General features: G+C 37.9%; 1 long non-coding RNA gene across 1 annotated transcript; it reads left to right on the top strand.

Annotated features, from left to right (window-relative positions):
* The first annotated feature begins 765 nt into the window (after window positions 1-765).
* LOC127479119 (uncharacterized) lies at window positions 766-17674 on the top strand. The gene is made up of 4 exons (XR_007907466.1): window positions 766-1394; window positions 6925-7410; window positions 11679-11743; window positions 15936-17674. It is a non-coding gene; the product is annotated as an uncharacterized LOC127479119 (long non-coding RNA).
* Window positions 17675-60948: the final 43274 nt, after the last annotated feature.

The raw sequence follows: 60948 nt of genomic DNA, 5'->3' as shown, positions 1-60948 counted from the left end.
TGACCATAAGGATGCAATTGCTTGTGTCTTTCTGAGTGGTAGAATTGCTCGTGCCTTTGATGAGTCCAGCACATGGAGGTTGTGGTGTACCAACACCCTCATGGGACCAAAATATGGGCTGCCAAAGCACTGTGTAGAGGGAACTACAAGTCAGTGGGTGGGAGTGACAGCCTGACAAGTTCAGTTGAGAAGAAGTCATGCTTTTAAGTGTGGGGTAATAAATGCTCGTGTAAAGCGCTGAGACGATGGATTTTCCATTTACAGAATAAATCTGGAAGTATTTCAGGAAGACGTGTTTTCATCAAATAGGTGTTGTGGGGATTGGTATAGAAGTAACAGAGTAAAAATCTCTTGTAGGAGATCAGACCACAGTGTCTGATGGCCCTTTTAGAGCTTAACAAATTTTAAATGTTAAACTGGAACCTCTCTATATTTGAATAGCACTTCTCAGTGGACTGGTAGACATCCCAAGTGGCATTGAGGTTTCAAATGGGATTGTAATTTTGAACATATGTTGCATGCCCGAGGACAGTTGGCCTTATAATCCTCTTTTGTGTAATGCAGATAGACGAAGAGTGGACCTGAGCAGTTAAAAAAAAGACAAGTGTGTTATGGATGAAAAGGAAAAGAGAGTCAGTGAATACTCACAGAATCACAGAATATGCTGAGTTGGAAGGGACCCACAAGGATCACTGACTCCAACTCCTGGCCCTGCACAGGACCATCCCAAAGATGGTGCCTGAGAGTATCATCCAAACACTCGAGCTCTGTCAGCCTTGGTGCTGTGACTACATCCCTGGGCAGCCCATTACAGTGCCCAACCACCCTGAGGGTGAAAAACCTTTTTCTAACATTCAACCTGAACCTCCCCTGACACAACTTCAGGCCATTCCCTTGGGTCCTGTCACTGGTCCCCACAGAGAAGAGATCAGTGCCTGCCCCTCTTCTTTCCCTCATGAGAAATTTATCACTAATTAGTGATAATCATTGCTGTGGAGCGATAGGGTGGGATAGGAGCACAGCCTTTACTGAAATTCCTCAGGGTGAAATAATGCCATTTCTGTCTGCATAGAAGTATTTGCCAAAGCTTGTCCTTTGGGTTGGTATTTTGTTAAAACAGAACACCAGAGCAGTAATGTCGAACTATGCTATGTTAGTGTCCATAGGCAGACATTTAAGTCAGTTTGAAAAGAAAAAAAGACTTATTTTGATTTTCTGTGTAGAAAAATACATCATTTCAGTTTAAGAGGTCATGTTAAAGTAAAATATTTACCCAAACTAAAATTCTTTTGCCATTTCAGTTTGTGGAAACACGGAGCCCCTTAGGCAACACAGTGTTTGAAGATGGCTTTCATATGTGGAACTCTTGGTTACTTCCCAGCTCAGGTTTACAGGTTGGTATGGGTCAAAATTATCACAAGAACTATTTGAAGACCATAGCAATTAAATATTTTTATGGTTTATTATCATATTCTAAATACTAAATGGTTCTGAGAAATAGTCTCAGAGAGATTTGATAGCTGACCCACAGACTGTGCACTGCCTTTTGCATACATACTTAAGCTACTAGTATTTCTAGGAAGCTATATTTTATTAATTCATTATTATTTTATTGATGTTCAATTGATGTCTTATTAAATATAAATTACATATTTGGGAATAATAATGTAATGGGATGAGGCAGGTGAGATTCCCTCAGGATGGTTTATAATGAAGCCTCAAATTGTTAATAATCCTAAGCTCATAAATAAATTATTATGGGTGAAACAAAGGCAAAAATACTGAAATAAGCTATGAAAATTGTTAAGTGGGGGTGAAGAGACACATAATCTGCTGGGAGATCTGTGTGATAACATACATTTGGCACTAAGTCACATAAGTCAAATTCACATCAATGTCCCCCACTCCTTCCCATCCTTTAGCATGTAGGTGTGGATCTGCCCCTCGTTCCCCATTATTATGCTGTGCCATCCTGTTCCCAGACGTTTTGCTTTGCCTGGGAACAGTGTTAATTTAACGCTCTCAGCTGACCTCGCAGGCACTGAAATGACACGGCAGCAGCAGCCCAGAGTGCTGCAGTATATCCTGCTGTTCACAGAGCTGCTGGGGAGAACAGGGACTTTTCTGGACACTTTTCTGTGAACTCTTCTGGGAAAAGTCAGGGGGAGCTGTCTCTTTGACCACACTGTGTCGGGAAGGACACATCCTCTCACTTAGCTGTATCTTTCATCTTTTCCATGGAAGACAGATTTCCCTGTTGCTCCTCTGTTTTTCTTGAAGAGTTAGCAAGGAGACCATAGATCTCCCTTAGATAAGAAAAGAAAGAAAGGAGGACCTACCTTTATGTAAGGAAAGAAGGATGGAAAGAATGAGAGGATTCTGGTAGTGTATTTTCTGGTTCGTTTGGGGTTTTTTGGATCCCAGATTCCACAAAGACCTTAAGAGATCCGAAACCTTAATTTCTTCAGCAAAAACAGCACCGTTATCACAGCCTTGAAAGACAGAGCTAAATCCCAGGGGAGTACTCAGTATCTGTGTTTTATACTCACTGTAGTGGGAATTGCAGAAACTCAGCACTTTGTGAAATGCTGCTGTAATTTGAAGAGTTAAGTCACGCAGCAGGTTAGTAAAGAAGTTTAGTGCCAAAAATTAATTTTGTGATATTTCTGCCAGTGGACATGCAAAAGTCTGAAAATGTGTCCCTGTTACATGCAAGTAGTGCTGACGGAGGCATTCACATAGGGATTTGGATGTATCCAATGTGGAATTTTGTTCCAAAGTAATTTTGGGTAGTTTGGTAGATGGTTTTCCTGTAACATTAAAGCTGAGGGCACTCTTGTTACTTGTGTGGTGTTTTGGAAAAAAAAAAATTGTTTTAGAAACTGAACAAAGAGATGATTTAGTCACTGGTTTAGGCTTTTGCCTAAAATTATATTCCAGGAACTTGATGATATTGACTGGCCAAAGGGTCACAAACTAGAAATTTGGGTTAATATAAGGTACAGAAAAAAGACAAATATGCTGCTTTTCTGATGTGAGAGACCTTGGTTGCTAGGAGGAAAGTATTCAAGTGTTTGCCTACATTTTGCTGGGGTTTTAACAGTGTAGAATAAATAGATAACACCATGCCTTTTAAATAATGTTTCCTTAAATAGTGAAGCTATTACCTAATGAAGAAATTGCAGTAATCACATCTCCATAAAAGTGGGGAGTTACGGTACCTATGTAATTAAAATGCTGTTCTTTTCCAAACATAAATCTGCTGATGAATACATTTTTCTGTATTTTTGTAACTGGAGATTTTGAAATCAACTTGTTGTTAAAACGCAGAAAATTCTATTGCCTCTCCATAACAGAATAAAGACAGAGAAATCACATGTGTGATTTACAGCATCTGTAGCAAAATTATATTCTTTCTGGTAGTTACCAATGGTTATTCCTGTGCATCTGCCAGGAGGCCAACGGGTATGGAAAACAGATCCAGCTGGAATCATTCTTCACTTTTCCCCTGGTGTGCCAGGCCAGCAGGGTCTGTTGGAACTGTTGGCCAGTTCTCGTCCATGCACTTGCTGACACTTCTCTAGGGAACCACATTAAACAATTCCTTGGGTCACCAGAGATGTCTGTGCCTCCTCCTTCATGTGCCAACACAGGCTGGGCTTGGAAGAAGGTCCTGCCCTGCTCTTGATGTTGTTTGCACTCTCCTCAGATTTCTTACGACTCGTGTCAGCAAGACAAACAGCCATTCCCATTTAGGAATAGAGAAGTCTCAAGGCTAGTTTCACACTCGGGGCTCCTTTTTGTGCCATTTTCTCATCCTGCAAGAAAGCAAGATATTAATTACACAGCACCTTCTTCTGCAGCTTTTATGCAAAGGTGAGATAATTGAGAGAATTTATCTGTCTTTGTAAGAAATGAAAGACTAAAAAGCTTTAAGTAGGCATTTAAGCTACACTGGTGTGTGTAAAGCTGGGCTCAGGGAACATAGCAAACATTCTACAGCCTCCAGAGACACCTACAAATTTTTGGTTCTGTATTTGCCTTATTGTCTCCCTTTAAAAGGCTCCTGTTACTGTTGCTGCACAGCTTTATTCAGTTACCTATGGTGAGGAGGAGTAGAGGATAACGTGGGTAGTAATTAGGAATCGAAAGAGGAAACAAAAGAAAAGGCCAATAATGCAAGACAATCATTAAGTGCCAAATATAATTCGTCAAAGGTGTTCCTTCTAAATTAGGTGGAGGCAGCATTTTTTCAGATCGATGCTGCCTCAGTGACTCCCCTACAGTTCTGGTGGCTTTTGGCTAACAAACAGGAAGAGTTGTGGTCTGCCCTATGCATAAACAACAAGGCCAAAGAATTTAGTGGATTAGTAGACCTTGCCTGTGGTCTGACATCCCTGTAAAACTGAGATGGGCAGTGTGCAAGGGCTGAAGCTGGCACAAATCACGTACATGGCCTGATCAGCTGCGAAGCCACCTCATAGATCAGTCACAGCCAGAAGTGCAAAGCTCCACAGCAAACTGAGCTCAGTAGTAAATATTACCAAGGAGTACATGCCCTGATTCTTGGTGATGTTAGTGGGAAAATGTATTGAATTCATTTGGAGTTTGAGCTGCCTGTTAGAGGAAGTGCATTAAGTATTTAACCCAGATGTTGTCCATCTTTAACCACACATCCTACCCAGCCCGATGCATTTAATTACCAATATAAGGTGTTATTGCTGTGACTTAATACTATATTATATTCTTACTCAATGCTACTATGGTGCAGCTGTAAGTCAAATACTGTGCTTTGTTTCAAATAAAAAGGTGGGAATAGAGAAGACAGGTGTCATACAACAGAGGGGCAACTTCATGATAGGAAATGGCATTTTGATTAAATTTTCAGAGGGGCATCGATATTCTTTGTGTTTCCTGTATCAAAACATCATAGCAGCCAACTGACAGAAGCCAGGAGCTCATTGTTTCTTAAGTGGTGTTTGTTAGACCTCACTGTGCAATAGGAGTCCCTGACAGCACGCCTCTTCACCTGTGCAGATGAAGCCCTTCTAGTCTAAGCAAACTATAAAAACTTGTCCTTAGTCCAAAGAAACAGTCTTTGCACTGGAACCCAGGCATCCTGATTCACAGCCAGCACAACTTAAACTCAAGGCCAGACCCAACGTGCACCTCTGGTCTCTCCTAGAAGGAAAGAGCCGTGTGTAGGTATGCACATCTGCAAACCTGTGCATCTGGCAGCCTCACACCTTCCTGAACACAGCTCTGCAGTAGGAAGGTGCAACACAGCTGCATTTTTCGTCAGGAGAATATGCTAATTTTTGCTGTAACAACTGTATATAACCTGTCAATTATTCTCTCCAGTCTTGGGTTAACTTTATCTGTGGTTGTGTTTAGAAGTCCCAGATGATTATGTAACAGGTGGAAGATACCTAATAATATAACAGGCCTTTTCTGGTTTTTTTCTATGGCTGTATTAATGTAATTTCTTAGGTATCATTGTGTCTTTTTCAACATCAATCCATTGTGAATCATGCAGACACAGCAGTGAAAGAACAGAACCTGCTGCAGCCTGTGAGCAGCAAGAAATTTCAGCTGGATGACTGCATAAGGGGTTTGCAAGACCGCCAGTAATTTTTTATATTCAGAGTTAAATAGAGCAATAAGATGGAATTTAAGCTTTAGTGCAATAGATTGCAGCTCTTCAGTCAATCAAATTATAGTTCAATCAGTTCATTTTAATCACTTCTCTGGAGAGAAGTAAACCCCTATGTTGAAGAATATGCAGCAATTTTATTGATGGAAAGTTTAATTGTTTCATTTTTCCTTACCGTCTGTAACACACTAGACTTTTAATCAGTGGGAACTGAAGTTATAATGAAGTAAAGTCCACTTTCCACAGTTCACAACTAGCTGAAAATAATTGGGTTGAGACTCCCATCCAGACAGTGTAATGCCTCTGGCATTTTCCTGAAAACTACACTTAATTGCTTTGCTGATGTTGTTAAGTGGTCCTGAGGGGGATGAAGTAGTAAAGCTGCCCACATATGCAGGGAAACAATACACAAAAAATGTCTTACAAGGTCCTTAAAGGAGGACCAACTAGTGACTAGAAGACAATATATGGCTATTTTTTCCCCCCTTTTCTATACCAGAGAGAACACACGGGAGAGGCTGATAGAATAAACTGGAAATTCTATGAACACTAACAGTATTTTTATTTAAGGGCAGTAAGCTTGGGACCAGAAGTACAGAAGACATCAGGGCAGAGCTCTTGCAATCAAACCTGCAACTTGAGGCTAGCCTGAGTTGCTTGGCAGTTTTATGCTGAACACTGGTTAGCTGCTGCCTGTCTTCAGCACCTTGGCCTGAGGAACAGATGTACTCTTGTCCCCAGGGAGGGAGGACAGCTTGCTCTCTGTGCTCTGAAGTGACAGGATGTGAGGCAGCTATGAGCTGAAAGCCTTGCCCAGGCATCAGTGGGACCAGCGTGTGCACCCCGTTAGGCTCCAAATGTAGCCAGAGAAGGAATAACACTTTGGCATTTCTCCTGATTTAGGGTATTCGTGGGAAACTCACCCTGGTTGAATTGTGATTGTTTAAAATGATGAATCAACTGCTAGGCTCAAGGATATTCTGGTGTAGAAATATGTTAGTTATTTAATAGAGAAAGATATGTATTTAGGACCCACGAATCAGGTAGTGTCCCTGAACTCAAATTCAGCGTTGGAGCTGGACTTGTTTTGGGGGAGCGAGGACTACAGGGTTAACTTAGCTTTTTTTAAGTGGGCTTTTTGGGGTTTTTTTCCTTGTTTATTTACGTATACGAGCACAGTAAAGTCTCTCTCTCAACAGCCTGACCTTCCTCAGCTGCTATTTGTGTAAACTTCAGTATGACCTTTGCTTATTTTATTCTCGCTTTCACAGGCTCTGAGCTGAACAATTACGTCCTCACGACTTTCTAGAAAGGAACACAGGCAAAACTGAGGTATTGTGCTCTAAAGCTGAAATCTTAAAAGTTTTCTTAACCCTAAATCTGATCCTGGAGGTCCTCCAGAATCTGTGAGTTGGTACCTCAAATCTTGGCCAGCATAGCTCTTCCAGCACCTGAAATGATGCTTTTTCCCCTGAGACATGCTGAAGTCTAGACATTACCTTGACGTGTAACCTCATATTAGCCTGACTATTCCCCATAATATTAATAAGCTTTAACACTTATTTCTCCTATGGTGAAATGGTCACCTCCCATGTGCTGGAACCGCCAACCATATGCCAAGGAGATCAAGCTGTCAGATTTGAGAAGAGCATTGGGAGTAGTGCATTGTGTCCAATTCACTGTGCTTGCCTGCCTCTGGGAGAGCAGCTCAGCAGCAGCAGTGGTTGTGCTCTGCTATTCCTGGGTCCCGTTGCGCGGTGAGTAATCTGGTGTGGAATGGTTTTAGCAAATGCACCAAAGGAGGAATGTGTTGTGACAACTGATGGGAGATTCTGCTTGGGTTTTGTAGTCTCAGTGGTGCTGAGGGACTGAAGGAACCAGGGCAAATCTACAGTGCAGAGGGCAAAAAAACCAACCTGATGTGGCTGGCTGAAACTTGCCACTGTGTTGTCCGGCTGTTTTAGAGGGTTCTCTGCCCTGGCCCTTCTTTTGGAGACAAGGTCGCTGTCCCAGAAGGAGGAGTGTTTCCTGGAGCTGTAATGCAGTCCTGAGCAGCACAGCTGCCAGATGGCCCTTGTTGCCAAGCAGACCTGCTTGCTGGGTCTCACATGCTTTAAAGTCTTACCCTGGGTCTCAAAGGAAACAAGAGGGAGGATGATTTGACACACATTCTCCTGATTTGACATACTGTATGGTTACAACGTGGTGTGTCATCCAGAAGAAATCCAAAATACATGTTCGTGTACAGGCACAAATCTGACTGTTCCCTGATAAACTGTTCATGTGGAAAGATACAATTTGCATGGTTGTCATCAAAGCCAGTGTATGTATTCATTTGCAGAAGCATGTCAGACACCATATGCCAGTAATATGCTTTTGATATGTTGGTGTCTGAATCATTTTTTTAACTGCTGAATGGCATATGTTTAAATGTAAACATCTGTTCTCTGTTTGTACTGTCGGTGTTTTTTATTTCTATATTTTCTTTTGACTAAGTGTTGGATTCAAACCCAGAAAAAATGTGGAATTCATCGTGTTTTTTAAAGAAAGACAGTTTTTTTAGTATTTCAGTGTTGGCCATTGTGTATGTTCTCATAGATGAGAAGGGTATTTAAAAGAGAATTTTTTCCCTTTTGGTAAACAAAACAAACTCAATTTCCAGGCAAAATAAGAATTTTGACTAGAAGTTTCTTGAATAAAAAAATTATTGTTTTAGTGTTGGGCAGGTTCTGCAATGTATGGATTTACTGAAAAGCAGCCCAATGTCGCACCATGACATTAAATTATTTTTATCCAGAAACTTTTCTGATGCAGTTAAAGAACTTGCAGTGTAATTAATTAACTTAATAAAGGAATGAAATAATACATTTTGTTTGTTAGGCTATTCATTATACATGGGTGAAACTCAGAACCAGTGTCACAACAAAGGGACTCAAAAGCAGTTATTGCTACTCATCAGTCAGATGAGCCACTGCAGCAGCATTCAGGATGCTACAGCCAGCCTGAAAGGCACAGTTTGGGCAAAAGTAGTGAACGATACCTTACTATTATAGCAACGCAGCAAGGGACTTTATGAACCAGCTGGGGATAGCTGGCGAGTCTAGAGATGAGTGTTGAATGCTAAAGTACAGGAGGGGCTTAAGAAACATTGCAAAATGAGCAGCTGTGTTGGACTCATCAGTATGATAGCAGGAAGAGACTCCAGAAAGAAGCAACCACAGCAGCACATCACAAAGTTGCAGAGTTATGAGTACTGCTTCAGTAAATGCTTCACCTGAGGAGAGGAACTTACTCTTGTTAGTGTCCCATAACTGCTGGTTTCTACCTTTTGGTAAGAACTCACCCAACTTAGCAACAAATAACAAATGTCAGCTCTTGGTGGACTTGTGCAGCCTGGGCTTCATATTCTGTTTGTATGGTTTGGCTCAGGCCTTTAACAAACAAACAACCTTTGTATATAACATAGGAAAATCAAATCCGTCTAAATCCTAAAGCTCCATGTCACTGTCACGGAATCATAGCATTTCATAGCCACAGCTTAAAACAAAACAGATCAAAACAAACCATGAAAAGCTGAGTGCTGTTGGCCACCAGCTAGTTCGTAAAAAATGCCCTGAGAAGCCCAAAGTGCACCTGTGGCCATGGCAAAGCCACTGCCCGGGCAGCAGGACAGCCGGGCAGAGGGGCCTCGGAATCAGTCAGTGCCATCTTGTGGCATTTCAGGATATTAAAAGGCCCCTGAGCTACAGTAGTTGCAAATGTCCTCGGAATCCACCACAATTCCAAAAATTGCAATGGTCCAGGACACAAACCCCGGCACGGCTGCGTGCGCTTGGCCATAACTGCTGCGGTTGTGCACGGAGCAGCTCAGCACCCGAATGATTAATGAGGCAAACGCCTACCAATTATGGCTCATTGGAGGTGCACAGCGAGCTGCATGTAATTAGAAATCCTGGGAACAGATGGAGAATTTTGCAACATCAAAAGCCTCCTCCTTATTAGCCGTGCCCTGCGCTGGGCAAGTGAAGTGCCGGGTGTGGGCTGCCCTGCTGGGGCAGGGCTGGTCCCCCTGCAGAGAGCAGGGGCAGAGCCATCCCTTGGGGCAGAGCTGGCATCCCTGGGCAGGGGCTGGCTGGCTGCTGTCACAGGTCACTCACCTGGGGTTACTGTGCTCCCACCTGCAGCACCAGGGCGAGGCCAAGCTGTGCTTAACCACCCAAACACCCCCAGCATCACCCACCCACCTGTGAGAGCAGCACGAGCTTGCTGCCCAGAGGTGGCTGCTGCTGCTGCATTGCTTGCAGTGTCAAACCTTTTGCTCCAGTTCCCTGACAGCCTTAGCCTGGGACACAGCAGCATCAGCTATTACTGACTCAATTAAAAAAAAAAAAAAGAATTCCCAACACCTGTCCTCTTCTTCCCACCCATCCAAATAGGTGGAAAGGGCCTAAGCCTTCATGTTGTCATTTTATATGTATACAAACTGAATAAAAATATAAAGAAGTAAACACATAACTTGATACATAATATAACTTGATACATATATAATATTTACCTACTATATAAAGCAAGTTATATAATATGAGAAAAAAACCATTAGATAAATAATGTAAGTAATATAAAAGACAAATGTATAAAATATATATATAAATATATAGCTTATAAAAACAAATAATACAATTGTAATAAATGTATAAACAATAATATATAATGTTATCTATCTATCAAAAAATATGTTCTTTCCTAATAACGACTGCTGCAATACCAGGAGGGGACACATCAGGTTCCTAGCAGTGTAGCATTTATTGCATAAAAAGGAAGGAAATAATAGCAACTTGAACAAGATTTAAAAGAGAGCTTTAAGGCCCATTCAGTCAGCTGGTGGGTCAGTGGGTACACCTGGAGCACATTGCTACTTTACTGCCTCAAAGGATGCTCAAGGAAGGTGGGCTGACTCTTGTGAGCTTGTAGGTAACACAATGGCTCACTAACAAACACCTTTAGTTCTTCCTTGTCTCATCACCTATTTTGGGGTGGTTCAGGCAACCCAGACATTCCCCCAAAAGGGTTTTCGCAAGTGGTTGTGGTCTAGTAACAAAGTTACAGTAATTTCTGATTTTTATATTCTCCAGTTCTTTTTTTTTTTTTTCAGTGACCCTTAAATTTGTGTAATTTATAATTCTTGGATTAAAAGCAGATTTAATTTTTTTAGGTAAAATACAATGTCATTTTTATCAAATCTTCTGAAAAGAGAAACTCTTTCACACTATGCACGTTCCATTCCAGGACTTGAGCCCTGATGTTCATCTAGTATAATTTTAGTAACAGTGGGATTTTCTCAGTTTACTGTTTTGCTGGGAAGTAGTTCGGTACAATTGCCAAATACAGTTGTGTTGGCTTGGCTTTAGATTTATTGCAGGGCACTGAATCCTGTTATAATCTCTTTTGTGAGGACAGTAGAAATGCTCTGATCTCAGACTGCCAAAAACTTTAGTATTTACAAGTAGTCAATTAATAGTAAATTGAAAATGGATTTGTCCATATCAATTTGATTACAAAGACAAAAAGAAAAGTAGAAGATAATTCCATTGCCCTGAACTATCCCTATGGGTTGTTACACATATGACTACTGGATTCACTCCAACTTAAGGCAATTCTTAAGTTTTATTTTCCAAAGTAGGCAAACTGAGCTTTTATCTTCTATTAGTGTGAGCTCTGTTATTAAATGCAGAGTAATCTTACAAATAGTTTTAAGCCAATATTATAATTACAACATAATTGATTGCAATTGGTTTTTTCCTAAGAAAGATGAAAGCAAATAATATTTCTTTCAAGTGTCTCTCATTGACTGAACTCTCACTCTGAATCTGTAATTTAGGTAACTATTTCCTCTCTGTCATGCTGGAAATGAAATATGCTTTTTAGACTAAGATTTATTTTTTCTCACTCATTTTCTCCTCCAGCAGCAAGCTTTAATTTTTTTTTTCTGATGGTCTGGAATTTTTTATATTTTTGCATATAAAAGTTCCTGATAAGCCATCTCAGAGGGGATGATACCAGCCTGAATTCCCTCTACTTTCCTCTGGTAAGGTAAGTTTAAGCATTATTTTGTTGCTCATCAGAGGGCCTGATGTAGCTTCAGTTTGACTGGGAAGGGACTTTCTTCTGATGTAGCCATAAAATACCCCCAGCCTCTTTCACCATGTAACTGGGAAATTATGCACCCTGCAATAACCTTGGAAGGAACAGAAGCAGAACATGCTGCAGCTATGATTGAGAGGTAAAATTTGAGTCCAGTTCAAGATTTGAAGATCAGAGATATACCAGTGTTTTCAGCACTGCCACTTCATTTTGAAAAGTACAATATAGATGAGAGCTCACATTTCAAGAGTTCAAGGATTTTTCATTTTGCAGTTTAGGCTCTAGCTTTTGGACAGACCTTGGTTTGTAACATCCCAAATTATAAGGTGGTTAAAAATAACATTGGCTTAAGTCTCCTAATGTAACATTTCCCCTATTTCTTCTCCTCACAAAAATTCCTAGTTTGCCTATGGGATTCATTATTGCATTATGGCACCATATATTAGACTGGGTTTCCTAGTTAGCCCTTGGAGAGATTGCATTTCTATTTTGTAATGATTTTACCATTGGAAAAGTTCATCTAGAAAGATGCCTGGAAAACAATGAAGCCACTAGGGGAATTCTTCACTTCTTGAAGTATCCATCACTCCTCAGTAGAAGAACTGAAGGGATATGTTGAGCTTGCTACATCCTCCATCAATCTTTTGTTTGATTATTACATTATCAAGTTGCTTGCACTGTGAGAGATTAAAACAGTTGGGTAAGTGCAAAGCACAGAGTTACTGAGCACTTTGATAATAAGTCAGACATCAGACTAGTATTTGAAGTGCAGAACTACTGAGCTTTCCCTTTGTCACATGAGCAGATGTTGCCGGAGGCAAGGAGGAAAGGAGCTGTGCATTCTTTTTTAACTTGGCTGCTGAACCTTGCACTACCTGAAGAACCAGGCACTGTGTGCAGCTCCTGGTTAGATGCTTTTCAAAACTGTCTTCTGCCTAAGGGCTATCAGATGTGCAGCTGAGGCAAACACAGGTTTTCCCATTGTGCATCTCCACTGAGGACATGCTGCAGTATGCAGTAAGTAAATGGTTGGGCTGCTTCACATCAGGTGAGAGCTTTATTAATTTAGGAATCTAACAACAGTATTTTCCCCTTTTACTCTGCTTTAAGGAGAGTTCTTCCCAGTATGACAGTGGGTTATTAATGAGCAGAGATGAAATATCTCAACTAGGGAGGAAGACTTCCTCCTGGATAGTTATCCAGAACCACAGTGCAGGTTATTTCAGCTTCAAAGATCCAATCAGACCTATTTGCCATACACATTTATTCCTGGTAACTGTGGCCTGCCTTATGTACATTCTTGCTACCTTTTAAGATGGATGGGGATTAGTCCATAGGGGAATCCTTAAGTCTGGTGATTTTCCTATCCCACTACCTGGATATCCATTTATTCTGAAGAATCCAAGAAACATCCAGTAAGTAACTCTCCAGGCCCAATGAACCAGCTCAGGACCCTGAGTCTCTAAGTAATTACACTCGTGCCTCTCACTGTTCAAGTAAAGAAGTGCTTCACTCTCTTATTTGTAACAGGCATTAAGTAAATCTACCAGGAAATATGAACAGATGTAATACAGGACACCAGGGGTTTCAATGACCAACAGCAGAACTGCATCCATTGCCCTCAAACATAATAAGTTGTGCAACATTCCCTACTGATTTTCTTCCCACACATGCATTGCATATACCTGTATATTTGTAAATACTTCCACTCCTATTGCACATATCTCCTTATGATAGTGTCCAAAATATCGTGCTGGAAAATTGTTTCTGTGTACCTTACAGAGTGATGAAGGTTTGAACTGATGGAATACTGGGAGCACCAATATTCACTCACATAGCTGCAACAATCCCGTATTATCTAGATCCTGTGTGCCACTGAAGGAGCAGACTGGGGCTGGCACTCTCAAAGGAACATGGGTTTTGGAGGGTGAACTAATGCAAATGCCACAATTAAAAAGTGAGAGAGTTTATTTAGGAAAATTCATTTGAGAACAGAACCCAAGACTAACAATACAACGAGGTGCAACTCAGAGAAAGAACCTTTCTGTAAGGAATGTGTACCAAAATACTGTTTTCTACTTCACAACTGTCCATAGTCTCTTTCTAAGCACACTTGTCTATGTCTACTTCCAAAATACTGTTCTATCTTAACATTTTTTGTTTACAAATAAATAAACACTAGACATTAGAATTGTACATAAAATTATTTTTCCCTAGGCATGTTCATGGTCATGCCTTTCCACATTATGTGTAATCATTAGTGACACCACGGTCAATTATTAATGAAACCTCAGAGAAAGCCCAGCTAGATGGGGAGAAACATGAAAATCTCAAGAAACAAAGTATCTGACCTCCAAGCAGAATGCCTTCCTAAGACCAAAACTCATTAGGGAAGTCCTACAGGCAAACATCCTCTCATTATTTATTGTTGTGGTTTACTGAAGATTCCTCAGTGTAGTTCACAATTGGCTTTTAAATAAATCTCTCTGTATGGTAAATGTGATATTCTTGCATCTAAGGAGTAGTGTTAGCTGAAAACTAAGTAAGACCATGATTTCACATTTCAGGGACTCATAAACGGCTTAGAGCCTGACAGTAATGCTATAAGAGGCAAAAATATGACTGACAACATATGGCTGAAAAGTAAGGTTGCAGTGGCTGTACAACAAAACAACGAGACTGCAAAGCAAAAGCAATTAGCTTTTTGTTGGTTATGAAGAATTATTTACAGTGAGGAACTTCTCTATAGGGCAAGGATGGTGCTGTGTTTATGATTAACATTTAAGTCATGAAGGCTTTGGATTTAAGGCTTTGCTTCCCATCCTTCATCTTGGCTTTTAGAGGCTCAGGTGGGCCTAGGCTCTCAAATGTTTTGAGGCACTCTGATAACCTGGAGGATTTGGTCTAAGCCTCTGAGAGTTCAGCTGCTCATCTGGAAATTAGGGGTACCAAAGCTTTTCTTTCTCATAGGGGGTACTTTGAATGGGAGGGTGCTAAAGACTGGGAATTTTTATCAAATAGTTTTGCTATGGTTCTTTTCAAAGGGATGAAAGTCTGATAGATTTTCCTTACAAATCTTATCATATGAAAGGGTTAACTGATGTTTATGCCTGAGTTGAAAAATGCATGACCACGACTTCCATTTTGGACCACACTGAAACTGCTGAGACCTCTTAAAGAATACCTCAGAAATTTCCATCTCTAATCAGAACAGGGTGAAGTTCTCTTCAAGGAGAAAATCCTCTGGTGTGATCCGTTTTTCTGCTGTAGTTAAATATTCTTGGGCTGATTCAGCATCTGGGCTGATGAGCTGGCCCCTGGAAGCACTTGCCTTGGTTGCTCTTGAGGAGGCTGGAGGGGCAGCACAACGGAAAGTTTCTCTCCTCGCCAGAGGACACGCACAGGCCAGTGCTTGCCAGGGCACTGTCTCCTGACTCCCTCACTTGGCTCAGTGCACTGCCCATAAAAGATTCATTCTCTAAAATTTCATCTTTATCACTTTGCATGACAAAGTTTCTCTACTAAGGGTAATACTATGGTCAAACAAATGTAAAGCTGATGAGGATAGAGAGTAAAATAACTGGAAGGGGCTTTGTACTGAAAGGGGATATTAATACAAACATATGGCTTTTTTTAGTGCACCTATTATAGAGTCATGCCTACTCTTTGCTGAATGCATACCTATGAGACTGTGTGTGTGCAATAAAACCCTTAGTTTATTAAGCATTTTTTTTCTATTCTGCTATGTCAGTCTAAATTCACTTTGAAGGCAGGAATGATGGAATTGTTCAATATATTGTATGCAGAAGGTTATGACCTCTGCAATCAGCCTCTGAAACACCACTGTCTTCTTACTTCTGGGGCAACTGAAATGAATTATAAGGTACCCTCATAAAACATTTTACTAAAGCTGAAGCCTCTGAATATGCAGAACTTGAGCATTTTTGTACCTTTCTAATTTCCAAAATATTTACAATCTGTATAGGATTTTTAAAAATAAAATTTAACTTACTATTTTTACTGAATATCTTGTTTCTAAACAAGATCTCAATCCTGCAACAGCTCAAATGGGTGAATGGCCTCGTGCTTGTAAAAAAATGTGCCACTGATTTCTCCATCCTTTTGTGTACATGTTTTGCAGGAGACAGATGTGTCTTCCTGCTGCATGATATGATGGCAACTCTGAGTGCTGGACCATGCTATGGAAGACAAGTCTCTGCACTGAGGCACACCCCTAATCCCAGAGGAGGAAGGCTTTTGGTTCAAAAAGGGCAGAGAAGGAATACCCTCATGAAAATCTGAGACCCCAAATACCTTGCCCTGCACATAATGATCCTCTGTTTGGTGGAAGACTGACCCAGCCAAGTTGGAACACATCAAATAAAGTTGTCATTGCTCCTCTGCATTTCCACACTTATTAAACCTGCTTTCTTCATTCTCTGTAACATAATGCAGCTAGAATTATATCAGTCACCACAGCAATCTGTTCCTCTTATCAGCTCTATGGCAGCAGCTCTGCCTCCAGTCTGTGCTGTTACTAGCAGGGTTGCTCCAAGTAATCGTTTGTTTTCCATGCACAGCAAAGGCCTATATGGCATCAGGGGAGCCCATGAAGTGTTTGAAGTTTATCATTGGTGGCCTTTATTCTGTAAAGCATTTAAACACCACAGTTTTACTGAAGGTGCTGTGAATACTCACTCAGTGCCCATGGGTGAACATGGTTCACTCCAGTGCTAACGCCACAGCTCTACCTCGCTTATGGAACTTGAAAACTTTTCCATCAGTTTCCTGTCTGAACAGATGTAACTTATATAATGCTTTTTAAAACAAACAAACAAACAACAAAATATATATTCATATCTTGAAGGCACAGGGCCCTGAGGAAAATGCGTTAACATGGTGAAAGGCCAAGCTTAACCACTGAGTGCTCCAGGAAGAGAACGCTGTTATTCTCCAGGAAGAGAATTGAGAAAAACCAGGCTGTCCCACTCGCAAAATGTTCTCTTTATTCTCTACATGAATGAGTTTGTATCTGCTGATAACCCACTTCTTTCCAAGGGCTTCAGGTTTAGGATTCCCTTTGATGCCAGACTCACTGCTGGGAATAGTAAACCACTGTAACTTTGATGGAGCTACAATTATTCCCTATAGTCAGCTATTCCATTGTTTCCTCTAAAGCTTTTATTTATGCCACCGTTTCACTTTGGGTAGGTTTCCCCCTTCATCTGTTCTGATTTAAATCATACCCGTGAAAAAAGTTACAAATCAGATAGCCCAAGAGGCATGCAATATTTTCATATAAAATATAGATAAATCTGTGCTTTTCTGTAACATATGTGACTAAAATTGTATCAAGGATCACAACCATCATCTTTTTCTCTCGTCAACCCTCTTGGAGCAGCTCTGCTTCCCGTCTGTGCTGTCACTACCAGGGTAGCTGTGGTGGCAGCCTCCAACAGAGTCCTGGGATCACAGAAACCACCTGGCCCAGGGCTAGAGGTGTCTTGGTCTGAACACATGTTGGTGCCAACACTTCTGAAGGTTTCAGCCTGTCTGGAGCACTGGAGTGTTACATCAGGCAGCTCAGCCTAGTAATGGTAACCTAAGCTACCAGCAGCAGGGAGGCATTTGTGCTGTGCTTTGCTTAGAGGAGCGTTCAGAGCCTGTGACACTGTCTGACACTGACTGATTAAGGCACAGGTACTGTGGTGCTGTCAGGAAAGAAGAAAGAGGACTCACAATGCTATTGTTGCTCATGGATCTCCAGCAGAGCAGCAGCCAGACACCAGTGCACAGCAGCATCGTGCTCTACCACCTTTGCTGAGAATTACTGCCTAGTCAACCCTAAAGCGATTAAGAACACACCATGTTTTTAACACAGCCTGTTCCTCCACACAGACTGCACAGACTGTATATCATAAGGGATCAAACCCTTAAGACTGGGGAGGGAATTGTGACAGGAGGAGAAGAGGGAGATGCAACAAGGACAAAAATATGAACTCTATAATGAGACACCAGGAAACCATTAGGAAGGCTGCTGGTACACCAAACAAGACCAGGTCCTAACAGGGAGAGAAACAGAGCTGCCTAGTTATGCTGTGGATACAAACTAATCCTCCTTTTCTCCTTGCTTTTACTTGCCATCTTTAAAAACCACACATTCAAATTTCTTCCTGAACGCAATTTTCTGGATATCCCCAAACCTCACACTACACTACTAGTGAGAATGGTGAGAAGGATTGCTTAGCCAGGCAGCTAGGATGTGGGACTAAAATTTTAGTTTTATTTAGTTTAATTTGTAGGGCTTTCCCAGTACAAAAATGCATGGGTTTCCTATGTACCTTTTCATCTCATCTTTGCAAGTGATGAAATAATAATTTCCCTTCTCTCTGAGGGTGATGCTGAAGCCCTCAGAAAGAGTAACATACGTGGTGTCCAGGCTTGGGGACAGGCTTGGGCTTGTCTTTCGCTCAGGCTTACATCTTTGGCCTTCTGGAGTCACCTCTCCTCCTCACAGCCTATGCAGGCAGGAAGGCAAGCAGGAAAATAGAAAACCTCATCTATCTTGAGAAATCTGAGATCTCTGCAGACCTGAGATGCTCTTACTCCTTTGTGTGCCAAACCAGATGTGTTTCTGTTGCCTGTGTGGTGCCAGGATTATCCTTGTCCTCCACGAAGCAGAGGCCAGGGAAAACTGGAAAGATTCTAATCTTCCTTCCACTAGGAAGGAGGCAATTGGGCTTCCAGGAGCCTTCTCTTATCACAACTGGGCAGTTTTAATCTCAGCTTTCTTAATAAATATTTAGTGGGCAATTGATATGTTCCCTTCTGCTTTATCTAAGAGAGCTAATTATTGCTAAGGTCAGGTGGTTACATGAGCTAATTAATATTCACATGTAGCAGTAGGAAATAAGTACGAACCTCATCTCCTCAGCTTTAATTACAATATCAGTGCTATCAAATTCCATGTGGATACACCTCCCACATCAGCTCCAAACAATTTCAGATGTGTGTACTAACAGGATCCACAACATCTTTAACTCATGATCTTCTGTCATTACAATATAATTACTCTAATGCATCTTTACTGTGCAACGCCAGCCAAAACTAGCAATCATTGAGCATACAGTGTAATGGCAGAATAGAGATGTTAATGTGAGCTTTCAGCTTACAGGGACTTGCAGCATTTCTTCCAGTCCCATTATTCAACATTTGTGGGCAACCTGACTCCTACCTGCTTCCCTTCCTTCTCTATAGTTATTTTATGAAACAATTATGTTATTCTAGCACTGAGAAGCCCCAGGTGGCACTGAAATCCCAGGGGGAGTCTGATGTAAGAGTCAATAAAGTGGCAATAAATTGTCTCACCTTGGATAGCTCTGTGGATATAGAAGAGGAATAGATGAAGGTCAGTCACAGAAGAACAACTGTATTTTACACCTTGCTGAGCTACAGGTGAGGATCTGGGCCTTGTGTAGATGTGGAAAAGAGGTTAGGAGCAATTTGACAGAAAATGCAGTACTGGCTAATTAAGTTAGCAAATATCCCTCGATTAAGTGCTGGTAGAGGTCAGATACAAAAGTCAGTTAGAGAGAACAGTGCAAGCTTCAAAGGGTCTTTGTGGCAAAAAGGTAAAGAATGAGCCAGTGGAATAACCTGTCAAATGACAAGCCATGAAGATAATTTTAGCCTTTCATTTCTACCACTGTAGAAAGTGAAGAACAAAGTACACATTTTGAAGAGAGAAAATGGGATGAATATTTGAAACTATGTAAGGATTTTTAAATGAGAACAAGCTGCAGACATATCTCTCATTGCACTATGCAATGTGTTCCTGTGCCTTTGCAGAGATTTACAAAACTCTCTCAGTATATCAATTTCATCAGTCTTTTTACTATTCTAAAATGGCAATCATTTTAAACTGCATAATAGCATCTGTATTTGATTCATGTGGCTTTCTATGTGATAACAGTCACTATGATTAAAACATACATTATCAAGACTTGAAAAAGACAGTTAAACTGGAATGGCATTACATTGTCACCTATCCAAATTGTAATTGGTGTTTAATTGTAGCTCTGCAAGCAAACATAGAAAGACAAACAACAAAGAAACCTCTGGTTTGATTGAAAGCAATTAAGAGAGGAAAACCCAAGAGAGATAATATATGAAGTTTCAAGGAAGAAGCATTCTTTCCCTGAAATGCAAAGGCCCTTCATGAGTCTGGGAGAGGTAAAGCATGGGAATAGTGCAGCTGTTTCTGGGAACTTGTCTTTTGAATGGAAATGCGAATTAAGAGCTGCCAAGCTGATTTTTATCTCTGTGTATCACCCATCATATTTATACTGTATATGTTTGCTGATGTTCTGTATTATCCCAGTTAACCCTTTTGTTTGCATATTAACTGTTTTGTGTCCCAGATGCTCATACAAGGATCATAAATATTTTGTGAAAGGTATAACCATCACAGTATAAACTGCTGTTTCCCCAAACAGCTTTCCCTCTGTTCTTGGAGAAGGCTCAAAGAATCCCTGAAGAACTACTTTAGAATGAGCGTTTTTCAGTGTCAGCTCACAGGGATATGGAGGAAGCAGTTCCTAAGACAAAGTACTTCCACAACAGTCACTTTGCATCTATACCCAGTGAGTTTACCCTTAGGGGTAAACTGATCCCAGCCTGATTCCAGACACAGAGAGATGGAGGGTAATGCAGTTTCAACAATGCTAGAAGGTAGCATGTAGTTCTGAGGGCTTGAATCCAGGCTTTGCCTCTCTACTAGGGGTACACCTATGAGAATAAGGGTAATACATATAGTTCACATGTGGAGTATACAGAGCTCATACCTGGAACTGGACAGAGATTTCGAGAATGGACAGGGCTTGTGGTTTCACAGGGCGTCATCTCTAAATTACCAGGAAGGTTCCCTGGTTCTGTTCCAGAATGGAAAAGGAAAATATTTTTATCTACTTTAACTTCACACTGGCACTGCCAGATGATTCATAGGCTCTGGAGAACACAGACATTACCAGCTCAGCACATTTGTATACCAATCACCATTTGTCATATGTGAGTACTTCCCACAGTCCTAAAAAGGCATTTGTTTTGTGTATTATTTGCAGAAAATGTAACAAACTCCACACTGAACAGCAAAATAAAAACAGCACTTGATTATTTTATTGAATATTTGCCTATTTACTTGCCAAAACTTCACTTTAGGATTTTTTTTATACTGTCTAATAAAAGGACCCCCAGAGCTGTCTTCTCTGTGGAGAAAAGCTGTCAACATCCAGTATAATTTTCTGCATATTGAGTGAAGTACTTGAAAGTCCCAGATCCATTTTAATACATGAGCTGCTCTCCTATTTGTATGCAGCTGGAGAGAGTAGTTTTATCCTCATTTAAAAAAGCCATATGATGGATTTCTTTCTTTAAACAAATACTGTCTCAAACTTTTCTTTTTTCGCTCTCTTTCCCCCCAGCATACACCTTTCCTCTCTTGTTAGGCACCACTGAGCTGAGATCACTGCATAGTGCTGACATCTCACTCATTATACATAAAACAATGCCAGCACCATTTCTTTTTTGATGTCTCTGTGCATGATCTGCTGGAATAATTACCAGATTAACTGTTTATTAATATAATTTTCTGCAAAGCAGTGAGGAAATTCCATTGCATTGCCTTGAATAAGGCCTTCACTGTCATTTTCTGAATTTCTGTGATTCTGGGAACTGACAGCTTCTAATCCCAGCCAAAGCTTTTTCCAGTCCTGGTCCTGCAAACACTTTGCCACAAAGGGGTGGTCCTACAACAGTCAGAAGACTAATGTTGAATACTCAGTATTCTTTCCTATGTAAGTACCAGATTCATTTGCATTCTCAGGTACTGCAAGCAAGGTGTGCCCTGGTACAAGCACCTGCAAATGCAGCTTTTGCTGCCATTGTACCTAGACTACATGAAGGGACACAAGGAGGGACCTGCAGCATTGGCCACCCTTGCTTTTCTGCATACACACAGGGACATTACCTATCTCTGTATTTCTAATAACATTTACTCACCACTGGTTGCTGATGACTTGTTACAGTGCTTGAATATCTGTTAAATGTGTGTTTTGAGAGCTGTAATTATTCTTATTTACCACACCAAGTGCAAACTCTATCCTAATTCCACGCATTTCAGAGGCTGTTTATCTGAAGTGCTGTTAGCTCTCCTCCATCTCAGCCCAGGACAGGAGAGCATTGAATGCAAATGTGGTGACATTCCATTGCACCAGTCAGCTGTGCTCAGTCCTTCCACAGCTTTTAACTCTGATGCAATGAAATGCTGTTGTTATGGGTTGCAGGGAGCATGTTTAACATCCACAGCTATTTTTAATGATTCTGTCAAGAGGAAAGATTACAGCTGTGAAGGCACAGGGAGATCCTGTGCAACAGTCACAAAGCTCTGAACTCTGCACACGCCACAACTGAACATACTGAACATACACTTCAACACATCCTGACACTAAAAAAGTCATGGTTAAGAAACAGGATATCTGAAGGTTATAGAACATTTAATGGCTCTGGTGTAAACAATACGCTACCAAGAAATAAGTACCAAACATTATCAACCTCCTAGACTGGAAATGCCACATCTCACAACCTTAGATGGCAAACCCCCAAGCACACAACTTTGGAGTGATGCTAGGAACTCAGTGGCAAGCACTTGATCCAAAAAGAGAGCACTGAATAATTCCCCAGACAGTGCTTGCAGATGCTTTCACCCAAATTCAAGATCTCTGCTCCACATTTCTGTTTTGAATAAGAATAAAAAAGAGGATTGTCACATTTTCCAATGACATTAAAATTCTGAAAATTTTACATTAGCAAAATGAGATAGTTTTGTTGTGATTATTTTGTCTGAAACAAATGGAACCAACTGCACACATCTTGGGTGAACCTGGGGAACATCCCCTTATGAAAGCAGCAGAACTGAGAGCCTTGGGGTTCCTGGTGTTGTTTCTCACCTACCAACAGAGTAGGAGCCTCAAAAGTATGAACATTCACTTAAACCAGCATTCTTGGAATTTACAGCGACCGCTGCTGGAGGAGCAAATGAAGGAGCCACTACTGGGTAAGCTTTCCTAGGTCTTCCAGGCTTCCCCATCCACTGGCTGGGGGTTGGGGCAGGAGTTAAATTATCCGAACTCTTGAAGAGAGGAGTCAAAGCTGCAGGAGCCCCAGCTCAGATTGGAGATCTCAGAAATTCAGGATTTCCAGCTCTACCAAACCCATGTGGAAGATAAGTAAGCTCTGGGTTCAGCTCCTAGCTGAGCTTCAGGAAGCCTGCTAGGTGCCCTGGAGTTGGAGGACGGCCACACAAAACCCCAACAGAAAAACCCAGAGACCCATAGAATTTCCTGTGAGGTATTTCTGTGTTCAATAACTCAGTATTTTCTAATGAAGTTCTACTTACTGGAAAGTTTCTGCCTATTTGCATCTAGTAGAACATTATTCACATGGACACGACACATTCTGGATGACATGCGAGAATTAACTCTGGCCAAATTAACTTGCCAAATTCCATCCTGGCAGATCATTTCCTGTGTATTTAAATCCACCTCACAACATTACCAGAGCACTTTTTTAGCTCACATTCTGTCTTGCAGCTCTTGTATTGTTAAATATTATCTGCATTTCATCTTCTGTGTAGCTGCTTTTCCCCGAGTTCAGTGCTACATTAGAGTGTGGTATCTGTATATATGTGAATGGGAGCTCTGGGGTCTTTAAAATCACTTGTGTTACTGAAAAAAACCTCAGTGCTACATGAGGCATTATTTTAGTACCAGACAAATTTTTGCAGAGCAAGGTGCAATCCCACATATAATGAGACTAGTCTGTATGTCAAATTATTTTATGCCATTATGGTGCATAACTACATTACAGAGTAGCTGTTGTATTTTTTTATCTCTTCAGGAACATTTATTACTACAATGAGGATCCTGCATTGACTCCAATGAAGACCCAGGCCCCTATTGTGCTAGGCACTATAGCAACAGACAGTAAAAGGCAGTCCTTGTAACTAAAGACCTTCATTGCCAGAGATTTATCTTCTATTCTTCAGTTTATAACAGTTGCAAAACAACCTGAATGAAGAACAAGAATTGCAATGAGTAGTCTGTGGGATGAATCCATATGTAGGTGGGAAACCCCGAGCCAGTAAAAAAATGGAGGGGTGTAATCCTGAACCAAGTGAAGCGACATGAGAACTCCCACTGACTCCAGTGGGAGCCAGGATTTCCCCTCTCTGCTCCCATTTCACCTGGTGCATGTCTGCATAGCATAATGCAGCGTTACACAGTGGTATCTCCAAATCCCTTGCTACTAAAAGCAGAATTGCAGTGTGGACATATTGTTCCTGTCAGCGTGAGGAGCCCAAACACAGCTGTGCTGTTGCTGTGCAATGGCCCCAGTGCTCACACAGCACCTGCTCCCTGGTGACACTGTGTGACTGTGACACTGCCCAGTGCCATCTACACACAGCCACAGCGCTGCTGCAGCTCTGGGGTTTTCTACAGAGCTGTCTAGGAACAAGTTACAGGTAGTGGGCTCTCAAACTGCCTGGATTCACTAGTCTGTCACGAAATTGTTGACCTACCGCTGATAGTCAGCTGAATGATCAATTATGGTCTACAACACTTCATGGTCTCCAGTGCAGGGGCTATTTAGATAACAGTGAACTTCTTAACATACTGCGTTTCTTGCCACAAATCCTTTCTCTAAGGGATACAGACTAAAAATATTCCTGAGGTACAGCTCATAAACAGACATATCCCCTGTTCAGATCTTGCTGATGCTCTGTATTATTATTTACTTATATTGCATTGCTCTCCAGCCCTAACAGGAGACTCGGGTAACTTAATTTTTGTGTTTTGTAACTGATGCAATGCACATTAAAGCAGAGATAATCATGACTTCAGAGATGCAGGTCTCTTTTCTGAACATTCTGACTATGAATGTAATATAATAGAGGTTTGAGTGACGCTCATTTTGCACCCCTGAGTTTATCATAAGATTAACAGTCTTTATTATTTTGCAAAACAGGCAGTAGCACCTCATCAAGGGTATAATCGCTTCAGTCAAGAAACAAACAACCTTTTACTTAATGTGCTAAAAATACAGTTGAGAAACCTTCGATCTCAAGCCGTGTGATAAAATAGACTGTGTTGACTGAGCAGATCAGCAGCTGCTGCTGTTCAGGCTCCTTCACCCTAACAATGCTTGCCTTTTTCTCTCTCCACCAAATTTAAAGATGATGTCAGCGTAGCCAACCCCAGGAGTTCAAAAATCAGAAGGCAAACCAAAATAGAATCACAGGATTGATATCAAAGCCATGGAAGTTATTGAAACTGAAGCGTATGATTTGGGGGGTCAGCCTTTAGATTTTTTAATTCATAGGAGACAGTCTTCTCCCTTCCAGTTGTCTGCTCAGTTCTCCTGGCTGTCTGATATGCCCTATTTCAGAGTGAGAGACAACACAGGACAATGGGAAGCACAAAGGATTGGGAATCTATTTAAAAGATATATAAAGCTCAATTCTCCACCATATGTAAAGCCTTAATCCTGCAAATACTTTCTCTGAATGCTCAGCTTCATTCACACAAGCAGCCCCACGGAAACCTGTGGGGGTCCTCTTGTACCCGAAGTTTGTCACTCATATAAGTTACTATTGCACGTCAGAAATGTTGGCCTGTGTCACAACATTAAGAGTTAGCCAAGAATGAAGAGATCTGTTGCTCAGTTTTCTCTATGATCTTGGGCAAGTCCTGATTCATTCTATATCCTAGCTTCCTGCTCTTTAAAAAAGGGGGTAAAATTTATCTCTACAAGGTACTTGGAAGCCTCCAGACAAAAAATAATAAAATTCAGAAAATTAATACATTTTCTTTTTCTGGTGTGAATTGATTTCTAGCTAACACAGCTGGAAAGAATGCTTAAGAATCAGTGAAAATTATTTCATAATTAAATCTCCTAATAAAACCAAACCCTTAGAACCCTTAATGTACCATGAATCAAGTCTGACTGAGCAGCCAAGAGAAGCAGAGGACTTATTCTTCTAAGTGCTGAGAAGACACACTTCTCGTTTCACAAACAAGACCTCTTCTGAAAAGAGTAGTTACTGGGAGTCAGGAAGAAACTCATACAGGAGTTTAACAAGATGTAAACATTTAGTTACATTTTTCCTACACAAAATATCAGATTCCTCTGAATTTTAAATTAAATTTAATTGATCCTATTTTTAAATTTAGTCTGAATGTAAAGTCCAAATTTTTTATGCAGCAGGAACATGTTAAGATGAAACAGTTTGTTAGAAAAGTACTCACTTAAAAGAACTGAAGGTTTTCATCTTTTATTAAACATTTAAAATTACTAAAAGATACTACCTTAGAGTGGTTTAATTTAAAAGAGGCAAACTGATGCATTTTATTAATTAGACCATTAAAAAACTCATTTATGTGTAAATAAGTCTAGGTCATTAAATCTTAATGTACATTGTCAAAGTGAAACTTCAATCTTCAAACTTTCGAGTTATGTTAATTCATGGCCCTAAAAATTAATTAAAAATAGAATTACCATCAAAGAACTTACTTCCCCCTCCTGTTTTTAAAGAGAAATTATGTATTTGTAGCAATAAAAAGTGTTATTTCTGCTCAGTCCTCCATTCACGCATTCTCTTTGTCTACAAGACTTTGTTTAAACTTGAATGTACAACATGTATATTTTGATATCAGTAATGTATTTGAATATTTTTAAAGCACAGCAAAAGATAGCCAGCAGTGATTTTGTCTCTAATTTTCATGATAGCAAGAAGAGGCTATTTCAGTGGAATCACACATTTTGAATTAATAGTATAATGAGTCAAAAGATATAATGAATAATGAGTCAAAAATATGATTGGGCACAGCTGAAAAAGTAGGGCTAAAAGGTTGTCTCCTGTGAAACTTTGTGATTATTACAGTCATAAAATCACATTCTCAATTGCCCATAGCTTTACAAAACAGGAATTATTTAGAATGAAAGTCTCTAGGAAATTTCTGAGATTCTCAGGTTGATTTTCAAAAATTTCAGGAAAAAATGTAGAAAAATTTCCAAGAAGCTCAGCCACTTCCAGGAACAGAGTAAAAGCTATCTCATTTGATTACAGAGAGATAAAAGGGTTTCTAGGGACATAAACTGGGAGAAGTTGCTGCAAAGATACTGAAGACAGAATTGAGAGAAACTGGAAATGGGCAGTAGAGTGCAGGAGAAACTGAGGGCAAGTGGTCAAGTAGATACTGCAAGAGAAACCCATGGATCCTGCACTAGTGAAAGGAATGAGACTGGATTGAGGACAGAGAAGAGCAGGGGAGGTAATGGTGGAATGGAAATGACACTGCAAAAGACCATAAAGAACAGGAGAGAGGGACTCAAGTGCAGCAGCTTGGGTAAAATGGCCTGTGCCCACTCCAGTCTTAAGAACAAATGCCAAGGATGCCAGAATCTCCATACACATGTAAAAACAAGAAGTAATTGTCATGTATTTCCATACATATAGGTCACAGATCAAAAACAGTCCACATTATAGTAACTGGTGAAGATTGCTCTTCCTTTGTATACCCTTTAATGAACAGTTAAAACTCCTTTCTTTTCCAGGTGCCTAAAATGAAGAGGACACAGAAACGACAGCTCTATGCAGTACTAACCAGACTTGCAATGCTGACACAACACCCAGGGAGAGAAAGAAAGAGAGATAGAACAGTGAAAATTGTGTGAAGGCTCTAAGGATAAGGGATGCTTTCAAGGTAGTAGCAGTGATACAAGGTGAACTATTATGAGTAATTCCCATTGGCAGGAATGCTGTCCAGCATTTGCAGGGACATTCTCTGCATCCAATACTAGACTACATTTGCTTCCTGACTTAGTGACAGGTTGATACATGGGCATATAAAAATCAGGTGCTTTAAAAATACAAAAATACTTGAATTGTTTTGAGTCTTCCTAATTCACTCGAGCATGCTACACTAACAAAGGACCCTGTCTTGGCCTTATATTCATATTGAATGCTTGTTTTGTAGATAACAACCTGCCCACGAGTAGATGACTGACAAGAACCTTTTCATTGAAGCACTGCATTAAATATGGTTGTTCCTGCACAGATACAAAGCATGTAAATTGTTCATGATTATATATGAAGCCATATTACGGTTACATAGGAGAAGGGATTGCTCCCGCTGCACACATTCTTTGGAATTGTGTGCCACATGCACAATCAAGCATGACACAAGAAAATTCATCAAAGAATGTTTAAATATACCTTAGGGAGCCACTAACTTTTCTAATAGTTTTACAGAAGCAAAACTAATTGCATTCGCACAATATAACTATTTTATAAGGGTTAAGTCCATCAATGGTTTTACTTTCTTCTTTGGTAAACACTTAGTCTAATTAAAGAAATTGATAACAAAATTCAGAAGAAATTAACAAAATTCAGAAAGAGTTTAAATGCATAAAAATTTCTTCTATTTTAGCTGCTTTTACTTTTCCTACTGATTTTTTACAGTATCAGCAATGCGTAGCTGTCCCATCAAGGTGTCTTCAGAGTGGATTATAACAGACAATTATTATCACAAAGACCTCACACCCTTTTCAAGACTTAAAATTAAAATTAAACTAATTACATAATAATAATATATTGAAATCACTAATAATTCTTCTGGGAAACATAGTCAAGTTTGTTATACTAAACATTTAGTTTTACTAAGACTATGAGGTTTTCTTCTGTAACATTATACACTCCGAGTGCATCCACTTAATTTTAGGAAATTCTGTAAACTTTCTAGGCTGTTGCCATCTTGGAAATTCTGTTGCTTAGTTTTCAAAAATGCACAGAAAGAACTAAATAAATGCTTCATTCTGTCATGATTTATCCAATTATCTGGTGGGGTTCTGTGACTGACAGGCTGCAGTCAGTCTGATATGGTCAAATTTGACACTGCTTTGATGTTTTCTTAGGTGGCTTTTTGACATATTTTACTGGATATCCAAAATTCTACGTGGAATCTGCTGGATTATATGATCTTGTTTTAAATTAATCCAAAAGAATATTTTGCTAAGGTGATTTACTTTCCCGTTAAATTGGAAACAAAGATGATGCTACTGATCTGTTTACCTACTAAGTTCATGTTCCTTATTTAGAACTGTGGAGCACTTAAATTGAAATTCTTTGGTTTCCTTGGACAGGTGAAGATTGATTCCAGTGGTCTTCCAAACAGACCATAAATCAGGATAGTCGAGATTGACAACATTTCATTGGTATGAGCAAGAGAAGAGTCAGATTATTCTTTGCCAAGCTATATGACTATGGAGCACCATTCTGATATTTCTAACTCTCTTACCACTTCCCTATTGACATTGTGACAGGATTTGTAATACCATTAGGCTGTGTTGCCAAGAGCAATTCTTTTAAAGAGTATGACACCGAATATAGGCTCTGGTAAATGATGCCTTCAGTTAGAAAGCAGGTGACAGAACACTTCCAGAACCTTTTACAGAGAATATGTCTTGACCAAAAAGTGACAAAAGAGAAAATAGTGCTTAAACCTGTGCAACAGAGCACTGAGACAGAAAAATCTCTACTGAAAATGCCTTTTTGTGCAAGAATTGATCTCACTGTCATTTTTAGTAATGTAAATCACGAGGAGTCGTTGAAATCAGGGGGAACTACAGCAGTATAAATCAGGTGTCATATGAATAACAAAGTTGTAAGATATTGTTATTGGGTCACTCAGCTCTGCACCATAGTTTTATTTTAGCTCTAACATTTGTCAGCTTTGCTTGTCCAAGCTAACTCTTAAAATCAAAATATTTTCTGCAGTTTGGCAACAATGGTTATTCTGGATTGGGTGTTCACAGAGCAAGTAACAGAGAATTTGTCATAATGGGTCCATCTCCTCTTCTACAGCTCCTCTCATGCTTTATGTCTCTACTTTATATACCCATAAAATATCTAACTGACTATGAAATGACAGTAAAAAAAAGTAAGAAGTGTTCCCTTTTCATCATATTTCTCTGACACATGAGATTTGATAATCTGTATTATCATAGCTATAAATAGCATTAGCAAGTATATTACTGAGCCCCATTACATACAGACACATTATCTGCCATGGAAAAATCCATGGGCTAATTATTCTCTGCATAAAATATTTTCTGCTATTTGTTCTAAATGCACTGGTCCTTAATGTCATGATGCATTGATTGCACTAAGCTCTGAAATGCAGAAAATAACCCCATCACTGTGTTCTGCTCCCACTACTTCCTACTCTTCTCAAACAAAACCACTCTAGGATGAGAATCTCCGTGGTATGAAGTGGTAAATGATCCAAAGGAGTGTCACTTTATACTTTCTGAATCTTTATAGTCTTTGAGGTGGTTTGTATGTAAATCTTACTGTACATCTCACTAGCTGTGTCACCTTTTTATGAGTGCTCACAGACAGTCCATATATCAGTTGTCTTGACCAAAATTTGGAATAACATTTAGAACATAGAAACACGGCTCCTGAAAATGATCACTGTCATGTCATCATGATGTCATGAAAGGAGAGCTAAAATAAATGAGAACTTCCAGACTTCTAGTTATTATACTGGTCTCACTAGAAGCTCAGTTTATTTTCTGTGTTGGTTTTGGGGGAGTTGTTTTGTTTGAGGTTTTCTGTCTGTCTCTTTGTTTGTTAAAGAATACTCCACGAAGACAGTGTTATTTTCTTGGGGTTTTGTTGCTCTGGAAATTATTTCGTCCAGTAATAATTTATAATCTCTGAAAATACATCTCCAATTGTGATCCAGTTTCTATTGTAATGCTGCAAATTGATGAAATTAACATTAATACTGATGAAATTTATAATGTTTTATGTGATTATTGCTTCACTAATCACTATGTATTCCACTGCTAGCTATATGCGAGATCATTAATACACTATATGTATAAACATTAAGCTTAATGGAGTTAAATGATGATATGGAAAGGCAGGATGGCTAATTAATGATCACACAAACAATTAGTACTCTTTCTTGATAATTCACAAGCTGTTCTATGAGGAACTGCAGCCTTGCAGAGTAAAATGCAGTGCACCTCTTAATTACAAATAAGCTAGGGAGTTGTGAAAGCACAGACCACCTTTTAACCTCCTGTTACTATAGACTGTTTTCAAGCTTCTCAGCAAGATTTTTCCTAGTGAAAAGGTAAATTAAAGGAAAACCTTTTCTACTATCTTTATTGGTCACCTTTAAGTGAATATTTGACTGATGGGACCTAGTCAAGCTTTACATTTAAGAGACACTTAATGAAACAGTACATCAGTCTTAAATGGTCCTTAATTGGTTCGTGTGATATGTCTGTGTTGGTACTTAGTGCAGGATTGAATTTCACACTAAAGGCTTCTTTCTACTAACCCTTAACTCATGCTGAGTATCCCTCTCTCCCTTGTGCATAGTCTCATTGATTTCACCCAGATTAATAGTCTTTCTCTGTTCCACAATTCTAAATGTTTTCCTCCATAGTTTTTATAAAAGAACAAAATCGGTTTTTTGTAGATCATTTAAATCCTTGAATAGAGTAAATTAATTCTAACTTAATTCTACTATATAACAAATGACTATATGATAAAAAGCATCTGTATGAATTAAAAACATTATATCAACTCTTTCCATCTCACATTTAGACTGTAAAATAACACTTTGTGTCCTCTAAATTGCAACTGCCAGTATTTCCCAGAAACATGAAATTGGCACATAACTCCACAAGTCCTTTACCTAATATCACTGTCTGTGGATCAAATGTCACTGTCTGTGGATCAAATACCAACTCATTTTATTTGCCCTGCAGTTTTCTTATGACACAAAATTAATGGTTTTGATTTTTGATTTTTTTAAGGATAGGTTCTCTTGATTTCTCCACTTACTACTGCTTTTAAGTGACTACCTACAGCTGTAGTATTGGCCATAAAAAATTTCAGTGAGAGCATTATCCTACAAAACCTAAAGTCACGGCACATTTTTCAAGGTATTTCAACAAATATTAACTTTGGGCAAAACTCAATGGCTTTTTTCTGCTTGGCCTAGTCTTTGATATCTCATAGGTTAGTAGAGCTCCTCTTTTGAATATAAGAACTGGCTTTTGTTCAATGTTTTTATTTTTTTTTTACTGATAACAGAGTTTCAGCTGATAAATTCTAATTTATTAGAGAGAGTAAGAACATTTTGTGGTGCTCCTGTACCTTCAAGACATAGACTCCATCTTTTCAGACAAGACACAGTATGCAGAAAACTCATGTTTAGAGCCATTTTAAAAATGTTTCATTGAAGTTCATGCATATAGTCAGATATGTGATATTGGACACTTGGTCCAAAGGAAAATGTTATAATGCTATAATTTCCATAATGACCTCAAAGGTCAGGCATTTCCCATGTCTTTGACAGTACCAAAAAAGCCTGGACATTTCTTCTTACAGCTCGACCTAACGTGCCACAGTGGATGTTTGACATCAGCAAACAAATGGCCACATAACAGGCAGAGCAGAGTGAAGAAAAGTCATCCTATCCTGCCCAGAATTCAGGGAGGCTGCAGCACAGAGCCTGTGTGTCAGTGAAGGACACTACAAAAGGGAGAAAGAAAACAGAATGAAACACAAGAAACACAAGAAAAAAAAATCCTCAATATTAGACAGAAAATCGAAGCCTTTATGGATCACCAAGGACAGATCTGTTTTTACAAACATACTTGACATATCTTCTCCATAATCTTATAGAGATACTGGATAAATATAAATTTTAAACCCTGTGTGGCTTTGAAATTGAAATATTTGAAATGGTTCAGTCCTGTTACAATGAGGAAAACTAGTCACAGGCATAGGATTTAAAACAGCCTCTCACAAAGTGATCAGTGCACTGAAAGAGGATTCCATGGAAAAGTTACTTTGCAAGTTGTCATTAAGTGCCATCCCTCTTCTTTTAACACAAGACAATGTCCATTATAACCAAAATATTAATTAAGTGGTCCATCCATTCTATAATTTTCTTGCAATTCTCCTTTACTAATCAACATCAAGAACCAAATGAATTAAAACATTGAGTAGTTCTGGGGTTTCACATATGAGTAGCATCTAAATATCCTAATGATCCATCATTCAGTGCTTGTTATTAACTGAAAGTGGCTCTAATTACCAAGAAACGTCCAATAATATTTGTAGGGCTCTGGAAGACAGTGCTGGCTCTCCAAGAACAAGAGATACAACACTGAGGTGTCTCATGGCCTGTAATGTGCTTACACATCTTCATCAAACCTTGGGTTTCGTTAATGGGGTGATACTGAGTAATCCAGGCCACTCATCTCTCTCTAATCCTGAAAAACTTTGATGGTATTTCTTGGGGCTGTAGGCATTCCTGTTTGCCAGTCAGGAGTCTCAGCAGGCTTGCCCAAATAATTCAGAACACCTGGAAAGTGCTTGCTTTTCTAATATCCCTTGGGCATGAATCAACTGGCAGCCAAAATACTAGTAATTTTAAAATTAGTTTTCATAATTTTTAATAATTTAAGGATTATTATGAACTCTTTCAAACTATCTCTCATATATTAAGCACAAATGTTTAAAAAACTTTTGCATATACTTTCCAGGGATTCCTTCTGCAGGTGTTCTTGCTGAAGAAGGTTAATTTGGTAAACTAAAAATAACAGCAATTAAATTTCTTTCCACAATATGGCACAAAAATAAAACAATGCAAATGTACTGTAACCAAACCAAACAAGAGAAATAGGATATGGAACTGGAATTGTGTTGGAGACTGCTACCTGACTGCATCTATAAATATATAAATGAAATATAAATGATTGGAGTAAAAAAAAGAATTATGTTATTTGCTATTGATTTTCAAGTCAATGATGATAACAGTGATAACTATGGTTTGAAATGCTTTTCATTATTTGAATAAAGCTTAAATAACTATTTTATGGTCATTCTTCTACTAATTCACTAACTAATTTGAACAAATTTCATCTCAATATGAACCTTGTCATTTGATATATGCCATAAAAAGGAAGAAGAGAAAGAGTTGAGGAAATATAAATGTCTCATTTTGAAGAATTATAACTAGCTCTTCCAGCAGAACATGTCATGATTAAGTAGTAATGATCACTTTGAACCATTACTCTGTGTGCTCCTCTGCCAGCAGAGATTTAAGCCACTTTCATGTCATGCAATGGTAAATTATTCTGGCAATTCTATTAGTACTTTATTTTCCACATTACTATATTCTGGGAAAAATAGTTCTTCTTATTCTGAATTACAAATCTAAATACTCTTATATGGTTTACTTGACAGAATATGATAGTCTATTATGTAAAAAACTACTGAGAATTTTTAATCAGTTAATCATTGACCCAACTGACTTAAATGCCTCAGACAGAGCTGTTAGTGTCTACAAGGTCAGTGCAGATGCTCTGCATGTGCTACTAATTCATAAACTACACCTTCTCTTTGAATCTGCTTAAAACCTCTTGTAAAATTTGACTGAAATTCCTTTCCTGGGGAATTCCAAGTTGATATTTTACCTTTAATCCATTACTGTGCAAAAAAAAGGAAATCTAAATCCTCCCATAAGAGATTTAAATATAGTGATATGACAGGAGATAGCTGAGGGACTGAGTAACTGCTCAGGAAATTTTCACCTGGTTTAAACTCATTCTGTGTTAAAAACAATTGAAATTGGTTGAGGTGTTGAAGGTATTAAAAGAAATGATTGTGAGCTGTGAGAGTACAGAAAGCACACTCCTCTCAACACATACATGCATAATAGAAATGCTTCATTCAAACCTCCCACGCCACAATTCATGGCAATTGCCCCTTTTTATGTAATCTATCAAGAAGAAATTACCTGCACCACCTTGGCAATTCCTCTTCAAGTGTCTGTAGGCTGCTATTGGCATCTTTGCCACATTAAACAAGTGCAGAGCCCTCAGTCTCAGGGGTGTTGCTTTACGTCCCTAATGATCTAGACGACCCTTTTATGGATCCACTGCAGTTTGTCTACTTCCTGTTGATCTGGAGAGCCTGAAACTAGAGGCAGTGTTTGAGGGGCAGCCTCACCAGAAAGGAGCAGACATATATAATGTAGCCCAGCTGTGACTTCCTTCTTTGTGGTAAGGGGCACTGGCAGCTCAGGTTCAGTCTTGCATCCCCTGTAACTCCAAGTGCTTTCCAGCAGGGCCATCTGTCTCTTGGCCAATGGGATCCTGATCTGCACCAAGGCACAGGGTTTTTCCATGCCTGTAAGAAACTTTGTGCTTCACTTTGTTTGGCTTTACCAGGTCAAAGTTTTTCCAGATCCTTTTGCACCGAAGCAGAAAGGTTTTGTCATGCTCCGCCCTAAATAAGTATCTGCAATTTGGCCAACTGTGTGTTTGCCCTCATCATCCAGATCACTGATGAAGACATTTGACATAACCAGGACCTTCTAAACCTCCTAAAACGAACTACTGTTCATTTGTTGTCTGTATTCAGTAAGAATTAGTATCAACACCTTCTCTTGTGTGTAATTTTATACCACCCAATACACAAATTTTCCTGTTCATCCTAGACTGTAATCACATATACACAGACAGAATTTCTGGGTCCCAAATTTGCCCAGTTATTGGCTATACCACCCAGATCCATCAACAGTGGGGCAATTCTAGGCATGCCATGAGGGGAGCCCCGTGAATAATAATGTGGGGAAAAAATATGTAGCTGCCTCCTGGGTTAGGCAGCAGCAAGCAGGCATTTTTAGCATTGTAATTTTGGAGACAGGTACCTCAGATCCACCTGCTTCCTGAAGCTTGCCAGACCACTGCAGTTATTTTGCACAATTCTGTCACTTCAGCAAGCCAGCATGCAAATCCTCCCTGTTGCACCTTATGTGGACACACCTGCCCAGTTCAATGTCAAGCACAAAATCGAACAATGGGGGTTTCCTGCAGTCAAAAATAAAAAAGGACTTAAGCTTGAATTGTCTGCCTTTAGAATACCTTCCAAGATCTCTCTTGTGGCTAAATTCTCAAATTCTGGCAAAGCTTTCTTCCTTAAGAAAATGATTTTATGAAATTTTTTTGATTTTATGAAAATCATTTTTTGATTTTATGAAAATCATTTTTATACAGCAGGAAAAGAAAAAGCATCTACATCTACTTAATCCATTTTAGTTACCAGTAAACACTCAGTAATATTGAAATATCTATTTTTCATTCTTTTTCCAGTCTTACATCTTTTGCCAAAGACATATATGTTATATGCTGAGAAATATCAAGTTTCCTTTCAGTCAAAGTTGTAGTAGCCAAGCTATAAACCTCAGACCTAAGGGTTTATGGAGCAAACAGATCTTTCCCACAAACATAACTGCTAAAATAAAACAAATCTTATTTAATATAAAATTGTATCATATGCATTAAATACATATTAAAGAAGCATTTTAAGTTTTTTTTTCTCTGTAAGTAGCAGATGCTATGAATAATAATCCACAAAGTCTTCTGAATTCTAAAGAAGCTTATTACATAAAACTTTCATTTAAATCTTTTGTAAAGCTCAAGCACACTGAACAGTGAAAACAGTAAAACACTACTGGTAGCAAACCAGTAGAATAAACTGAAATAAAATTTGATATTTTAAAAATCATTTAAAAGGATAATACTTCTCCCTTTAGATCTCTTTACAGCACTTTATGTAAGCTAAATAAATGTAGCTACCTACTGAATTACTGCAATTTCTGTTCCTCAAACTGAAGTGTATGTAAATTCCTCTAAAAAAAAAAAAAAGCAACATCTGTCCTTTAATGTGCAGGAGAATATAATAGGTTCACCTTAAGAAAAAGAGACTCAGTAACAATGACCTTATCCTTTTTTATTGTTAGATATCTTAGGGGAAGAAAACGAAACAACACAAATAAAATATAGTTTAGTGGAAAACTAAACATCTTTAAAAATATTGTCCCAGTAGATCTCAGTTTACAGTGGATCAGCAGTGTTTAAGGATGAAGACAAGAGCAAGCTATAAACTGCTTCAATAAAAGTCAATTAACCCCTCATGCTTGCTGCTGTAGCCCTTCTGCCAACTGTGTTCTGTGCACCAGAACTGTGTAGCTCCAAGTATGAAGCAGTTAAATGAAAACTGCAAGAATAATTACCCACTGAGACAAAAACAATCAGTAATGCATATGCAAAACCAAGTCTCGTGCTGGTTTGTGACTTTAAAAAACATGATGTATAATATAACAGAACCTTTTTCCAGTCTCCCAGGCTGGGAGACCTCTGGAAAGATATAAATCAAGTCTTTTTTAGGTTAGGGTATTGTATATGAATGATGGACACTTCTTCCTGTAAAGCAACAAAACTCATTAAAGAAAACCAAACTTACGGAGTCAGAGATGACTAGAAAATATTTTCCTTGTTAGAATTCTAATGTGACGATATCACTTCTCTTCATCAAAGTTATTGAACTGGAATACGCTGCAAGAAAGCTAATGGTTTCACTAAGTGTTTTTGAAATGCTAACTTTTGTTTAAGGAGCAGCCAAGTAGCATAAAACGCTTTGCTACACAGCAATTAATTTTAGGTGTGCATCACTTTCCACAGTAATTCTACACCTTACATTTGCAAAACGTGTTTTCAGAAAGCCATGCCTCTGCCAAACCTGATTCTGATATAGATTTTACTTCATGAAACTCCCACAAAAACCCAGCTGTGATGGCATTATATTCCTTCAGTCACAAATAAATTATCCCCTCTTCCAGACACAACAAAGCAGTGATTTACTTTTGTACAGCAGTACTGTACAATAGAAAGTGGAAATAAATAAGCCTAGAGGATGAATTGGTTCAGAGAGAATGGCATTCCATAGACATCTGATCAGGGTTTAAGAGCTGATTTGTTGTGAAAAGTTGTCTACACAAAACACCTTTTTTGAATATGTTAAAAACTCAAATTTGCCACCTACACTAGTATTGAGCACCTTAAATTTGTATTTCATCTAATATTAAGCACTTTCAGTCATAAAGTACCATCTAATTTCATCTAGGTATTGGTAGAGTGCTTCCTGCCAAGTCACTCATTTTCCCATTTATCAGACTCCTGGATTTCCATTTGCACTTTCATCTGTGCCCTCTCCATTGTCTTCTCTGATCACTCCTGTATTTGCCAATACACTTAAATGATACACTATTTTGTAAGTTATCTGTAGTCTGAATCTAACCTCTTATCAGTGCCTGAATGAGTCTATATGGAGACAACAGAGATAAACCAATTTAACTATTTGCTTTAATGTTTTGAAACAGTCAAATTCTTCTTTAAGCACAATGAAAATTCATCACTGATGCCTGAAAATGAAGTGCACAGTCATTTAGTTGTGATCATACTGGAGACACCACAGCACCCAGAGACTATGCAACTAAATATATACAGTAGAGCAAACAGACAAGGAGACTGCAATTAAAAGAGGTTAATATTATATTGGCTCTTGCTTATTTAATGCTCACTACAGCAACAAATACAAGACTCAGGTGCCTCTGCTCCCTGCTGTTGGAACGGACAGCTCTCAAGTCGCAGAACACACAAGACTAGTTTGTAACTCACTTAGAAAAGTACATGTGAATGAATTAATCTGGTGGGTGTTTTGCTCTTATAGAACCCAAACACCACATCCTTCCCTTGGATGTTTCACGCTGCCCCCCATTTACATCAATGGCACTTCATGTGATTCCTACTTAGCTCAATGACACCACACAAATGTAGCTGAAGGAATCAATTGCTTGGCACTTCTGCACATATTTCACAGAGTTAGTGAAACAGAACCTAAAGGCTACATTTGGGAACAGAGGGAACAGTTTGGAGCACTAAAAAATCACAGATTTATCCTTCACTGTGCAACACACAGTACAGTCTTTCTTCTACCTGACTTACACACAAGCCATGGCACCCCATAGCACTGCCAAGGCTTTCACCATTATCCTTCCTCCTGGGTCTGTACTGCACAGTCAGTAGAAGGAACTTTCTGGAGTAGTGGGAAGCTACAGCATCAACACAGACAGGGCAAGAGTTTGGCTCAGAAAGGCAACAGCCACAAGCTAGAGGAGTGAAGGTAGTTCAGTACAGATCTGAGCAGAGATACAATGGCAGGCCAGGCATAGAAAGCAAGAAGGATACATAATGGAAATACTGTGTAAAAATGCATCACACATTATGGAAATTATAATGACATTAAATCACATGGGAACGAAAACTAAGAAGCTAATGAAATAGAAGCACTAAAGAGAAGAAATTTACAGTTTTTGTGTTTTGTTCCTTACTTGCTGTAATTGTCTTTCCTTACAAATTTAACATTCTTGCTAATGCTGACTCTAGAAAGTGCTGTGTACTGTCACTGTTCTGTTAAGCTTTTATGAAAGGTTAGTAAATTAGAAAAGGTGAGGAAGCAGGATAAAGAAACAAAATATTCCTTTTTTTTTTTTTGTACTACAATCATTTTCCCTTAGGCTAGAAAGTCCTGGTTTTCCTCTATATCCTATAGTTGGAGACAACACCCATAACATAAAGAATTAAAGAACAAAAATAGATTTTGGAGAAAATCTAATTTGGTAGAGTATCAAGTAATCCTAGATGGTTCTTCAAAAACTGCGTAGTTTTCTTAATTTTCAATGTGTTTCAGGACACAAGCTCGATTTCCAATGGAAATTTTTTATGGACTTTAAAGACAGAGGGATGAATTCCTTGCTTACTGTTCAGTATATCTGAGCAATCAAAAAGTAGGCAAAAGAATTCAGCTATTTGAATCAGTTCTGACAACCAGAATCATGACATATTTGCCCCAAGAGATATATGAAGAGTAGTAAAAAGAGTATTCTCTATAGCACAGCAGGATGACAATGCATAATTGACAAAGGACCATGTGTACTTAGCTCCTTTTAATACTTAATAAATCTTATCTGCAAAAATATTCCTCTGGTGGCTGTGCACAAAAGATGCTGCTAGATGCAATTTTCTAAAAATCTTTCCTTAGGTGCCATTTCTGAAAAGAATACGGTTTTTAATACTGAGGTTTCACTGTTGAGGTAGTGATGCTTGGAAAAGAATTTGTATTGTCACTACAATTATTTAATGTTACAATGTCTGCTGAAACTTTACTAAAAGCTCGTAAATTGTTTAAAATGCAGTTCTGTGTGGACACAGGTATGTCTGTGGAAATTCTGGGAAATCACCCAGTTCAGATTAAAGTCAAGGTAGTCAGATGAGCCAAACAATGCTTTTCCATAAAAAGCCCAAACATTTAGTCAACAACATAAAGATTAAATCATTTTGTTATAATCAAGGAAATCAGGCAGTAGTGATAGATAGGATCGTTCATGCACCAGTCCACAGGTTTCCAAGTGTACAGGAGAAATAGCAGTAGTAGTAGGGAACACACTTTCCAGATATCTGGAATGCAGATTAATGGTGCTGATTAACTTGCATATATCAAAGGCAAATAGAAAACTGCTTCCAGCAGCTAACTAAAGTTAAGAAAATTGATGACAAGGTGATGAAGGACAAACTAGAGTCATCCCCAACACCACATACGGGTGTGTTCCACTGAGAGACCCTGCATGTTTCTCCTTGAGATATGCTATAAGTTAATTGTAGAATATGCTACCATTTGTCAATGGACAGATACATTTTTAGAGCATAGGCAAATGGTTTTTTCTTCCCCTCATCAATTGTTTTCTCCTATTGATTTTGTCTTGATTCAAGGGGAATGTATTCACAGGATCAAAGCAAATAATTAGTTTTGTAAAATCTCTCAGATTGATGAATTAAAATCGAGTTGGGAGGAGGAGTGAAAACAATTCTGTGTCATCAAGTAATTTGGATTCCAATTCTACAAACGTTTTCTCTGAGGAATGTTTTATCTACCTCTTTTTTTTTTTTTTTCAAAGAAAAGTTCTTTTTTAGAATTATGAATTTAGGAATAATTTAAAACAATCAGGGTAGGCTAAAGTATATCTACTAGGAATACCTTACATGTCTCGTTTTTTCAACTTCTACATAACTAAATCCACATGAAGTCTGAAAAAAAAATAAGATTAGGTCAAGCTTTTTCTGTAGATTTAAGTGTTGCTAGGATTCTGCTATAGGTTTGTTCAACTGCCATTTTTAGGTTTCCTCTTCCCAAAAGAGCAAATTATATCAACTGTTTGGTTTTAGCTGTATGAGTTTTAGAACTACAAAACCACAAACCTTACTGGATTCTTTTGCAACAGGAGCAGTTCCCAGCATGATGGAGAGCCAGTGGCAAAAGCAGCCAGCCTGTTACTATTTGCTAGCCTGTAGAGTGATGAAAGCAGCACTTCTACAACACAACGCTTTCTAAACAGGGATTACTTGGTATCTCCCCACATTAAAATAGATCTGATTAATACAGGAGAGAAAGAGACAAAATCAAATAGCTTAACTTTTAGATAAAAGCAGAACACATCTGAGTAGGAACACCAGAAGGAATTGTTTTCCTGGCTGATCAGAATGGAGAAAAATAATGAAGTAATCACCTTAATTATGGAGCAAAACTATTAAATGAAATAACTAGCAAATTTAATACTAGAACTCACCACTGCTGAGAGCAATGATTTAGAAAAGATTTTTCAGGACCATCAAAATGCATTGCAATGGGGAGAATATCCCTGAGAGACTCAATAGGGCATTAGAAATACAGTCTTGTAAAAGCATTTGACTCTGCACCCTGGTAAAAATGTCACTTCTAGAGAAGCCTGTATGGAGTTACATATGAAAAGAAAAAAACAAATGGCATTTTGTTGAACTCATTTGGGGATAAACTCTGGGAAACCAAAGATGAAGTGATAGTTTTGTAAGACACCTTTTCCCTCCATATATTTTTGTGAACTGTGGGACCCATCCATTGTATAAGTGGAAATTAGATTGTGTTTCTCCGTAATGAGAACTCTGTTCAGGGGAAAAACCAATGCATCTTTTTGTGAGGAAGCCCCGTGTCAGCCTGATCTTATGTCTCCCAAGTTCAATAGAAATGATGAAGATACTGTGCCATGGATTATCTGGGAACAGATAGCACAGAAGTATGGTTCTGTGACATGAGGGAAAGGGAAACCTTTTTACTGAATAACAGTTTGGAGGAAAAATCTGCAAGAATCTGTAACCTCACTGAGTTCTATTTCCTGCCTGTCTTGTCTCTCCTTTCATCATTTATATGCCCCTTCAAAGCAAGGCTTACAGGCTCTGTTTGAGTAACGCTTATTATGGCCTGATGAAGTTGCTTTGTAAAGTGAGATAAAAAGGAGAGAATAGCAGAGGTTACTGAAATGGCTAGATAGGCAATTATTTCTGTTCATATGACTAATCTTGCACTGTAAGTAGTCTTCAAAAACCACCATTTACCTAAATTATCTGAACCAATTAGCAACAAGAATATTTAGTTTAGCTAATATAGCAGAAAGCTTGCCCCTGAAAAAACCCACATGTTCTGCATATACTGGCCTAAGACATACCCAGTATTTACATTATGTAGCCATTCTCGAGGGAAAATCAAATCTTTAAAAACCATCTCAATAAAACTAACAGTCTTTAGTGCTACCCTTCCCCTGGGTCAGTCCCTGGATCAGCACTGGATGCTGCAGCTTCAAAGGCTAAAGAGCAGACAGAATCATCTTTAATATCATCCTCCACCACATCTGTATTCATTAAGAAGTTCTACACCTTGGAAATCTCTGTTTTCACCCATCTAGAATAGTTAGAGGCTGAGAAATAATCTGATAAACTATAATTTTATTTTCTACTAGTACATAAAATCTTACGGGCAGCCTATAATAACACACCTAATAAAATCTACCATAATAAATGAGAAGATCATACAACATTATCACTTACCAAAGGCAAGAACCAATAATTTGCCCTTCAGTTATTTGGGAAGTCTATTTATCAGCATGGTCATGTTGAGTACTTCAAGAATGCTTTATTCAGACATTCACTAAGAAATTCTTACTGTTTTTTCACAAAGATCTAGTGACCCTTTAGTTTCACATAGCTATTTATTTCACTATCTAGAACAAGTCATGAAGAAAGTAGTTTATCTGATCCCAAACAAATCTTGCATGCACCTTTTTCTTGCTATTCTGTACCACCACCTACAAGAATACAGGAGATGAAAGAGGTAATCTGACAAAAAGACTTATTCTAAGAATACTTCATAGGCTTAAGAGATCTGGACAGATGAGGAAGCAGAGAGAGTGGCTTGTTGTGTTCCACCACCTTACTGGGACACCTTTAACAGCCCTGTGGGCTGTTCACGAACTGTACGAGACTTGGAAATCCCAGTCCTGCCTCTCTGGCTCTTTTGAACTTTCTGAAGCATTTTATCTGTGAAAATTTCCATTGTAATGCTGACCCCTTGACAAGTAGCCTAAATTAGATTTTTGTTTTGTTTTTTTTTTGAGTAAAGCTTACTCAACTCAGCACTGTAAATTTTGTTATAAACATTATAAAAACCAATATGATCCTTGAAATACTGAGTGCTACACAGAGGATAAGTTACAGCGATGTCATTTCCTGCCTCACAATTAATTTACTCTTATTTCTAACATTAGCATTTGTATTTATACATGAATGTTTTCATTCTGTAGAAGCTTTTGCTGGAGAAGTACAGAAGTTTTTTTTTAAGTCAAGATCTATATTAATAATCTCTTAATATATCTTCTTTTGGTCATTTCAATATCAAAATATTTAATATGTCTATTCATGGTGTGATTTTCCATTCCTATATTTAAAACTGGAAGAATCACAATTACTGCATTAACCCAGAATCATGTGAGTAGGCTCATAAAAATGGATGGCATGATCATATCTGGAATTTACACAGGACCCCATTCAATAAAGCATATTCTGCACTTACTGTAATATCATCCTCCAGAGCTTTAAAGTCTTTCAAGTGGAATAAAGATGTTGCTATAATGACAGTGAATGTAATGAGATTAAATGTAGTTGGGAGTCAAGGTAAATGGCCTTACATCAGAAAGAATGTTGTAACACAGATTCTTATAATGAAGACAAAGGATATTACCAGCACATTTTTGCTACATTTCTTTGGCAAAGCAAGGCCACAGCAGGACATGCCATGTAATATGAATTCTGTGTTCCTTTCAGTGTTTTACATTTAATAAAACCTGCATGCTTTTAGACATAAAGGAATAACTAAAAAGAAATGTCTTCAATAGCAATGGATAACCTCCCTAAAAAAACTGACAATCTGTTTTATTTAGGAATTAAAAGAATTTAATGTAAGAAATTGCTTTAGAATTGAGATCATTTTTTCCTTGTAAAATCAAAATAATCACAGGGGAGAATTCAAGGCCCATCCTGAGGTCTATCCAACAAAGGACATGCATACAGGTTTTCCCTAAGCGTGCACATTATTATGCAGACCTTTATTCCAATAGTAAAGCACAAATGGTCCTAGAATTTACTTTGATTCTATTACTTTTAACATTTCTGAAGAAATTTATTAATAATTTTGCCCTATTTAACTTGAGATTCTACCTTTTAATACACAGAATTAAAAGAGATCTTCAGGAATCTTATTTATCACAGAGGTCAGCAAGGTCACACACTGTTATCATGTAAGTAGGGATCTTTGAAATAATATTAGCTTTAATGTTAGCAATGTCTATCTTAAAGTGCTAACCTACACTGGGAAATAAGCAATAAAATATGACAATATAGGGTTCTGATAGGTAGGATTTTTTTTAACTATAGCAAGTCACACATCAGTGGTTTGCCACAGCAAAACCATGACAATACTTTGGAAAACTTAAGTTAGTAAATATAACTTCCATGAAAATTGAGTAGTTCTTTTGCCCTAATTACTTATTTCAGCTGTTAAAACCAATAGTTGCTGAAAATGAGCTTTTTCAAAAAAAGTAAATGGATTTAAATAAGAATCTAACATCAAAATCCCCCAATCGGCTTTAAAAATATAAACCCTAAAATCATAAAGGCCCACATTTCTGAAAGCTTCACATGCAATACATTCCCTAGAAACGTACCAATGGTTGTGCATGAAAAAGAGTTCTCTCTGCCTGTGAATAGCTACACAGTTCTGTAGATTTTTTATATGTGCAATGATCAGGAAATTCACACAGTAAAATCACTAGGGATTGTAAGTGGACTGCTGCAAACCTTAATCAGTTTTGCGATTTATGTGCTTAAATATCCTTTTTCCCATCTACCTGATTAGAGAGCAAGTTTTTGGGCAGACTTCTCTTACTCAGCTGAAATAAAAATGGAAACAGCAGTATCAACACAAGCAAAGAGCACAGTGGAACATGTGCACTGCATGATAGATTTATTTAGTAGTTGCTTTTTTAAATTAGCAATATGCTAATGTTTATGATTTTTGCAAAAGACCTTGGTTACTTCATAAAATCATTTGATTGTGAAAGAAAAGCAATAAAACAGAGTTTAGCCTTAACACATTATAGTCTCCTAATGCTGCTGCAAGTATGGAGGAGCATGACATGAAAACCTTCCATTCAGGCAATGCACAGTGTAATATCAGCAGCACCAAGTGAACAAACTGCTTTAAAGTCCTGATGCTGATCTCATCTTTGCTTAGCAAAGAAAAGAAACCAACTCAAACTCCTCCACATTCCTTCCTTTCTGATTTCACCTTCTGCTTGTCTTCTGTGGCAGCAGTAGCACAATTGTGTCAGTCCTCTCCAAGGTAGCTGGAAGGTCTTCTGTCTTTTGAGATGCTGCAAGAGGAGTTCTTTTTACGTATCCAGATGCAGCATCCATAGGTCATTATGGACTACACTGGTAACAGAATGAAGGGCAATTCATGTCAGCATATGACCCAGTAAATCCTCTGTATCTCAGCAGAGGTTGCAATTCACACAGGGTTATTTGGCCCTGGTGTTGAATTTTTGCTAATCCTAAAAAAAACCCCAAGTTTATTTTGTCTCTGCAGAAACTGTATCACTTTCTTAAGGTTTACAAACTATCACTGGTTACTTTTCAGTAGAGCTGCCTTATTACAGATTTTGTGGTATCAGACTAAACATGATGTGTTTCACTGCTTTTCTTATCCATGAAATCAGACCTTTGATGGTAACTTGGCAGAGCTAATGTAACCAAAACTAGAGGAAAAATGTAATACAAATGTTGAAGCTCAAGAACATGGACAGAAACATCAGCACCTTGCAGGTAGCTAAGAAGCCCTGAACAGTGTCCTGTTCAAGTGATTTATCCAAGTATCTTACAAATATTGCCAACGTGTGATAACCTCAGCAAAAAACAAGTGACTTCAACTTTTGTACCAGCATGGGAGTCCTGAAGGCCCATGAAGTGCACAAAGCATTTCATGAAATCAACTGGCAAAGCCCAGGTTCTCTGTGTTACATGACTTCATTAAAACTTGGCTTGCTCCTGTGGAGATCCTCTTCTTTTGAAATTCTATTGTGATCAAAGCAAATCTGAAGAAATGAGATTACAAAAGCCTGACCTACTTCCAATCCATGTTCAACTGACATGTGAAGTACTACAATGTCATCGAGCCTGAAGAGGATTTTTGCAGCCCTGTTTATATATCAGCTTATGTGAAGAACAAAGATTTAATCATCTTTTGTAGAGAGCCCTTACTGTTTGCAGCCTTTCATAATAAACTTTACAATTTGAAGCTGTAAATGAGTGTAGGTAAACGTTAATAAAAAAAGAACAGCACAATTTAGGAATTCAAAGATACAGTCAGGAAGCTATATATACAGAAAGCTCGGTACTAAATATTCAGGTAACAACATATGAATAAAACAGAGTACAGCTGTAGCAATAAAATGTTTCTTAAGAAGTGAGGATCTAAGGGACCTCTTACTTGTTGGAAAAATCAAACACTGTAGGAGCTCTTTGGAGGTGAGAACATTTAAGCTCAGAACTGAGTGCAAGATACCCTCTATAGTTTGCTTTTCTCTCTGGATGGCTCTTGTCACTCATCCCAGAAAGCTCTTCAGAAATTTAATTTAGCAACATAAACACTGGGAAGGTCAGAATAGGGGTAGATGCTGGAGTATTCTTCTTTCTTTTTTTTTTTTTTTTGGTTGTTTCTCAGATACCTTGGCAATAATCAAATAAAAGTGAAAATTAGAGTATACAGAATGAGAGGTTGGAAGTGATATTTGTATCACTAGTGTTTGCTTCTAAGAAGATTTCAGCAGAGCCTATCACTCTATTCCAACTGATTAAATGCTTTAAAATTCTGTAAATTTTGTAAGTAGAAAACAGCAGCAATACTTTATTCTGTAAAAAAATGAGATTATGAGAGCTAAATTTGAGCATTATTGGGAAACCAGCATGTGGAATAAAAATTGCCTGTAGTCATCAGACGTGTTTTATATAATGACTTTAGGGAAAAATTTTCAAAAAGAAAAGAAAGAGCCAGAGATACTCAGTACCTCCTGTGTTGCTTGACGCAAGTTTAGAATGAAGTGACTCATTTGTGGGTTTTCTTTCTTTTGAACCTGGTGAGTGTTTGTTCCCATCTCTGTTCTTACAATCATCCCTACTATCTCCACTTTACTGGAAGATGTACATTTACAAATCCATAATTTTACTCTTTTTTTTTTTCTGTGCTACTGGTAATTATCATAAAATAAGCAAGAAAAGTACTAAGAAGTCCCTCTTCTTTCACATACAAAAAAGAATGCCTTCTGCAGGAAGATCATAGGTTGACTTTGGCAGAGCTTAAGTAAACAAGAGGACGAGACAACTGAAGAGACAGGCAGGTTTGAAAGTCACCTGTTGCGTAAAAGATTGGGACAATTTTCAAGAATTCAATAATTTCAATTTAAGAATTCAATAATTTTTAGAAATATTTGCTCAAGTTTGCTTACGGATCTTCTCCTTACCTTCACACAGACTGAAATTATGAACAGATGGGAGACATGACAAACACCTCCAGGAAAGGGAGAGTCCTCTGGCATGGTGGTGTCCCTCCTGGCAGCAAGGCAAGTGCTTGGTAAGACACAGCTACAAAACACCACTCTGAGCCTTGTGAAGGCTGGTTCTTTTCAGCAGGCTCTGTGCGTCACAGCAGGTGAGACCCACAAAGTGTTCTGCAGGATAAAGTACTCTCAGGAAATACTTCAGTGAGGGTCAAACAAATCTTCATAACACTCATGAAAATGAAGTGGGGATTTGTAGATCTCGCTCTGAACATTTCAATCCCTCCAGCTCTGTTGGATTCCATCTAAGGAACAATTTGACTTTGACTTTCCTGTGGGCAGGCAAGTCACTGGCATGCTCTTGCAATCATTTGCAAGAATCATTTTAGACTCACTTATAAGTGTGTGCCTGATGGGAACACTGGGGTTTATGATCAGAAGTATTCACGTCAAATAAATGGCAAGAACCACACACGCAAAAGTCTTTTCTGCTTTGAAGAGCTTGTTCTGGAGCTTTAAGCTTGTTGCAGCAATACTACAAAATAAAGTGACAAATCCCAATGGAACCAACACAATCTCTGTGTGCAGATACATCTGAATCAGTCCATTAAAAATGCAAAGAGTCCGAATGGTCCTGTAACTTCCTCCTAAGTCCTTAGAAATTTTGTAGTGCCTCAAATGATGAAAGTATTTTATTCTACTCCCAAAAAACTACTTTTCAGGATTGTTTTAATTTTTTTAGGTATTTTTAGATACAAAAAAATAAGAAGCTGGCATTTAAGAAACACTTCAGCATATTCTATAACAATGATTTACCTGTTTTGCAGGCAATGTACACTTAGAGGGTGTTTTTGATTTTGATGCCAGAAGATCAGAATTGCTGCTCTTAGAGTAACAATTCTGCCTCCAACTTTAGGCATTCATTTAGAAACCTGTCAATCTTGTCTTACACTTTTCAATTTAATTTTCCCCAGATTCAGAAATTATTTCTGATTAGCTATAAAAAGACATCAACACTTTCTAAACCTTATTTCAAATGAGACTTTCTGAGTATAAGAGTTATGTCCATGTTAAAATTTAGGAAATATTGGGTCAATAAAAGTGAGCTTTGATTAAAAAATATGTATATATAATTTATATATATATATTATAATATATATTCATGCTTTATGCAGGTTTGTGTGTCTGACCTTTTCTCTCATTCTAGAAACTTCTGATGAATTTGAATGAAATTCTGGCAGCATGGAAATCACACTGGGTTTTGCTATGCATTTTAGTGATGCCATATTTCATTCAGCCTTTTTATAGCTTAAATCTCATAACAACCATTTATTTGCTTTCCTCCAGAAGGTATCTTAGTGTGTTGTGGGCTCTGCATCTGCACTGCTGTCAGCAGTGCTCCTTGCACATGAGAATACAAGTCTGCTTGTCCTAAAGCCAATAAGACTCTAAAACAGCAAAAAATGACAAAGTAATATTCAGTCCCAAAATTATTAATCTCTATATTACTTTGTAACTTCAGAATGAAGCAACAACAATTTCCCAGATAGTTGGAGAAATTTCATATTATTTGATTAAAAAATTAAGAATCTCCCTTGAAAAAAAAAACAAACCAAAAACCAAAAAAAAAGAGAAAAAGGTAATGTCCAAAAACCCGTCATCATGACCAATGAGTTGAGCTTAGTACAATATTACCAACTATTCTATGTTTTGTATAGGAAATACACGATGCTATGATATATTTGATTTTTCCATAATTACATTATGTTGAATATGCTTCCTTAGATATCTCCTTGCCAGTCCCACATTAATTATTCAAGCAGGGTCAAATAAAAAGAGAAAATGGGACACAGGTTGAATTGCAAAATGGGAATTCTAGTTTCTCATTGTCTGCAGTTCTTCACAGTTCTGCCTTTGCTGTGTGGTTTGTAGACATGTGATTGTTCCTGTTCGGGAGCCACTCGCTCCGGAGGGAGTGCAGTGGAGAGAGGGCAGCAGGAACACCGACTGGGTACAGGTGAGGGGCTCAGTTAGTGTGCTTTGAATTAGCTTCAGAGGGGAAAGCCACACACATTCCCTGGGAGGGTGGGGAGGCCCTGGCACAGGTTGCCCAGAGAAGCTGTGGATGCCCCACCCCTGGAAGTGTCCAAGGCCAGGTTGGACCAGGCTCAGAGCAACCTGTTTCAGGGGAAGAAGCAGGGTGGTTGGAACTAGATGGTCTTTGAGATCTCTTCCAACCCAAACTTTTCTGATTCTATGGTATGAATAGAACACATAGAAAAAATATTATCCACAATGAATAAACATCTGAAAAATTGCTTAATTCTGCATGTTTTGTTACATGAAAAATGAACTAGATAAAAAATATTTCTAAATCTGTGATGCATTTTAAAATTAAAAACTTCCTTTCTATTTGCATTAAGAATTCCTTTCACAAAGCAGGACACGAGCAAGTTTTTCTCCACAACTAGCAGAACTAGAGTCTGTCAGCAGTACATTCATTTCTCACCTGAATCTTTTCTGCAAATTCCCCAAATAAGCTAGGACAAAGGTGAAGTTCCAGAATGATGTGAATTGATTCTTGTCTTGAGCAACAAACAGGCATCCCCTTGTCTTTGGCACACACAGCCAGCACTGTGGCAAATACAGTCTGCTACCAAGAAAATGGTCAAACAAGGTGATGGAAGGACAGAAAACTATGGTGAAGAGTTAAGGTATTGTTCAAAAAGAGTAAGATTACGATATTTTCCTCAGTAATTAAGGTGTATACTTATTGTGGAGCATTAATATCATGCTGGATGTATATACTGAACATGCCCAGGTATGACTAAATTTATCCTCAGTTATGTGGTGAAATAATTACAGTATCATTTATGGATTACAGTAAGCATTAGAACTTAGGCTCATTTTATGTTTAGTGTAAAATTCAAACATCTTTATCACATCATAAGATTTACTTCAAATGCAAGCTTCAGGGACCTTTAAACTCTTCAGTTGAAAATGTAATTACAATGAACCAAAGTTCACTCCTTTAGGTGACAAAGGAAAATAGAACTATGTAACAGTAAAACATTCCTTTTTCAGGAGTTGATTCCCACGTGTAGCTCACACTAACACTGTAATCTTTGATTCAATAAGTACATTTTTCCTTTTCTGGGCTTCAAGGTAGTGCAAGGCTGTGCATCCATCCTCGCCATGGTTTCATGTGTGTGTTTGTATATTCATGTAGGTACAGTATTTCAAACCTCCAGAGGACAGTTATATTTAAAGATTTTTCTATTACCTGTTCTGGAGCAGAAAGCAAAGAACATTCCTATTTATTTTGCATTCTTTGTGATAGCAAATAAACCAATTCAAGATATTTCGTTCTAAATTCAATAAGTGCAAAACCTCTTAGGTTCAGAAATTATACTCTGTCAGTCACTAATTTCTTATATGTCATCAATCAAAGAATGTTCCACGTTGTCTTGGTTTATCCAATTTATTTTATATAAGTAGGAACGCTCCAAATTTCATTTGATTGTTTTTTTCTCTTTGCCTGGGAGAAAAGGTAGCCCCAATTCCATGTTCTCAAGCATCACTGATGAGACAGGGGCAGGGAAGCTGTGCACATAGATGGTTGGACTGAGTTCATTTCAAATGCCAAGAGTCAGGAGTAGAAACACTACTAACACTACTACAGGTGTCAGTGGGTACCTAGCAGGAGATATATATATATATATATAATTTTGTGTACAGAATAGCCACACAGAGAAAGTGATACACTTAGCAAGGGCCTGGAAGAGAAATGACTGTGATTCTTTTATACTTGTGATGCTCTCAAGTCTGTTTTCTGCCAGGGTATGTAGGTTTACAGTGACATTGGATTTTCTTTTTAAAGATAAAATAAAAAAAAAAATAAATAAATTACAAAAAAGAAAAAAGTGCCAAAATCCCAGAATGTGGGAAAGATGTGCATGCTTATTTTAGGAGCTGTTTTTTTGCAGTCACTACAAAACACAAAAACTTTCCTTCAATATTTATTTTTTCAAACTAAGAACTATTCTTCTCCAAGGAATAGTTCAATGTCATTATCAATATCAAGTTTCATTACTATGTTTGCTGCAAACCTTAGAACATAGAAAATTTTTTTCTAATTCACTTGAAGTTATAAGAAGAATTTAACTTCTCCTTTTAGTTAATCTCAGAAATTACCTAGAGAGAGAAAAGAAAATCCCAGATTGTGAACATTTGAGCAGTTATAAATACATTGTAATACCTATGCAGCTCTAAGATAAAACAGGTAAACTGGCCAGTAATACATAGTGGTTCTATAATAAAAATTTCTTGTTGAAATGAAAGGTTTTGAGTTTGATAAAGAGAGGAGAAAATATCAGTGTTCTATGCTGGTGAGAGCAAGAAGTGTTATTCAGTTTGGTTGATCTCATCTGTGTCAGCAAAAAGCAGCAAAGTACAGAAAAAAGTACATAAAGCATCCCTCATTTTGTTCTTCTCTCATTTTTTAAGAGGAAACCACCCACCACCTGTATCACAGAAAGTGACAAAGAATAACTGCTCCAGATGCCCATCTCAGTGTACACTAATTGATACTTAGGGCCTCAACAGGTTAACTTGGCAAAGGACATTTCAGAATGTGTGGCAAACGACCACAATATCCACCCCAGCTAACAAGTATTCTTGTGTTCCTAAATGCAGGCAGCACAAACATAAAGTGCTGTCAGGCTTTTCCCTCAGCCTGACTCAATACTGACATTTTGGGTTGCTGGCATTTTAAAAGTTTTTAAAACTCTTTTTTTTTTTTGAGTAACACAAGAACGCATTTTTTTTTAATAATCCATACCTTTACAAGCACTTTCTCCATTACATTGCATATGTTTTCTGCTTAAATATCGCTATCAGAAGGAAAATAGAAACCCCAGCATAGCTTTGACAACAAAGTATCTTAATGCCTTTTCTCCTTGTTATTGTGTCACTGATCAATAGACCCAAATGCCATGCATTCATCAAGCTACAGGGTTTGATTGCAAAAGCTGTCTTAGCTCATGGAGCTTATCTGTTGTGTCCTACACGCCTAGAAATGTCACAGCAGAGGAAATCCTACCCCTACATATGTCAGCCTTTGTCAGATGAACAGAGATCCTGAATCAGGGTTGTTTTGGCATTCTTTTGTCTATCATGAATAACTGAGCAACAGTCCACTTCAAGGCAAAGAGCAGAAATAAAGACTCCTTGTCTCCTTGAACTTCTTTTTCTGTTAATTATGAAATCAGTTGATGACTTTATCCTGATATGCAGCCTCCTTCAACTGCAGTCTACTAATGCTGCTTGATACTCTTTGACACTATTATATTTCCCTATTATAATCTACAAATAAGTCTCCCTGATTCCAGATCTTAGTAGAAGAAAAGGGGGGGTGGGGGGAAGTGGACATGCACACACGCACATTTCTTTATCTCAAAGCTTATTTAGAGAGAAATTAAAAACTATTGTATTGTAAAGCCAAAGAACTGCAAGATGTAAGAGTGTTGCCCCATTGATTTCTCTGTTTATCAGATGGAAGAAGCCCTCAGAGCTTCTGAAGACTGGCCATTTTCTTACACTCAGCCTGAGGACATAGACAAAAATAACAGAGAGGGAAATATAAGTGTAAATTGAGAGGATTCTTGCAGGTTCTCCTCTTCTACTGATATTATTGTTCAAGTTATTACTGGAGCCCAAATCAAAGATTTAATTTTGAAAGGCACTGAATATTCCTGCAAATGCCTTGTTTTGTTGTAAGAAAGTTAATCACATATGTAAGTGTACCTAAAGCCACAGTCTCTTTGATGCTATTCACTATCAACTCTGACAGAGTTCTCCATAGGAAAGTCATTTAATGCCTTTCCTCTCTGGCAAAATGAGCAAGACAGCACACATTCGTGTGACTCTAAAGAGACAGAAAAATAGTCTTTTTATTTATCAAAGTCTGTCATTTTGATTCATATTCTTTTTAGTAACATTGCCTATCATAAATAATTTAAAAGTCCATATATATTACAGAGAAGGATATAAGCTGTAGTAGTAGGACAGAGAAGACGACCATGTTAAGTCATATTCTAAGCTATTTTTAAAGATCTAGGTGAGACTGCTATCAAAGGTACCAAATTTTACATGGTTTAAGCAAAAGAATTAGGACACAACAAATTGAGAGTAGCATATTACATCTGTTTCAGCTGGCAAGACAACACTTTGCTACTTTCAGAACATGCTTTATGTGATGGAAAAACCCTGTCAAGTGTCCCAAGGGGGGGTTACAGTTTTGCTTCAAATTGTTGCCAATGAATAAATAAGGACAAAAGTCCTTTAGCATTTGTTCAGCAGTGAGTACATTGTCAGCACTGAACTGGCAGCAAACAGGACATTTCTCCCGTGGTTAAAGGAAGACCAAAGTTCAGTCAAGTGATTTACAAAAAATTAGAAGAATTCTTCCAAATCTGCAAATATTTATAAAACAATGTGAACAGCTCAGAGAAGTCACTCAGCAGGCCCTGTGTATCTGCAGTTAAAAGCCTTAATCATCTTCAGCTAGAGATCTTGATTTTTATACAAGATGAAGAGCTCCTTAGAGTAGCTTGTCCTCACACCTACCAGGTGAGCTATAATTTCATACTATTTCTCAGGTTTGATTCATTTTGTTCTGAATGGTGGGCATGTGGACAAGGCTCAGCAGGTTAATGTCTATTAAATGTTGTGTTCCGTGTTTTTTTGTGATACCACGGAATTGTCACAACAGTACCCAGAGCAGACGAGCACTGGGCATCATCTTACACCTCTACATTATACTACAGTTGCTGTGTTATACTGCATTTCCTCATTATACCGTCCCATAACTGCTTTGCTGCATGGCTATGATTTACATGTGTTTATTCACAGCATCTTCATTTAAACAATAGACTGATAAGAACAGTGAAACAGAATTTAAGAGAGATTTTCTTATTAAGTTGCTTGAACTTAATATTTTATGTAAATTACCCAGGAAAAGGAATATTCTCCCAAATTATATTACATCCTTTGAAAAATAATTAGAATCAATTTTCTTTCAAGAGTATTAGTTATTGCAAAGTTGTTTTCTTTGAAGATAGAGGAACTCTTTATCTCTGTTGCTTTCTGGTAGAGATGAATTAATTTAGTTGTTTAGAAAAAGCTTTCCACATGTATGGGAAGTATGCTCAATTCTTCGTTGGTTTTTTTCATTTTGATGATACAAATAATCTATTTTTTTCTGTATCCTGATACCTAATTGTATTTCCAGAACCAAATTATTTTAATTTTTTTAATGGGATGAATGTGTACAGGTTTTTTCAACATAGTAGATTAATCATTTTGATAGTCTGAATGTTCTTTAATTCAGTAAAAGACAATTGTACTTGCATTTTCTTATTAAATTAGTCCTTGAGCTAATATTTTTTTCAGTTTTGAATATTTCAAATGTGAAACAGGATAGGACTTTCATTTATGCCAGAGTAAAATATCCCTATTTGTGTGAGAAATATCTTAATTAACATAAATACAGTTTTCACCAAAGGTTCTCAAATACTCCAGAGTAACTAAGCATTACACTTTCTTTTTACACATGAAGGTAAGGCAGTTGAAAGACTAAAGTCACAACCATTTATTAACAAAGATCAATGTTTCCAAAGTATATTAAGTTGCTGGTGTTGCATAGACACTGTCACTGCTAAGAACAAAATCCTCCTTCACTCTTGCAAGGGTCAGGGGCCTAAAGATGATAAAGACCCACAAAAACAAGAGGAAAATCAAGTGGTGGAAGAGCTGGCCCAGGGGGTTGTGCAATCTTCTGTCCTTGGAAATTTTGAAGATACATCTGGACAAAGCCCTGACAAACCCAGTCCTTCATGGTTAACACTGCTTTGGAAAGGCTGGACTAGAGATTGCCCAGGGTTTCTTCCAATCTGAAATATCTTGTGATTCTATATTCTTATTATTTGCCCTTATATTTCAATAATATTTCCCACAGAAGGCTTATCTACAAGTAAATAAAATGGCATTTCTAAGGCTGTTGTCAGAAGATCTTGCCCTTTTCCTATTGCTTGTTACAGGCAGTTTCATCTCCGTGTACAGGACAGCTCTACAGCAGGTGAGTTTGCTCTGTGATGCAGACACCTGTGAACTCAGGCTGCTTTTTTCCCCCATTATTGTTGCAGTTCTCTTAATACTAGACGTTCAATTTATAACCTCACAATCACTATTTTGTAGTCAACATCTTCCCAGGAATTTTTAAAACTGCAAAAGGTTGAAAATCATTGCTCTAGAGAACTCCAGAAAGAAATGAGCCTCCTTAGTGAGCAGACCCTTGTAAGTAAGCTCTTTTCAAAGTCAAATTCCAATTGTGTCTAAAGACATGAAGTGAGGACACTAATCTTTTCACAATTAAGTCATACAGTGTCCCATAAAAGGCCATTTTCCAGACTCAGCCAAGTTTATCATTATACTTTCTTGATAAGCTTGTCTTGGAGAGAATAAGAGCAATTCTGTGGCAATGGGATAACAAATACGTTATTTAACTTTTCAGACTAAAACCTTCATTTTGCAAACATAGAATCCCAGTTTTATTTCCTACAAGAAGTCTTAAGTCACAGGGCATATATATTTCATATAGGAGTCTGATTGAAGAAACTGGAGATTAATGCTAGTTTGGATAACTCTATCTCATCATTACTGGCTATATACTGAGATCACTTCAGAATTTTTGTCAATAAAAATATCAAAGGTCATTTGTAGCAGATTCTCTGTGCTTGGATAGTTCTTTTCTCCCCTTGGAGCTAAAACATTATTTTATAGATTCATAACAGGGTTGGAAGGGACCTCAAGAGGTCATTTCATCCATCCTCTGTTCCAAGGCAAGATCAAACATATTAATCATGACAGATATTTGTCTAGACTATCTTTTAAAAACTTCCAATTATGAGAGTTCCAAAATCTCTCCAGGCAGTCTACTCCAATGGATGACTATCCTTACCTCTAAAAGGTGGTTTTTGTCTAGTAACTAATCTGAATTTTCCTTATTGCAGGTTAAATCCAAAACTGCTGGTTCAATTGTGATTGATAATGAACATAGATTACTTCCTTCCTCTTATAGATCTTTTAAAAATACATATTTAAAGACTTAATTCAGAGAATAAAAGCAGATTAGAGATCCAGGAAACACAATTGTGAATGGGCTGAGAGAACCAAGTCATTCATCTTTACAGAAAACTAAAGAGGTTTGAGGTATATCTTTAAATATGTAAAAATTCTTCTAGTGGACCATAATGATTTATTTAACCTGTAGGAACTAAAAGTAGACATTGTACCATAGGTGAGGTCTGAATAACTACAAGCACAGCAGAGTATTATTTTTTGAGTCCTGGTTATGCATCTGCTAATACATGTCATAGAACACCTGCTGCACTCATGGCTCCTGATAACTCACGTTAAATTTACAGCCTTCAGATGCAAACCACCACACTACTACCCAGCCATTTCCTCCCCTCTTGTAATCCTACCTGAACACAGCACCTGAATATATACATGTTGGACTGCATTCTGGTTTTTTTCCTAACACTGTTTGCCAAGATAATTTTGAAATCTTCTCTGTGTCTACTGTCGATCTTCTCCAGAGACCAGGCATTTGCCCACTGGCTCGATCCCCTGCATGTATCAAGGAAGGCTGAACAAAGATGGCCCAAGGCTTCTCTGAAGGTTCTCCCTAAATTCTCCAACAAATTTCCTTTCTTCAATTCTCCTTTATTTAATAAGCTGGCAATATTTGATGACTGTGATATGTTAGTTGCATAGCAGCTACACAGAAAGTTATTAGCTCCTTGCTGAAATGATCTTACCCCCTTCTAAGTTAATGGCAGTGAATTCAGGAACTTAAACAACCTAAATAACATCCCAGAGATTATTATCTCATACAAAATTATATTTTCTGTTCCTTCCATGAATATAAACAACCCAGGACAGAACAGAATACACATGGTAATCAATGGCATTTAAAGCCCTTGGTTGTGTAAATCAATACAGCGATTCCAGAGGTGCATGAGAAGAGTTAAACAATGAAATAAAGGTAGAAAGAATTGGTTTGGTTTTATTTTTTGTTTTTAGAAAGTTTTATAATTAGAGTTGGGGCATACTGGGCACTGAATTCATTTCATAGTATCACACATAAAAGCAAGCTGAATTCCTCTCAGTGCAAAACCAACCTCAAGCTACCTTGACAACAAGATACCAATAACCCTGTAATTTCAATTGTTCACTCTTTTTTTTATGTGTTCTGTATCTCAGTGAAGTCTCATCTTCCCAGCCCAGTGCCATAGGCTAATAATCTATAACAAAACTCACCCTCAAAAAATGTCAGATATAATGAAAAACACAACTTCACAGATGAGAAAGTTGGCCTTAGCTAAATCCTAAGGGCCCCAGCTCTCACATTCTGTAGGTTCTTCTGTTTCATCCTCTAACCTTGAATTAGAAGGCTCCGTGAAATTGAACCTTTCCTGCTTCTTTCTACCGAATCACTCATTACCTATCAAAGAAAAAGACTTCCAAAAGAATGAAAATTCTATTGCCAGCTGAGAAAAAAATGACCCTACCACTTGAAACCAAAACTTGACCACCCACCTGAATGATCTGCCAAGTAATATTATATAGAACTAGTAAAGCAGATACAGACAAACACATTCAATCTGCCAGCCCAAATGGTTGGCCTTTTCACATGTCACTCAGTCATTTGTACAACATCCCATGGATCTGATTCTCTAACATTGTGTGATGGTATAAACTAATTCCAAGGTGGAAGGCTTTAATGCAGCAAAGTAAGATAGTATGAGGATTAGGAACAAAGAAAGGGAAGAAAAATGGCACAGTTATCAGGAGTAATTCAGAATATAAGGCTTTTTTTCATTCTAAACAGCATCCACCAAGGGGTTTTTTATAAGTTTTGTGACAAATTAGAACTATTTAAACAAATATTAGACTAAAAATACGTTAAATTAGGGAAAACAGGGGTAAAATAACAGAACTTTACTACCTCTAGTAAAAAATTACAGTGTTGCTATTCATTTGGTTTCCAGCTTCTCTACTGATAGCCAGTGAATAATGTCCAGGTCAGAAACAATTACACTGATTGCTTTTGAGATCTGATGATTCATCCCATTAAACAGCAAATGAGGTTAACACACTGCACCTAAGAAAATTTCACATACTGATGAATGTACCTGGTTAAAGTTGACCAGATTCCAACAAGCATCTTGGAAGCAGAGTTCCTAAATGTTAGTTCTAATTTAAGGACTGCCCTGTTTTGAAATGGTGCAGCTTCTGAGGAGAACAAAGGCACTGCCAATAGATCAACACATCAGTGTCTTTAACGTGAGGGTTTCTCCAGTTTTCCTTGGTTTTAACAAACACGTGCCATTCTTTGAAATTTGATCAAACGACCCCACCATACAGATGTATTATCTTCAAAATAGTTCTATATGGAGCGTTCAGCCAACATGTCATTGATTTATGTTATACCACAGCACATTGTGCCGACTTTATTGAATAAGTAATATAGCTCTGTAGGAACCTGATGGGTTTCTATGTTACATTTTCTATTTCATCAGGTTGCAAAATGTCAAGTGAATGCTTTATGCTGACTTCAGACCTCACCAAAACACTCTTTCCCAATATGTCAGTTAACTCCACTGATGATCCTTGTGGGGTAGTGAGTTTTTTTGTTTTTACTACATCCCACAGACCAGACAGCCAAGATCAGCTTTTTCTACTCTGAATGAAAAATCCAGGCATGTATATTAAGGGCAATTGAGAATTTCTTAGAGGCTGAAATGAAAGAATATTTTCCCTTTATAATTTTTCTGTTGACTGAGATTGGGACTGACATTTCTATAAAAAGCAATCAATCTAAAAAAGAAATAAAAATTGAAATTTTTAGTCCCTGTATTTAAAAGGATACAGCCAAGTCAATGTATGTAAAGCTGCAGGTGAAAGATTCAAAGCTAACTAAAAGGCAGTTCCAACTGACTTAAGTGACATTAATTATCAATTAAACAGCTGAATACTTCCATTCCTGCCCCACGTTAAGAGCTTTACATAATGCTGTAAAGTTTGTGCTATCACAGAGCAAATAAAGAATAAGAATGTTTGCAACAAATTTTGATTAATAAAAGAAAATAGATTCGAGAAGGTAATTTTGAATTTTTATAATGGCTGATTCTGAATTTAATAGTTTATTAATGAAGATGTAGGTCTTCCATTGCCACTTACAGAATTTGAGTGGTTATCATGAAAAAATTATATAATATTTGCTCCTACTTATGTGATTGAAATATTTAGATTCGTGATTAAGTGTTGTATCTTAACTCTAATGGCCCTTCATACACTACAAAAGTAGAGAAGTTTCAGTTTGATTTGTGTTAAATCAATTATTTTCTGTCGGCAATCTAAAAAGAAACCAATCACACCCAAACACTTTTCTGCACTTGGCTTTTTCCCTGTCTAGTCTAAACACTGAAAATGTCAAGTTTCCTCACTAATTAAACATGTCTGTCTTAGACTCCACTTGTATCTTTCATCATAATGGTGCAGAGTTCCAGGGAGACATTATAGATTCATGTTTTCAAATATAAGATGTAAGAAAATACAAATAGAAATTTAATGCAGCAATCTCTTAATGAGCAAAGCAATTATGACACGGGAGAAATGAAGGAATTAGCCTTCCAACAAGTTCTGGGTATTTATGGGCCCAGGGCTTCAGAGTCTGGTTGAGATACATTTTTATACAGATACTCTATAAAGAAGGAAATGTAAGTTATTAGTGAAGGTCAGGGAAAACATGTTTAAAAAGAGAGGGTGGAACCACAAGGTCCATTAAATGCATAGCAGAAATGATAAAATACTGGATTTTCAAGGCTGGAATTGAGATCCTGTGGGAAAAGATTTCTTACAATATTTCAGTTCTACTGACAAATTAAAAAAATCCCAACAAATCAACAAACAAAAAGTATTACAGCAACGAAACCCTTAAAGATATGCATTAGCAATTCAAAACTTTAGCAAAATAAGTTTTTTGTATAGTCTGGGTTTAAA

The sequence above is a fragment of the Manacus candei genome, unplaced genomic scaffold, assembly GCF_025592945.1.
Source record: "Manacus candei isolate 608988 ecotype Guabito, Panama unplaced genomic scaffold, ASM2559294v1 h1tg000065l, whole genome shotgun sequence".
In the NCBI taxonomy this organism is placed as follows: Eukaryota; Metazoa; Chordata; class Aves; order Passeriformes; family Pipridae; genus Manacus; species Manacus candei.
The sequence above is the reverse complement of the archived record's forward strand: the minus strand, read 5'-3'. Positions and strand labels throughout refer to the sequence as shown.